The sequence below is a fragment of the Heptranchias perlo genome, chromosome 29, assembly GCF_035084215.1.
Source record: "Heptranchias perlo isolate sHepPer1 chromosome 29, sHepPer1.hap1, whole genome shotgun sequence".
Taxonomy (NCBI): Eukaryota; Metazoa; Chordata; class Chondrichthyes; order Hexanchiformes; family Hexanchidae; genus Heptranchias; species Heptranchias perlo.
In genome coordinates this window covers 18,055,366-18,127,305 of record NC_090353.1, presented here as the reverse complement: position 1 = coordinate 18,127,305, position 71,940 = coordinate 18,055,366, and the positions used below count along the sequence as shown (strand labels likewise).

The 71,940-nt window shown below is 43.1% G+C and overlaps 3 protein-coding genes across 7 annotated transcripts in view; 1 reads left to right on the top strand and 2 right to left on the bottom strand.

Moving 5' to 3' along the window:
• ndufa7 (NADH:ubiquinone oxidoreductase subunit A7) overlaps window positions 1–9,586 on the bottom strand; it is a 9,728-nt gene extending 142 nt beyond the window's left edge. Inside the window, exons 1-4 of one of the 2 annotated variants that reach the window (XM_067968203.1) lie at window positions 9,488–9,586; window positions 3,587–3,636; window positions 1,551–1,700; window positions 1–170 (exon numbers count right to left, since the gene is read on the bottom strand). The exon at window positions 1–170 is cut by the window's left edge and continues 142 nt beyond it. In XM_067968203.1, coding sequence (XP_067824304.1) covers window positions 74–170; window positions 1,551–1,700; window positions 3,587–3,636; window positions 9,488–9,538 — 348 coding nt within the window. In that variant the 5' untranslated portion in view covers window positions 9,539–9,586 and the 3' untranslated portion in view covers window positions 1–73. The remainder of the gene's footprint in view (window positions 171–1,550; window positions 1,701–3,586; window positions 3,637–9,487) is intronic. The other variant, XM_067968202.1, reaches the window with a different exon arrangement.
• A 310-nt stretch (window positions 9,587–9,896) lies between these two features.
• rps28 (ribosomal protein S28) lies at window positions 9,897–15,402 on the top strand. 2 transcript variants are annotated; one of them, XM_067968205.1, is made up of 4 exons: window positions 9,897–9,966; window positions 11,400–11,447; window positions 12,340–12,465; window positions 15,295–15,402. In XM_067968205.1, exons 1-3 carry the CDS (start codon window positions 9,928–9,930, stop codon window positions 12,460–12,462), a joined length of 210 nt encoding a protein of 69 aa, XP_067824306.1. In that variant the 5' UTR covers window positions 9,897–9,927; the 3' UTR covers window positions 12,463–12,465; window positions 15,295–15,402. The 2 variants fall into 2 exon arrangements, with proteins under 2 accessions (XP_067824306.1, XP_067824305.1); XM_067968204.1 differs by having other exon boundaries at window positions 12,340–12,480.
• A 9,132-nt stretch (window positions 15,403–24,534) lies between these two features.
• Window positions 24,535–71,024, bottom strand: kank3 (KN motif and ankyrin repeat domains 3). Of its 3 annotated transcripts, none has more exons than XM_067968201.1 (11): window positions 69,895–71,018; window positions 44,793–44,896; window positions 41,949–43,901; window positions 41,238–41,337; window positions 39,751–40,008; window positions 35,413–35,500; window positions 34,193–34,412; window positions 33,589–33,731; window positions 29,524–29,724; window positions 25,816–25,911; window positions 24,535–24,777 (listed from the first exon to the last, which is right to left on the bottom strand). In XM_067968201.1, exons 2-11 carry the CDS (start codon window positions 44,827–44,829, stop codon window positions 24,766–24,768), a joined length of 3,108 nt encoding a protein of 1,035 aa, XP_067824302.1. In that variant the 5' UTR covers window positions 44,830–44,896; window positions 69,895–71,018; the 3' UTR covers window positions 24,535–24,765. The 3 variants fall into 3 exon arrangements, 1 of the variants encoding a protein (XP_067824302.1); XR_010957905.1 differs by lacking the exon at window positions 24,535–24,777 and adding an exon at window positions 27,653–27,857 and having other exon boundaries at window positions 25,825–25,911; window positions 69,895–71,024; XR_010957906.1 differs by lacking the exons at window positions 24,535–24,777; window positions 69,895–71,018 and adding exons at window positions 27,653–27,857; window positions 61,727–61,802 and having other exon boundaries at window positions 25,825–25,911.
• Window positions 71,025–71,940: the final 916 nt, after the last annotated feature.

The following is a 71,940-nucleotide window of genomic DNA, read 5'->3' as shown; positions in this document are numbered from 1 at the left end:
AACTCCGTTCCATAGACAACGCTACACACAAAGGGTCAGAGTTCACCACAATCCCACCCAATCGTCCTCCAGGTCAGAGATAAGGCTGATCCTTTGAAAGCTCCAACTTCACTCCCTGTCCAGGCTTAACTGGCTTCTTAACATTGGTGGCAACTTCAGTATCTTGGCTGCTGGAACAAAGAAAATTAGTTTGGCTGACTTGTGGACTCTGAAGTAATTCAACTGATGGAAGTGAATCCAGTTCCAGAGGTGTACTATATAACAGACAGTAAACTGCAAGTTCCTTAATTCCTACTGATGTCATTTTGCATAAATTCAAGACTGATTTCTAAATCAGAGACAAAGTTTACTGCATTTTAACTTGTACCATCTATGTGGACAGCAAAAACACAAGCTTTTTACACAAACAGTAAAAGGGTACAAGCACTTTTGCATATTTGTATTCAACAACATTGGGAGGGAGAAAAACATTTTCAACATAATATTTGGAACTAAAGTTTTTTCAAAAATACAGGTCTTCAGAAATGTTGTGATAAGGGAGAGCTGTTGGAAGTTTAACAGGTAATGGCACAAGTTTGCAGATGATACTAAATTAGGAGGCATAATAAGTTGTGTGGATGGGAGCAGAAAGTTACAAAGGGACATAGGCAGACTATGAGTGGGCAAATCTATGGCAGATGGAGTACAATGTGGGGAAGTGTGAGGTCATCCACTTTGAATCTGGGAAAGACAAATCGGAATATTTTCTTAATACAGACGAGGAACTGTGGAGGAGCAAAGGGATTTGGGTGTCCACGTGCACAGATCACTAAAAGCTACAGCACAGGTACAAAAAGTAATCTAAAAGGCTAATGGAACGTTGGTCTTTATCGGAAGGGGCTGGAATACAAAAGTGAGGAAGTAATGCTTCAGTTATACAAATCAATTGATAACAATTAATTCAGAAACCATCTGGGGTACTGTGTTCAGTTTTGAGCACTGAACTGCAGGAAAGATATGTTGGCCTTAGAGGGGGTAAAGCGTAGATTCAACAGGCTTAAAGGGTTAAATTATGAGGACAGGGTGCATAAACTTGGTTTGTACTCTGTTGAGTTTAGAAGGTTCATGATGATCTAATCAAGGTCTTTAAAATGATAAAGGGATTCGATAGGATAAGATACAAAGAAACTGTTTCCTCTGGGTCATAATCTTAAAATTAGAGCTAGGTCATTTAGCAGTGAAATCAGGAAGCACTTTTTCCACACAAAGGGTAGTGGAAATCTAGAATTTGCTTCTCCAAAAAGTTGTGGATGTTGGGTCAATTGAAATTTTCAGGACTGAGATCGATAGATTTTTTTAAAAAAAGGTAAGGGTATCAAGGGATATCAAAGGCAGGTAAATGGAATTAGGTACAGATAATTCATGATCTAATTGAATGGAGGAACAGGCTGGAGGGGTTGAATGCCCTACTCCTGATCCTATGTTCCAACAACCCGGTCACCTCTAACTTCTCTCCTTACCCTATGTTATATTCCAAGAGCTCATTGTCTGATGAACTTTCTGCCACTTACCTGATCGCCTGTGCTCCTGCTCCTAGCGCTTTCTGCGGTGACCAAATGACAGTAGGCGGAGATGACTCTCGACGACCATCTCGTAGACAGTAGTAGTTATTTGCAAATTTATGGCTGGGACCAACCGGGAGATTTGGTGGAGCTTGGGTTCTGAAACAGAGCATTTCAAAATTCTGTCTTTACATGAGATACTTAAAAGTGATCATAATATCTCATAAAAAGCACGCCGAGAACACCCACCATACTTTCACAGGAGTAGGGATGGCAATTCAAACACAAGCCACTCTATGCCATTATCACACGTCCCAGTAGGTGGTTACACAGCAGCACATTGCCTGCAATCCTCCTGCAATTGGGGAATGGTTCATTCAAACGAGAACACAATGCAAATGTTCGGGACTGATTTCCCTTCCCCTGCCCCTTCTATTATCAAGCATTTGCTTATTTTGCAAATTATCGAATTCCTGTTCCTTTGTTATCAGGAAATACATTTTAACTATGACAAAGTACTTGTAAATACTATTTATATATATTCTGAAATAATTCAAATCTAATCCAAATGTCTTTTTTGCCAATAAAGGCAAGGGATACTAATGCTGGGGAATAGAACAGTTAGAATCACAGAACGATTCAGCACAGAAGGAGGCCAATCGGCCCATTGTGCCTGCTCTTTGAAAGAGCTATCCAATTAGTCCCAATCCCCTGCTCTTTCTACATAGCCCTGCAAATTTTTCCCCTTCAAAGTATGTATCTACTTCCCTTTTGAAAGTTACTATTGAATCTGCTTCCACCACCTTTCAGGCAGTGCATTCCAGATCCTAACAACTTGCTGTGTAAAAAAAAATGTCTTCTCATCTCGCCTCTGGTTCTTTTGCCAATTGCCTTAAATCTGTGTCCTCTGGTTACCGACCCTTCTGCCACTGGAAACAGGTTCTCCTTATTTACTCTATCAAAACCCACCATAAGAAGAACAACCCCAGCTTCTCTAGTCGCTCCACGTAGCTGAAGTCCCTCATCCCTGGTAGCTTCTAGTAAATCTCTTTTGTACCCTCTCTAGGGCCTTAACATCCTTCCTGAAGTGTGATGCCCAGAATTGGCCACAATACTCCAGCTGAGGCCTAACCAGTGTTTTATAAATGTTTAGCGTAACTTCCTTGCTTTTGTACTCTATGCCTCTATTAATAAAGCCCAGAATCCCATATGCTTTTTTTAACAGCCTTCTCAACTTGTCCTGCCACCTTCAAAGACTTGTGTACGTATACCCCTAGGTTTCTCTGTTTCTGCACCCCCTTTAAAATTGTACCATTTAGTTTATATTGCCTCTTCTCATTTTTCCTACCAAAATGAATCATTTCACACTTCTCTACATTAAATTTCATCATCCATGTGTCTGTCCATTTCACCAGTCTGTTCATGTCCTCATGAAGTCTGTTATTATCCTGCTCACTGTTTACCACATTTCCGAGTTTCGTGTCATCTGCATTCTTTGAAATTATGCCCTGTATACCCAAGTCCAGGTCATTAATATAAATCAAAAAGAGCAGTGGTCCTAATACCGACACCTGGGGGATGCCACTGCACACTTCCCTCCAGTCTGAAAAACAACCGTGCACTATTACTCTGTCCCTTAGCCATATCCAGGGAGCCACTGCCTCTTTAATCACATGGGCTTCAATTTTGCTAACATGTCTATTATATGGTACTTTATCAAATGCCTTTTGAAAGTCCATATTCACAACATCAACCGTAGCCCATTTTTAGGCCAGGTACAGCCCAGGTTAGATACAGAGTGAAAATCCCACTACACTGCCCCATCAGTTACTCATAGGTGAGGCACAGTGCCACTTAGATACAGAATGAAGATCTCACAAAATTGTCACATCAAACAATCCCACATCAGATACAGCACGAGTAAGATACAGAGTAAAGCTCCCTCTACACTGCCCCATCATGCACTCTGAGGTAAGGTACAAGTCATTAAATCTATGAGAATGTTAGATTCTGACAATCGTAGGTTAGTTCCTTTTGTTCACTACCTGGGAGAGATCTCAGTGTATCGAAGCTGCAACTTAGTTTGGAGATTCTTCTGCAGGAAAGAAAAAGACGAGTCAGTTGTAGGACTATTTTGTAATGAGGCTGCACTTTTTGGGGCTGGGGTGTTGAACGTATACATCAAAGCTTCAGGTGGCTATACATTCAGAGCCAGAAAGATTAAGCATGGAACAAGAAACAGGAGCTGGTAATGTAGCTTCAATCCTGATGTGCAAATGTAACACAGTTACTAAGATTCTAGATTTTATTAAGGCTAACTTTAACGGGATGAGACTGACGACAGCAAACTGGTCAAAACTGTTATCGGGTAAAACTACAGGTGAACAGTAGGAGGTGTTTAAAAAACTTAGCTTAATGCAGGACCAGTATATACCCTGAAGGGGCAAGAGCTCTATTTACCAAACAAAGTCATGGTTGACAAAAGAGGTGAGAGATAACATAAAGCTAAAGGAAAAAGTATACAAAAGTGCAAAGAATAGTGTAGATCCAGGGGACTGGGAGAGATATAAAGAACAGCAAAGGAAGACAAAAAGATAATAAGCTGCAAAAAGGGAATACGAAAAGATACTTGAGAGGGATATCAAGATTAACACAAAAAGTTTTAACAATTATATTAGAAGAAAAAGGGTAGTCAAGAGTAATGTGGGCCCTTTAAAAACAGATGCGGGTAATATTGCAAATGAAAGTCAGGAAATGGCAGACTTGTTGAATAATGACTTTGTGTCAATCTTCACAGTAGAGGAAGAGGATAATATACCTGACATTCCAGGGAAACTAATAATGAATCAAGGATTGAAACTCACTAAAGTTAATGTAAGCACGAAAACAGTATTAGAAAAAATAATGGCACTAACGACTGACAAATTCCCAGGACCTGATGGTTTCCACCCCAGGGTTTTAAAGGAAGTACATGAGGAAACTGCAGATGCTTTAGCCATAATCTTCCAAAGCTCACTCAATTCAGGAATTGTCCCTTTAGATCGGAAAATTGCAAATGTAACTCCGTTATTTCAGAAAGGTGAGAGAGAGAAACCAGGAAATTATAGACTTGTCAGTCTAACATCTGTGATGAGGAAGTTATTGGAATCTATAATTAAGGACAGTGACTGAGCATTTAAGAGAAATTTGAGCTGATTAGAGAGAGCCAACATGGATATGTAAAGGGTAGGTCATGTAGAATGAACCTAATTGATTTTTTTGAGGAAGTAACTAAAGTAGTAGACAGGGGAATGTCTATGGATGTAGTTTATATGGACTTCCAGAAGGCATTTGATGAGGTTCCACATAAGAGACCGTTAGCTAAAATTAAAGCTTATGGAATTGAAGGCAAATTATTGACTTGGTTAGACAGTAGAAGACAGAGAATAGGGATAACGGGTATATACTCAAATTGGAAGGAAGTGACCAGTGGTGTCCCACAAGGATCTGTGCTGGGGCCTCCACTATTCACTATATTTATTAATAACTTAGATAACACAATAGAGAGCCATATATCCAAGTTTGCCAACGACACAAAAATTGGTTGCATAGTTAGTATAGACGGGAACATAAAATTACAGAGACATTGATAGATTAAGTGAGTGGGCAAAACTATGACAGATGGATTTCAATGCAGGCAAGTGTGAGGTCATCCATTTTGGACCAAAAAAGGACAGATCCGAGTGCTTTTTAAATGGTGAAAAGCTAGGAACAGTGGAGGTCCAAAGAGATTTAGGGGTCCGTATACACAAATCACTAAAATGTAGAGGTCAGGTACAAAAAATAATCAAAAAGGCTAATAGAATGTTAGCCTTTATAACTAGAGGGCTAGCATATAATGGGGAGGAAGTTTTACTACAGCTATACAAAGACCTGGTCAGACCACATCTGGAGTACTGTGTACAGTTCTGGGCACCGCACCTTAGAAAGAATATATTGGCCTTGGAAGGAGTGCAGTACAGATTTATGAGACGTTTAAGGGGTGATTTGATTGAGGTTTTTAGGATTTTGAAAAGAATTGATAGGGTAGATAGAGAGAAACATTTTCCGCTGGTGGGGAGTCCAGGACTAGGGGACATAATCTTAAAATCAGAGCCAGGCCATTCAGGAGAGAAGTTAGGAAACACTTCTTCACACAAAGGGCGGTAGAAGTGTGGAACTCTCTCCCACTAAAAGCAGTAGACGCTAGCTCAATTAATAATTTTAAATTTGAGATCAATAGATTTTTGCTAGCCAAGGGTATTAAGGGATAATATGTATAATATATTTACCCCAGCGGCCAGTGTTTTATTATACGGTTACTATATACAGTGTATATATATTTACCCCAGCGGCCAGTGTTTTATTATACGGTTACTATATACAGTGTATATATATTTACCCCAGCGGTCAGTGTTTTATTATACGGTTACTATGTACAATGTATATATATTTACCCCAGCGGCCAGTGTTTTATTATACGGTTACTATGTATAATGTATATATATTTACCCCAGCAGTCAGTGTTTTATTATACGGTTACTATGTACAATGTATATATATTTACCCCAGCAGTCAGTGTTTTATTATACGGTTACTATATACAGTGTATATATATTTACCCCAGCGGCCAGTGTTTTATTATACGGTTACTATATACAGTGTATATATATTTACCCCAGCGGCCAGTGTTTTATTATACGGTTACTATATATAATGTATATATATATTTACCCCAGCGGCCAGTGTTTTATTATACGGTTACTATGTACAATGTGTATATATTTACCCCAGCGGCCAGTGTTTCATTATACGGTTACTATATATAACGTATATATATATTTACCCCAGCGGCCAGTGTTTTATTATACGGTTACTATATACAATGTATATATATTTACCCCAGCAGTCAGTGTTTTATTATCTGGTTACTATGTACAATGTATATATATATTTACCCCAGCAGCCAGTGTTTTATTATCTGGTTACTATGTACAATGTGTATATATTTACCCCAGCAGCCAGTGTTTTATTATACGGTTACTATGTATAATGTATATATATTTACCCCAGCAGTCAGTGTTTTATTATACGGTTACTATGTATAATGTGTATATATATTACCCCAGCAGCCAGTGTTTTATTATACGGTTACTATGTATAATGTATATATATTTACCCCAGCAGTCAGTGTTTTATTATACGGTTACTATGTATAATGTGTATATATATTTACCCCAGCAGCCTGTGTTTTATTATACGGTTACTATGTATAATGTGTATATATATTTACCCCAGCAGCCTGTGTTTTATTATACGGTTACTATATATAATGTATATACATATTTACCCCAGCAGCCAGTGTTTTATTATACGGTTACTATGTATAATGTATATATATTTACCCCAGCAGCCTGTGTTTTATTATACGTTTACTATGTATAATGTGTATATATATTTACCCCAGCAGCCAGTGTTTTATTATATGGTTACTATGTATAATGTATATATATTTACCCCAGCAGTCAGTGTTTTATTATGCGGTTACTATGTATAATGGATATATATTTACCCCAGCAGTCAGTGTTTTATTATACGGTTACTATGTATAATGTGTATATATATTTACCCCAGCAGTCAGTGTTTTATTATACGGTTACTATGTATAATGTGTATATATATTTACCCCAGCAGCCTGTGTTTTATTATACGGTTACTATGTATAATGTGTATATATATTTACCCCAGCAGCCTGTGTTTTATTATACGGTTACTATATATAATGTATATACATATTTACCCCAGCAGCCAGTGTTTTATTATACGGTTACTATGTATAATGTATATATATTTACCCCAGCAGCCTGTGTTTTATTATACGGTTACTATGTATAATGTGTATATATATTTACCCCAGCAGCCAGTGTTTTATTATATGGTTACTATGTATAATGTATATATATTTACCCCAGCAGTCAGTGTTTTATTATGCGGTTACTATGTATAATGGATATATATTTACCCCAGCAGTCAGTGTTTTATTATACGGTTACTATATATAATGTGTATATATATTTACCCCAGCAGTCAGTGTTTTATTATACGGTTACTATGTATAATGTGTATATATATTTACCCCAGCAGCCAGTGTTTTATTATACAGTTACTATGTATAATGTATATATATTTACCCCGGCAACCAGTGTTTTATTATACGGTTACTATGTACAATGTATATATATTTACCCCAGCAGTCAGTGTTTTATTATACAGTTACTATGTATAATGTATATATATTTACCCCAGCAGTCAGTGTTTTATTATACGGTTACTATGTATAATGTATATATATTTACCCCAGCAGTCAGTGTTTTATTATACGGTTACTATGTATAATGTATATATATTTACCCCAGCAGTCAGTGTTTTATTATACGGTTACTATGTATAATGTATATATATTTACCTCAGCAGTCAGTGTTTTATTATACGGTTACTATGTATAATGTATATATATATTTACCCCAGCAGTCAGTGTTTTATTATACGGTTACTATGTATAATGTATATATTTACCCCAGCAGCCAGTGTTTTATTATACGGTTACTATGTATAATGTATATATATATTTACCCCAGCAGTCAGTGTTTTATTATACGGTTACTATGTATAATGTATATATTTACCCCAGCAGTCAGTGTTTTATTATACGGTTACTATGTATAATGTATATATATATATTTACCCCAGCAGTCAGTGTTTTATTATACGGTTACTATGTATAATGTATATATATATTTACCCCAGCAGTCAGTGTTTTATTATACGGTTACTATGTATAATGTATATATATTTACCCCAGCAGTCAGTGTTTTATTATACGGTTACTATGTATAATGTATATATTTACCCCAGCAGCCAGTGTTTTATTATACGGTTACTATGTATAATGTATATATATATTTACCCCAGCAGTCAGTGTTTTATTATACGGTTACTATGTATAATGTATATATTTACCCCAGCAGTCAGTGTTTTATTATACGGTTACTATGTATAATGTATATATATATTTACCCCAGCAGTCAGTGTTTTATTATACGGTTACTATGTATAATGTATATATATATTTACCCCAGCAGTCAGTGTTTTATTATACGGTTACTATGTATAATGTATATATTTACCCCAGCAGTCAGTGTTTTATTATACGGTTACTATGTATAATGTATATATATATTTACCCCAGCAGTCAGTGTTTTATTATACGGTTACTATGTATAATGTATATATATATTTACCCCAGCAGTCAGTGTTTTATTATACGGTTACTATGTATAATGTATATATATATTTACCCCAGCAGTCAGTGTTTTATTATACGGTTACTATGTATAATGTATATATATATTTACCCCAGCAGTCAGTGTTTTATTATACGGTTACTATGTATAATGTATATATATATTTACCCCAGCAGTCAGTGTTTTATTATACGGTTACTATGTATAATGTATATATATATTTACCCCAGCAGTCAGTGTTTTATTATACGGTTACTATGTATAATGTATATATATATTTACCCCAGCAGTCAGTGTTTTATTATACGGTTACTATGTATAATGTATATATATATTTACCCCAGCAGTCAGTGTTTTATTATACGGTTACTATGTATAATGTATATATATATTTACCCCAGCAGCCAGTGTTTTATTATACGGTTACTATGTATAATGTATATATATATTTACCCCAGCAGTCAGTGTTTTATTATACGGTTACTATGTATAATGTATATATATATTTACCCTAGCAGTCAGTGTTTTATTATACGGTTACTATGTATAATGTATATATATATTTACCCCAGCAGTCAGTGTTTTATTATACGGTTACTATGTATAATGTATATATATATTTACCCCAGCAAGCCAATTCCGCAGCTTCTGAATAAACTTTGTTGCCGCCGCCATCTTTGTTGTGAAGGACGAACACCCAGAGGCTGATGGGTCGAAATAAAACAATATTAAATGTTATCATTTTAGAGATTCGGGGGACTTTATTTAGAGGAAGTCCGGTGACTTTATAAAAAATGAAATAACAAAATTAAATCATTTCAGAGGGGGGGGGGTTTCTGATCACATGGGAATATACGGGCAAGGAATTCTGGGAATAACGGCCAGTTTATTAAAACGTTTATTTTGAATTTAAACCGAATTTGACCCCGGGTCCGCGCGGATTATTAAATTATAAAATTATTTGATCAGTGACATCTCCTCCTGGATTGAAAATGCCCCGTTCGGTTTCTCTATAAATAGAGGCCGCGTGCCCCACGTGCTCCTTTTTCACAGCAGCCGCCATCATGGAGGGTCCGCGGACACAGACCGTCAAACTGGCGCGGGTAAATGAGGGCCCTGGCCGCCCCGCTACTAACCTAGATCAGCCGCCTGTACTAGCACCCTGTACCCGGGGAGAGGCACAGAGCGGTCCCTGGGGCATACGGCCCACCGAGTAGGCGGCTTCACCTGTAGCGCAGGCCGCTGGGGCCTGGGCGTGAACCTGTGGAGGCCGCGGTCTAAACAGCGCTCCGATGAGGCAGGTTACTCGCCGTCGAGCGTGGTTCCAGGCTTCATGTGAGCAGCGCTTGGTGCTACCCCGCCGGCTGCTTGTGCGGGTCACTGCCGCAGGCTATTGTACCTGTTATTAATCCAGCTGTTGCCGTGGCCGCTGGGCTGAGACTGTTAATTTTCTCCCTGGTTCCGGGCCTCGCTGATTGCAGAATTGGACTTTCAGGTGGTTTGTGCTCAACTCTCATGACTTTGTAGGTAAACACTAAGCAGGAGGGACGCTTCCAGGTTTGATCTCATCCCGAGCTGCCGAAGGCTCCAAACAATTGGCCTCAAAGCGCTGGATTGAGGAAGGGAAAAATACATTTATTTTTTAAAAAATGGTTCCTAGTGGAAAATGTTTGGCACAGAAGTTCCAGTAATTGTTTAAATTTAGGCTGGTTAGGTGTGTATCGTGGAGCCTGGAGGCATATAAAGCTTCAATTAACATTGCTTTTGCATATATTTCAAGCTGCAAATACCAGTGATCTAGGTGTTGTGATCGATTTTATCCACAAATGAGGCAGTAGTTCTAAGAATAGCTCTTTCTACAACTCCAGGCAAATAAAATTCAAACAGAACAACCCAAAAATTAAGGACTAAACATGCAAATAAATGGAGTTTCCTAGGCATCATGGGTTGGACTGTCAGGCCTGATGGGTTGTAGTTTGTATATCCTCCTTTAAACCATCCTGCCTTTACGGTATTTACATATTGCTGCTTTTTGTATGCCCCACAGAGGGGAAAGGGGAGGTGACGAGGGAATAGTTGAATAGAGGTTTTGAGCTTTTTGAAGACAGACGGTGGTTTGAGACCGTGTAGAATTAAGCTAGCTGAAGCCTGTCATGCAGGAGTGAAGGGAAGAAGTATGAAAGGTTGCAGTGGTGGGCTGGGCTGGGTGAGGGATTTATAAACTGGGGTAAGGATTTTGGGATTCAATACATTGGGCAGGGTGCCAGTGCTTAGAATGTTGTGCATCGTGATGGATATTTGGACACTAAGGGAATCAAGGGATAGGGCAGGAAAGTGGAGTCGAGGTAGAAGATCAGGCTTGATTTATTGAATGGTGGAGCAAGCTCCAGGGGTTGTATGGCCTACTCCTGCTTCTGTTTCTTATGTTGTGTTCATCCGTAGGTACTGCTTGATAGCAAAATTATTGATTGTCCAAATCACTGGATGTGCACAGTTGGCTGCAAACTGCTTTCTGTTGATTTTTTTTTTGTTATAGGTTACCAAAGTTCTTGGAAGGACAGGCTCCCAGGGACAGTGTACTCAGGTAAGGTGTTTGAATTGGGGTTAGTTAGATGGTTACTGTAGTATTTTATAAAACTGGAATGTGAAATGTGGAAGCAGTATATGTAAAGACTGCATGTGTGCTACCCCAACAAATACCTGCACTTTCCCTTAGATAAACTTGTCTTCAAGTGCAGATTAATGCATCAGCCTTGCACCAAATTACACCATCAATAAGCATCACTAGTAGTGGTCTGAGGAGTCTGATCAGTGTGTTGTAGTGAATGTGTCTGCAGTGATTCTTGCCTCTGTGTAAGGAAGAAACATTTTAATTTCCATAACTGGGCTAATGGATTTTGATGGATGGCTAGACTTGTGGCTTTTTGCCCAAGTTAGATAATTGCTCTGTACCTGGGGTTTCCTCACAGCATTCCCTGGGATAAACTTCCCTCACCAAGTTCTAACGGAATTCGTTCCAACCCCAGATAAATGTACAACTGTTTCCAAATTCTTGCCCCCGCCTGCGTGCCCCAGTTAATCTGCCAGTCAGGCTGCATTTTGGCCACAAGCAAAGAATCTAAGCTGCCACTGTCATTATGCTGAACTTAAAACTTTTCTTGGTCTTGTAGCATAAGGCAGATCCAAAGGAAAGGGCTGTCTCCTCTGCTCAAACCCCGTGTTTGTACCAATGTGAATATTCTATTTCTCACATCAGAGTTCTGGCCTCTTGAGGGCCGTTTCCTTTTTTGAATTAACCAAGTTGAGTTAAGAGGGTCCTATTTTAGCATCCTTACTGTCCACGGAGGCTGAAACCTTGATTTGTCTGTACGTTCAGTACCACACAAGACAGTTCATTAGAAGCTGGGGCACCAGAATGAAAATTAGTTTGTTTAAAGACAGCCTTTCAGTTGTAATCTAGATTGATTTGTCTGTAGGTCCGTGTGGAATTTATGGATGACAGCAACCGATCCATCATTCGAAATGTGAAAGGACCAGTCCGTGAGGGAGACGTGCTCACACTTTTGGAGTCTGAGCGTGAAGCAAGACGATTACGATAACAGGTCATTTTAATTAAGGTATTCCATTACATCAGTCTCAGGATTCTATCACAGTGTTGGAATGGAGATTAAATGCCAATACTGTGCCTACAATGAGTTCCCAAACTGCTATGTATAGGAACCAGCTACTCCTTTCTGGGAAGCATGTTGTGGAGGGAATCTTGAACTACTACATTGTGTGATACCTGCATTAGTGCTGCTGGATCCTGAAGTGCAGATCTTGAACTGCTGGGACTCGCTAAGACTGGATGTTCGGAAGACTGTTTTTGTAGCAGTCTACTGAGACATAGTAGTTTTATGGTCTGTTTGCAGTGACTAAGCAACAGCTGCACTTTGGAAACTAGCAGCACTAGTGTGAGACTTTCACAATTTAAAAGCAGGTTTTGATATGGGGCTGCACACATTTGTGCTCTTGTAATAAGACTGCAGCTACTCTATGGAATAGGAATCTCCCATATCACTGTACAAAATGTGAATCTAACTAGAATCTCCTGGACGAGGTGAGGTGTGTTGCTGTGCAGCATCTCTGATATTACATATGTGAGGCACATGGTCAATGTAAATATGCAGAAAATTGTAACAAGGTCTATGTTAGTGGTACTGGCTACTGATGAGTGGGTCTTGTGTGGCTATCTGCAACTCTGGAGTAAACTAGCTAGGTTTTGCTTTGGTCAAAAAGGCAGGATTTTTAACAACTGGCCTTCAGCCTAAAGTGTACACTTGATTTGGTAGCACTTCTCTGATCTAGAATATTGAGTTCAAGCCCCACTGTAAGACTTCACCTAATCTTCAGTGCCATGCTTAGTGGGTGCTATATTGTCTTTCAGAAATCACATTAAACCAAGTCTGCCTGTTTGGGTGGATGTAAAAGATCCTCTGACATTATTTGAAGAGAGGGGGAGCTCTGGTGTCCTGGCCAACACTTACCCTCAACCAACACCACAAAAACAGGTTAACTGGTCACTTATCTCATTGCTGTTTGTGAGACCTTGCTGTGCACAAATTGATTGCTGTATTTGCCAACAAAACATTGACACACTTCAAAAGTAATTCATTGTTGTAAAACGCTTTAGAACATCCTGAGGATGTGAAGTTGCTATATAAATGCAAGTTCTTCCTTTGTCTTGGAGCTGATTGCCTGAGGCCTGGGCATTGGGGGCTGACACCACTAGTCTGGGTATTAGCACACTATAAAAGAAACACGAGTCAAAATCTTTTGGATATTTTGCTCCAAAGTCAACAGAAATCCTTGGAGCTAATTGAACTTAACTGGAGAGTATGTGTTGCAGCTGCACTTGTTAATTTACATTGCTTATTTAAATCTTGTTCACTTTTTATCAAATCACATTCAGCCCAAAATAAGAACTTACAAAATATATATGTATGTATGTCAGGCCAGCAATGGAAATGTCACGATTATTGGTCTGCAAAATTGCATACTTTACAAGTCTTCCTCAAAGAAGCAATCCAGTGTAAGCTTTAGAATAAAAGCAGAAAATGCTGGAAACACTCAGCAGATCAGGCAGCATCTGTGGAGAGAGAGGTAAGGTTTCAGGTTGATGACTTTTCATTTTGTCATCGACCTGAAACATTAATGCTTTCTCTCTCCACCGATGCTGCCTGACTTCAGTGTTTCCAGCATTTTCTGTTTTTATTTCAGATTTCCAGCACTGCAGTATTTTGTTTTTGTACAAGTTTTATGGACATTGATCTGAAAAATGTACTACATTAATGATCAGACCTGCTCCCAAATGAACTAGCAGCAAAAATAATTGTTAAAGACTTGCTATGAAGTGCTGCATAAGTGGTATGTGATTCTAGATGGCTACTGAAATGAGATGTCAGAAGTATACGCAACACACATACATGCCACGTGCCATTTTAAGGCTGTCAGCATAGGCAACATCATCGTCGTTCCTCCATTTGAACCCAGATTCTAGAAGTAATATTCAATACTGACGTACAGTTCCTGTCCTCATTTACTGCTGAGGGCCGAGCTAGCACAGGGTTGCTTTGCTGGAGGATAAAATTCATGTGCTAGTTGACTATTCTAGATTTGAAGTTTCTATGATAGTGATTCGTACATGTCCCCTTGCATCCCTAATCCTTTATAAAACTTGGCTCCTTTACTTGATGCCAAGTTGTTAATCTCTTGCTTGTGATAAACTCCAACTAACTTATCTTGCTATCTTTTGATTTTTGTATTTAAAAGTCAAACTTCTCCAACTCTTGGTTTCTGTTTACCTGTACAAATTTTGTGGAAGACTTTGAAGTCTCTGGTTGTTGTAGCACTTTGGGTTTTAAATATTGAAGAGCCTACTGGCATGCTTTCCATGTTTATTGGCTGTGCACATTATGGCAGCATGCCAGGTCTGGCTTTTGCTCTTGATGTGCATTCACAGAGATCATTTACAGCAGTTGCAATCATTGAATCATTAACAACTTGCATTTATATAGAGTCTTAAACATATAAAAACATTCTAATCAGCAAAACTTGGGTCAGAAACTTAAAAGAAAGGACTCTGATCTGTCCATCTTGAGTTTTAAAGTCTTATCCACAGTATAATATCACTGATAATGTAGAATCCACCTTATGTGCACAATTCCAGCAGTTAGGCTTGAACTCAGCTTTCTGACTCGGACGAGTGCTACAAACAGCCAAGCTGCCATCCAGAACATCTAGGAGTTGTCATTTTTTTTAGCAATTCTGTGAAAATGAATAAATGATCTGAGGGTTCTTCTCCCTCCCCCAATTAATGTAACTAGTAAACATCTGCACAGGAAGTTTGAGAGTGGATAAAAATTGTTTTAACTTGTTTTTTTTCTTTGCAGATCTACATAACCGATGCTAACTGAAGACACCCCACTAAATAACTGGTTACGGATATTTTCCACAATTTTTTTTGACAAAACGGAACAATAAATTTCTTCTATAAATGAGTAATCTTTAATGTGGAGTTTGTTGGGCCTAATTTTTCCTTTTACCCATTGAAACTTTTACTTGTTGAAAGAAAATGTTCATGGGGTGTTTGAGCTGGCTTGGTTTTCTTAAAATATTGTAAATGGTAAAACAGAAAAACGACAGAGGCTCTAGATGCCACATGGGGAGGGAGAGTGACCCGTCTCTCTGGCACTGGGCTGCTAAAAACCTAGAATACTTAACAAAATGTGGAGTTTGGGATCCTTGTCTGAATTACCCTGGTACCGCCCCATGGCTGCTTGCCAGTCTTGGGCACTGATGGCAAATGCCAATACCCCCATCATGAAAATTTGACCTGGGAGCCTCAACTGAACTCTGGTTCTGTGGGGCACACCAGCTGGCCCAGCTACTCAGCACAACTGAGGCAGAAGGGATCCAATTCTGTGATCTATTCCCTAGTCTGGCACAACTGACCAGAATTTGTTAGAAATTAATAAAATTTGATTAGTTGATCTCTGTCCAGCTTTTCTCCACACTTGGAGCCTGCTAGAGATTAGAGGGTTGTTCTGTTATGTTTCACATTGCTCTTATGGAATGGAAGAAAGAGATTGTTTTCACAGGATTTCCACCAACAATGTGCACTAAAGCAGAAAGAAAACTTACTTTACGTAGCACTTTTCAGGACAACCCAAAGTGCTTCACAACCAATTTATTAATTTTTTGAAGTGTGGTCACAGTTATGTAGGTAAATTTGTGTACGTTAAGGTGTTACAAACATGAGAACACAGACCTGGTGACCACCTCTGCTTTTTGAGTAGAGCCATAGGGTTTTGTTTATATCTACCTAAATAATCAGTGCATTTCTTGTCAGTTATGACTTGTGCACAGGAAATTCCTGCCAAAAACAGGTGAGCTTCATTATGATAATAGCATGCAAAGTGGCCTCTAAAAGAGGAGCCAAGGTGTATCCTAGTTTTCATAATAGATTTGTCTTTGGTCACACCCTATAAAACATGGCTAGAGTGTTTTCTAAACATTCGAGCCTGCTCCACCATTCAGTAAGATCATGGCTGATCTTCAACCTCAACTCCTTTCCCGTCTGATCCCCATATCCCTTGATTCCCTTAGAGTCCAAAAATCTATCGCTCTCAGCCTTGAATATACTCAACCACTGAGCATCCACAGCCCTCGGGTAGAGAATTCCAAAGATTTACAACCCTCTATGTGAAGAAATTCCTCCACGTCTCAGTCTTAAATGGCCGATCCCTTATCCTGAGACTATAACCCCCTAGTTAACATAGAAAATAGGAGCAAGAGTAGGCCACTCGGGCCTCCTCTGCCATTCAAAATGATCATGGCTGATAGTCTAACTCAGTACCCTGTTCCTGATTTTTCCCCATATCCCTTGATCCCTTTAGCATTAAGAAATATATCTATCTCCTTGAATACATTTAATGACTTGGCTTCCACTGCCTTCTGTGGTAGAGAATTCCACAGGTTCACCACCCTCCGAGTGAAGAAATTTCTCCTCATCTCGGTTCTGAATTGCATACCCCATATTCTGAGACTGTGACCCCTGGACTCCCCAGCCATTGGGAACATCCTCCCTGCATCTAGTCTGTCTAGTCCTTTTAGAATTTTATATATTCGATGAGATCACCTCTCATTCTTCTAAACTCTAGTGAATATAGGCCTAGTCGACCCAATCTCTCCTCATACATCAATCAGTCCTGCCATCCCAGGAATCAGTCTGGTAAACCTTTGTTGCACTCCCTTGATGGTAAGGGCATCCTCAGATAAGGAGACCAAAACTGTGCACAATACTCCAGATGTGGTCTCATCAAGGCCCTGTACAACTGCAGTAAGACATTCCTGCTCCTATACTCAAATCCTCTTGCAATGAACGCTAACATACCATTCGCCTTCCTAACTGCTGCACCTGAATGCTCGCTTTCATTGACTGGTGTACAAGAACACCCAGGTCTTGTTAGACCTCCCCTTTTCCCAATCTATCACCATTCAGATAATCTGCCTTTCTGTTTTTACAACCGAAGTGGATAACCTCACATTTATCCACGTTCTACTGCATCAGCTATGTTCTTGCCCACTCACCCAACTTGTCTAAATCACATTGGAGCCTCTTTGCATCCTCACAGCTCACGTTCCACCCCAGCTTTGTGTCGTCTGCAAACTTGGAAATGTTACATCTAGTTCCCTCATCCAAATCATTGATATATATTGTGAATAGCTGGGGCCCAAGCACTGATCCCTGAGGTACCCCACTAGTCACTGCCTGCCACCTGGAAAAAGACCTCTTTATTCCTACTCTCTGTTTCCTGTATGTCAACCAATTCTCAATCCATGCCAGTATATTCCCCCCCAATCCCATGTGCTTTAATGCACACTAACCTCTTGAGTGACCTTATCAAAAGCCTTCTGAAAATCTAAGTACACCACATGCACTGGTTCTCCTCTATCCTACTAGTTACATCCTCAAAAAAACTCCGGTAGATTTGTTTAGAATGATTTCCCTTTCATAAACCCATGCTGACTCTGTCCAATCCTGTTAATGCCTTCCAAGTGTTCTGTTATCATATCTTTTATAATAGACTAGCATTTTCCCCACTACTCATGTTAGGCTAACTGGTCTGTAATTCCCTATTTTTTTCTCCCTCTTTTAAATATTGGGGTTACATTTGCCACCCTCCAATCTGTAGGAACTGTTCAAGAGTCCACAGAATTTTGGAAGATGATCACCAATGCATCCACTATTTCCAGGGCCACTTCCTTTAGTGCTCTGGGATGTAGATTATCAGGCCCTGAGGATTTGTCAGCCTTTAGCTCCATTAATTTCCCTAGCACTTTTTTTTTCTAATACTGATTTCCTTCAGTTCCTCCCTCTCACTTAGACCCTTGATTCCCTATCGTTTCTGGGAGGTTATTTGTGTCCTCCTTTGTGAAGACAGAACCAAAGTATGTGTTTAATTGTTCTGCCATTTCTTTGTTCCCCATTATAATTTCCCCCATTTCTGACTGTAAGGGACCTACATTTGTTTTCACTAATCTTTTTCTCTTGACATTTATAGAAGCTTTTAGTCAGTTTTTATGTTCCCTGCTAGTTCACTCTCATACTCTCTCTTTTCCCCTCTTAATCAATCTCTTTGTCCTCCTTTGCTGAATTCTAAACTGCTCCCAATCCTCAAACTTGCCGCTTATTCTGGCAATTTTATGTCTCCTCTTTGCATCTGATACTATCCCTAATTTCTTTTGTAAGCCACGGTTGAGCCACCTTTCCTGTTTTATTTTTGTGCCAGACAGGATTGAATAATTGTTGTAATTCCTGCACACCTTCTTTAAGTATTAGCCATTGCCTATCCACCGTCATCCTTTTTAATAAAGTTCCCCAATCTATCGTAGCCAACTCGCACCTCATACTTTCGTAATTTCCTTTATTTAGATTCAGGACCCCAGTTTCGGATTCAACTACTTCACTCTCCATCTTAATGAGGAATTCTACTATGTTATGGCCGCTCTTCCCTAAGTTCTAGACTCTCCAGCCAGGGGAAACATCCTCTCAGAATCTTATATGTTTCAATGAGATCATCTCTCATTCTTCTAAATTCCAGACAGTATAGGCCCATTCCACTCAATCTTTCCTCATAAGACAACCTTCTCATCCCAGGAATCAATCTAGTGAACCTTTGTTGCACCACCTCTAAGGCAAGTATATCCTTCCTTAGATAAGGAGACTGAAACTGTACACAGTACTCCAGGTGTGGTCTTACTAGGGCCCTGTACAATTGTAGCAAGACTTCCTTACTCTTGTACTTCCACCGCCTTGCAATAAAGGCCAACATACCATTTGCCTTCCTAATTGGTTGCTGTACATGCATGTTAACTTTTGTGTACGAGAACACCCAAATCTCTCTGGTCACTATTTAATAGTTTCTCACATTTTAAAAAAATATTCTGTTTTTGTACTCTTTCTATCAAATAACCTCACATTTCCTCACATAGTCCATCTGCCACCTTCTCACCCACTCATTTAACCTATCCATATCCCTTTGCAGATTCTGTGTGTCCTCACAGCTTACTTTCCCACTTAGCTTTGTATCGTCAGCAAATGTGGATACATTACACTCAGTCCCTTCATCTAAGTTACTAATATAGATTGTAAATAGCTGAGGCCCAAGCACTGATCCTTGCGGCACCCCACTAGTTACAGCCTGCCAATCTGAAAATGAACCATTTATTCCAACTCTGTTTCCTATCTGTTAACCAATCCTCTAGCCATGCTAATATATTACCCCCAACCCCATGAGCCTTGTGTAATAACCTTTTATGTGCCACCTTAACGAATGCCTTTTGAAAATCCGAATATCCTATATCTGCTGGTTCCCCTTTATCTACCCTGCTAGTTACATCCTCAAAAAAAACTCTAATAGGTTTGTCAAGCATGATTTCCCTTTCATAAAGCCATGCTGACTCTGCCTAATCATGCCATGATTTTCTAAATGCCCTGTTATCACTTCCTTGATAATGGATTCCAGCATTTTCCAACGACTGATGTCAGGCTAACTGGCCTGTAGTTCTCTGTTTTTGATCTCCCTCCTTTCTTGAATGGTGGTGTTACATTTGCTACCTTCCAATCCACTGGGACCGTTCTAGAATCTAGGGAATTTTGGACGATTACAACCAATGCATCCCCTATCTGCGGCCATCTCTATTATAACCCTAGGATGTAGGCCATCAGGTCCAGGCAATTTATCGACTTTTAGTCCCATTAATTTCTCCAGTAATTTTAAATATTAATTACTTTAAGTTCATTACTCTCATTAGCCCCTTGGTCCCCCACTATTACTGGTATGTTTTTTGTGTCTTCTACTGTGAAGATAGATACAAAATATTTGTTTAACATCTCTTGTTATTTACCTTATTCACCATTATAATTTCTCCTGTTTCAGCCTCTAATTTAAAGGGGAACAGACTAAGTAGCATTACTCTTCGAAAGGTACAGCATAAGAATATATATTTTTTAAAAACTACTCCTTAGATTATTAATGTTTGTGCCTATGGGTTTGCTCCTACCATTTTAAGTTTGTGCCAGGGTAGCCTCAGGGCCTTATATAGGGCTAGTTGTCTGAATATGTGCCTCTAATATGGGCCCCTGCCTGCCAGGAGTGTACACGAGGAAGTTGTGCCTGCATTGCCCCAAGATTTTCTGCATAGAGTGCTCCGGTGATATACCCTCGCTCAGTATCTGAGAGTTTGGCTTAATTATTGCAATCACTTTAGTGCTGAAGGAACCCATAGTGGATACAGTAACAAAAACTGCACCTAGCACATACAAAAAAATAACATCATATCAGCTTAGATGAAGATCTAATTCTTCCATAATACAACCCTATGGTCTTCCCATTATATCAGCTGTTTAAGAGTTCAGTGCCTGGCTTCAACACATCCTGGGAACCCATTCCACCTGTTGATCAAACTAAAGAAAAATACTTCCTGACTCTTCAATTTACCCTTCAGAGCTGTGAACCTGTGACCTCTTGTCCTACTTCCCCAGTGGACTTGAAAGTAGTGTTTTGGATTTACTTTTATCCATAAGTACCATATGCTTCTATAAGGTTCTACTGAGACATACAAATAAATCCATGCAGAAATTTATCAGTGAAAATGCACGTGTATATTAAAAATCTATATTTATAAAAAGCAATATACAGTCCCCACCTCGTAAAATGTCCACGTTTAAAATGGGTAGTTGCTTAAATCGGACAAAAAACGATAACTATTAACCATTTGCATTAACGTCAATTTCAAAGTTGCTGGTTATGGCGTCATAAGTGCTCCGTTTATTTCTGGCCGAAACAGCTGTGCTTACTCACTAGTTTGCACCTCATTAAGATGCACTGAATGTAATAAAAGAGCCTTTTTGAGGCAGACTTCATTTGAATATTTTATATTTTCAGATGAGAATCCTTCACTAAAATCTGCATAGCTGTGCAGAAGATTTCCCTCCATTAAGGTCTGACCAAAGCAAAGAGAGAACTTTTTGCCATTCCAGTGAATTTGTGCCTACAGTCCATCAGCTGTAATAAATGGCCCAGGTTTGAAAGCTATCCGTTAAATATAGACATGCTGCAGCGTGAATTTTAACTGTCCCTCTGGCAGTCTTTAAAACTGATTGAAATGATTCTTATTTTTATTAACACAACGTTTTCTCTTTCATTAAATGCACCTCCGTATCCAGTCCTTTCTTCTAGTTTGGCATACTTTGGAGTGCTGCACATGCTGCTCTCTGATCTTGCCCAATTCACTGCCAGTCATTGGCACTGAAAAGGCCATGACTTTATTCTGCAAGAGTCTTTCCAATTTCTGTTCCTCCAGCCTTCATTAGCTTTGCTTCACATTCTTTCTTCCCCACATCTGTCACAGTTTGTTCTTCTTGCAATGTTGAGATTGCCACATTTTTTTATTCGGACATATCAAGTCACCATCGCGTACACGAAAGCTTTTCGCCATCATCTTTTCAGCTTCCATTGAAGAGGCTGGAAATTGGAGAGATGCGAGCGGCTTGTTACAGAGAGAAAAAAGAAACTTTCTTCAGGTGTTCCAGCCATCGCATATAGCGGGCAAATCATGTTCGCACAAACGCGCCCGCTATAAACGGTGGGGACTACTAAAAATCTTGCATATGATACACGTTTCCTGTGATGTGATTTTTTTGAGCCATGTTTTAGGTCAATATTTATAAAGTGTCAACATTTCATTGTCACACTTTGTCGATTGGCTCAAAACAGCAGCAAATCAGAATTGAAAATGTAGGGGACACACAAATCAAAAGCTATGTAAGCAGCTGGAAAACTGCCAATGAGAAACTAGTAAGGACTTATAGAAACAAGCAGTCCTAATGATCAGTCCGGAGGATCCCCCAATTTAAAAAAAATGTGGGGAACCAACTAAATCACTCAAAATGCCTTTTGAAAAAAAAATCCATACTTTTTTCTTAGTGCCTGAAATCTGTAATGTCCAAAATAAGGATCTAAACACTATAAAGATTAAAAAAGCATACTTCACAATAACATGACTATATATAATCTGGAAATATATGTTTATTAAAGACAATATAAGTCAGCAAACTCATTAATAGTGCACTAAGTCCTTGAAGGCAGGAACTTAAAGGCAGAAACCAGTTGACAACAGGAAATGTGATAGGTGGGCCCCTCCTCACAAAAAAAGGGGTGCCAATAGGTTGAAGAGGAGGCTGACACGTGGAAATGTGGTGGAGGGCTATCCACATACTGACAGTCTCATAGGTAGCAATGTTTCTACTGATCTCCTTCCTGTGGTCGAGATGCAGTAACACAATTACCCTGCCTTGTGATTTTCCAGTATTAAAAGTAATCAGAAAATATTGAACTGAAGTTTAGCATTTAATATGACCATAGGACATACCCCTCTCTGTCAGGAAACCTTCCTATTCATGCATTGAGCCCACCCATTGGGTAACCAAGGATCTAGATGGTGTATAAAAGGATAGAAGCATTATACCATGTGATGCTTAAGGCTATACTCTGCTTCTAGGTTGGAGTTGTATGTAACTGGCCAATCAGTTTAAGGCCACAGGTCTAATTGCTGTAAATCACCACACAGCGAGGTTATGTTACAGGCCAATGCCCACTCAGCACATGCTGAAGTTTATTAGAAGGTAGGTGCTTCTCCAGAAGATGGCAGCTGATTGAAAATCCTTGGCTCGCCCAAAAGTCAAGACAAACCAGCAGATTGTTTAAGATTGTTACCTGTGTGACGCACTGAAAACCAGCTGATGTCCTGTGGTGTTGCCCATGGTGGTTCAGAGATTTTATAAGAACAGCTGTGTTATGTCAAGTGTTTGAAACAGACTGAGATTTTGAAGTAAAACTTAAAGTAGGCAGCAAAAGACACAAGAGGTAATTTAATGGGTACCGTTAATCATGTCATTGTGAAATAGGTAAAATTTTGAATTTTTATTTTGTTTTAAAGTCTTTTTTGAGCATTAGAAGGACTAATTGAATAGCTCTTCCAAAGAGCCTGCACAGGCACGAGGGGCTGAATGGCCTCCTTCTGTGCTGTACGTTTGTATGATTAGAAATTTTAGTTACTGAAATAAATGGCGTATGAAAATTTTCAGAAGTGATTTGATTGGTTCATCGACATAGCGTGATGGCAAAATGATCAAATACGATTATAAAAATAGGTTTCATGGTTTCCATTATAAAAGCGTGACACAGGAAGTAAGGTTAATGTGTACAGGACATGCACAATGTACACTAGACCTGTAATATATTATAGGTAGATTGACAAATGGACAGACTGATACATTTCTGTCTTATAAGTGAAATGAAAATGGAGAACCTTCACGTCACTAAATGCCTTAAAAGGAGGATCTCCTTTACATGATTTTTTACCATGAATGTGAATTGTTGCTGGTTCACTCCAGCAGTGTTTGGAGGATCCTTCTCTGGAAGAAAGGTAAAGGCCCAAGAAGGTAGGTAATCTCTCTTCAACAGGAACTACGCCCCCCGGCCCCGTCCCACCTTGCACTGATGTGCACCGCACAAATTATAGATGTGAACCAGGCTGTCCATGATTCAGGAACACACCAAGTTCGTAAGGAATGGGTATTTTCTGATGGAAATATTGAGGCTTGTTATGAAATTTTACTCTGTACTCTGCCCAATGGAATAAAATCGGTGCAAATTTTACAAATATCCTTTTGAACCATCAATATTCAAACCTTCAATTGGATAGTTTGAAATACTTTTTTTCTCCCACTTTCCCTCCTGGGGGCTCTGACCACGTAGGGAGGGTAAGGTTCTTCAAGCAGGTGCTGCCCTCTGATAACTCATCCTCAGCTGGATGCTTAAGTTTAATACCTGCTTTCATCAGTGACTGAGGAGGCCTCAATAACCTCCTTCTGTTCACTCAGCAATAAACACATCACCTGTAAGGATTTATTAAGAAACCCCACCCCCCCCACAACCTTTGTACAATTGTGATGAGTAACCAAGGGCCAGCAATGTCTGCGGGGGCTCCGTCACACTGAGGTTTAAAGAGAAACAAAACATTAAGTACGAATTTCAGAGAAATCTGACTGCAACAATCACAGGAAAAGTTTAAAAATGTTTTATGTAAAATACAATTTTTGCCTCACATACAAAAGCATTTCTCAGGGTACTGTCAATCAGCTTAGCGATACATTGTGTATAATCAACTACCACTACACATATTAAAACATCCTTTAAAAAAATAATTTGTACAGGAAGAATACTGCAGGATAGGAATAAAGATTACGTCTCCGAGCTTTGTGTGGTGGGGCTGCAGGCTGTCGCTGCACCAGTCTACGGAGTGCCCTGAAAATAGGAAGTATCGGGATTAAAACACAACACAGCCGACTTCAGACACCGCAGCTTCCCGCAAAGAGCATTGTAGCCCTTGTGCAAATGTGGGTTAAACAGCAACAATACAAATGACACCAGGAGGATGCTCCAATTAAAAAAGAACTTAGATTTATACGGTGCCTTTCACAACCTCAGGACTTCCCAAAGCACTTTACAGACAATTAAGTACTTTTGATGTGTGGTCACTGTTGTAATGTAGGAAACACGGCAGCCAATTTGTGCACAGCAAGGTCCCACAAACAGCAATGAAATAAATGACCAGATCATCTGTTTTAAGTGTTGGCTGAGGGATAAATATTGGCCAGGACACCGAGGAGAACTGCTCTTCTTCATATAGTGCCATGGGATCTTTTACATCCACGAGAGGGCAGATGGGACCTCGGTTTAACGTCTCATCCGAAAGACGGCACCTCCGACAGTGCAGCGCTCCCTCAGTACTGCACTGGGGTGTCAGCAAGGCACGGCCCTGCTTCATGAATCGCCACATGTTGAGGTATAAAACTCATTACTGACATGTCAGTGAGGGAAGGCACTACTATCCCACTGGGAAGCTGAGTAGAAGCCACAGCCACTCTGCGGTTACAGTGGTGCAACTGAGACCGAGGAGCAAATTGTGCAGCTCGAGGGTTGGTACGGGGACTAGAGACCTGATGGGAGGGTGGCGAAAGTTTAAAAATGGGTCCAAAAGTATTTAATATCTTCATGCCCCTCATGGTGTAGAACGTCAGAGCTGGGAAGGTGATTTGATGTTTGGTATCTGATGTTGAATAGCTGAGGTTCCCCCAGTGATTTACAGATCTCAGCCCGGCCTCAAGCACGTTACCCCAGGTAAGCTCTTTGCCACCTTGTCAAGGTATTAGCTGAAGATAGGAAACAGGCCTCAGTCAGGCAAAGGACAACTCCTCCCCGGGGTCACACAATGCAAGAGAAGGTAACAGAAAAAGGTAAAACAATAGCCCACCCACCATGAGTAACAATATCTGTACTGACCGGTGGCAGTGGCTTGAAGTTCATGTGTGCGTAGAGCAAGACAGCAATGTCTTTGTTACTGGCCTCCAGAGCTACAGACAGTGCATTACTGCCATCCTGTGGGGGCACAGAGAACAACAGTTGTAGTTACCACTTTGTCCATGGGAGATAAAAATACAAACCACATATGCTGGAAATACACAGCAGGTCTGCAAATATCTGAAAGAGAGCAGGGAGCTTAACATATCAGCTCCAAAGCTTTCCTGAGAACTGGAAACTGAAGATGAGTGAAAGGAGGGGAACAGGAGGTAAAATCCAAGGGTCAGGCATGCTTTTAAAAACCCTGTTCGCAAACTATTAAACCCATTAACTCTCAGTGACAGGAATGAGCTACTGATGAAGAAGGTTCGCAATCAAAACATTAAAGTGCCTTTTCTCTTTCAGATGCTGATGGACCTGGTGAGTCTTTGTTTTTAAACCACTTTCTATATTTCTGCTACATCCAGTAAATTGAAATAAATAGCTGCAATGATAATCTGCAAATATAAAAATATTACACAAAACATGAATTCTCTGCACTCACAAATGGCACATGGTTTCCAATACATCATTCCTTGAAAGTGTGAGTGCTGATAGATAAAGCTATAATAAGGCCAGCGGTATTTTAGGTTTTATTAACAGGGGACTAGAGTACGAGAATAAAGAAGGATAAATTTGTGCAAAACATTGGTTAGGATACATTAAAAGTACTGTGAGTCGTTTTCGGCACACCATTAGAGAAAGGACATTAAAGCCATAGAGAGCGTACAGCATAGATTCACCAGGATGATGCCAGGGATGGAAAACTATAATGAGAAGAGTCTTGAGATTCTGTGACTATTTCACTAAAGTAAAAGGAGGCTGAGAGAAGATTTAAGAGAGGATTACAACATTATGAAGGGTTTTGATAGAGTGAATAGGGAAAGACTATTTCCTCTGGTTGGTTAGGCCACTGTAAGAGTACTGTGTATAATTTTGGGTGTCAGTCACCATAGGTTATCAATTTTAAATTGTCACTAAGAGTGAGGAGAGAGGATGGGAGAAATTTATTTACACAGAAGATTGCTGGAGCCTGGAATGTTTTGCCTCAGAGGCTGGTTGAGGCAAAGAAGATTGCAACTTTTAAGGAATAAAGGGACAAATTTTTGAAGTAGACGAAGATACAGAACTGAGGGGGAAGAGTGAGGCAGTGGGATTCGGTCCGCATTCGTTCTGGATTGTTCCAGCAAAGAGCCGGTACAGACACGATGGGACGAATCACCTCCTTCTTTGCTGGTTATTTCTGTGATATGCCTCAGGACTTCAAAATGTATTGTTTATATCGTACTCTAAAAGTTCTAATTAGGAATGCAAACTCCTTTTATGTGCAGCTACATCCAACTGTGGGTCAGCTGCAGTGAAAGTTGAACATTTGAGAATTTTGGATGTCTGAGTGATAATCGGTCTCTTGTGTTAATGCTTCAAATTGAATGAATTCTCAAAAGATGTTTGAGGATGAGGTTTCTCCACAGGACCTGACATCACGTTAAGGTGTGAGGTATCACCCTCAGCTCAAAATCTATTCATTCACATTGAGTTAAGCAACACCTTCCTGCACCAGGAGCAGTATCCTCTTGCCACAATTCCCAGCTGGTATATCCTCCATCTGTCCCTGGGCTGCTGATGATTACCATGTGAATAAGGCAACAAACTGAACAGATCTGAGGCATCACTTGATTTACGTTGCAGAAAAATTTCAGAGCTTTCAATTTTTGGAATTTTTATCTCCGATTATTTACCTCCCTAAGTTGGGATGAACCTATGACAGTGCAGATTGTACCTGGTCTGAAAAGGCCACCTTCCTTTGTTCTGATCTTGGTTATATCTTTATTTAATGCCTCATTCACTACCCATGACCTGTAAAATCAGTTCAGCGACTCCTCGAGCAGGAAGGATTTTGGGAGTGGGATTGAGGTGCAGTCAGATTCCGTGCTGCCGACCTTTAATAGCCCAGGAGTTTGGAGTGAATTAGCAAATCTACCAATCTAAACAAGAAATAAATGATTCACATATTTCATATTTCCAATTTTTTAAAATTGATTTGCCTTTGAAGCTAAAGGCACCAACATTTAGTCAATATCTTTAATACAGTTGGGTTACTATAGGTTAGTGTCAGCCAAAGGAAAACCGTCAAGAGCCCTAAAAACTGATCGAGTCGTTAATTTGGTAATAATTACCGGATTGTTTTGCAAATTATATTTAAGGGTTAATCATAGAACGATACAGCACAGGAGGAGGCCATTCGACTCATCGTGCCTGTGCTGGCTCGTTGAAAGAGCAATTCAATTAGTCCCACTTCCCAGCTCTTTCCCCATAGCCCTGCAACTTTTCCCCCTTCAAGTATTTATTCAATTTTCTTTCGAAAGTTATTATTGAAACTGCTTCCACTGCCCTTTCAGGCAGATCATAACAACTCTCCGCGTAAATCTGTTTTTCCCTCATGTCGCCTCTGGTTCTTTTGCCGGATTCAGACACTTAACAGATACATTGTGTGAGTGGCACTCAAAAGTCATGTTATTCCTTCTGCGGATTTATGTCAGTCTGTCCAGTACTGGCACCGTACATACTTTGTACTGCAAGCATTTACTGACGGGCCACCCTGAAAGGCATCTCCAAATTAAGCAGGTCACCAGTAGCTGCAGTACCGCCGAGAGCCTGCTAGTGGCCCCACTGTTCTAGCATAAACCATTGTTCAGCAGAGACATCAGTCAGGAAATACCAGCTGCTCACGGACAAAAACATTGACAAAAACGCACTGAAAAACAGGGCAATAAGCAGACTATTTTTTTAAACCTACCGCCCAACTCGATTTTGAAGCGGGCCTGGAAGTGGGCGGCCAGCGTTCCCGCCCGAAACAGGCCACTGCAGTCCGCTCTGGAATCACTGCAGGTAAGTTTTCAAAAAAAGTGTTTTTTTTTGTGGGGTCAGGAGGTGCTTAAACCTCCATCTGATGCCAAATAAATCTTCCCATCAGCTGCCGACTGCTCAATGCCGCCCCTAACCCTCCCCGGCTTTAAGCTTTGACTTCCAGCTCAGCTCTGTGGAGGAATCATTGAATCTTACAGAACAAGAGGCCATTCGGCCCATTGTGCCTGTGCCGGCTCTTTGAAAGAGCTATCCGATTAGTCCCATTCTCCTGCCCTTTCCCCACAGCCCTGCAAATTTCTCCTTTTCAATTCCCTTTTGAAAGTTATTATTGAATCTGCTTCCACCACCAGTGCATTCCAGATTATAACAACTCACTGCCTAAACAAAAATTCTCATCTCCCCTCTGGTTCTTTTGCCAATGATCTTAAATCTGCGTCCTCTGGTTACTGACCCTCTCGCCAGTGGAAACAGTTTCTCCCCATTTACTCTATCAAAACCCCTCATAATTTTGAGCACCTCTATTAAATCCCCCCTCAACCTTCTCTGCTCGCAGGAGAACAACCCCAGCTTCTCTAATCTCTCCAGGGAACTGAAGTCCCTGGTCCTGCTGGATTTCCCACCCCCATTTGGCGAGCTGCCTGTCAACAATCGTTGAGCTCGCCGAAAATTATGCAGGTGAGGCCCTTCCACTGCCGCCGACCGAGGAGAGTTGCTTGGTTGCACTTTAGGACTTTTCAGCCGCTCCCATTTTTGTATTTCAGCCGCAGCAAAAAAAAAACCTACGTTATCGGTCAGTGAGATGTTGCAATCTGGCTGGTCCAGGAGGCGCTTCACAACCTCCGCACGTCCGTGCTCACAGGCGCACATCAGCGCAGTGGAGCCCTCGTTGTCCTGACAATTAACGTCAGCTCCACAGTCCAGCAAGGCTCTTACCATCTCGATACGCCCATGACTGACGGCCAGCATCAAGGCCGTCTGACCCGCCTAGGGAAGAATAACAGACACTTTTGAACTTTGCGTTATGTGTTTGGGTTTTACCTCGGTATCTTCCTTGCGCTTGGCGTCAAGGACCATTCCCGTAAGTGAGCACTCACTGCCTGCAAACCCAAGTGTCAATTTACCTGCAAACTATCTGGCAATGTAGTGTTGCCCAGGGATTGAACAGAAACCATTGTTACTGTATTTACCTTATTGGATAGGGCAGAAGCCCTCCGTGATCTCCTAGACTTCAGAAAGTGGTTGAACACCCAATCTGACTGCAGTTTAGGTGAGAAACAGGTAACAGACGGGCAATAGTAATAAAGAATACAGCAGATTATAGTAATTTACAGAATTTACCTACAACTCCTCAATCCAAAAACAACAGGGGTTAAAATCATCTTCAACTAGGGCCCTGAACTGGCGGGTAGCAGATCGGCCGCCTGTTAAACACCTCACCCGATTAAATTTCTATTGACTTCAATGAAAAGGAAAATCGGGGGGTGGTATAACAGGCCGGGGTGGGGGGGGGGGGGTATAATGGGCCGGGGGGGGGGGGTATAATGGGCCGGGAGGGGGGTGGGGGTTAGAATGGGCGGCCGATCCACTACCACCCAGTTTAAGACCTTGCCGAACTTGAGTTTCATCCCCGACAAATGTTGGAACTTTCACCAGTTCACTCACTAATACTAGACCTGGAACAGGGTCTGTAATAATTACATGGAGTTTTGTTGGAGTCTCCAGCCCCACTCTAGAGGGCCTCAAAAAAACTAACCAATCATCTGAGATATACTTTCCAACCCATTGAAGTTCAATCAGGAACAATATAAATCAAATCTATCTCTGATAATTTTTTTTCATAAAACCAAAATAAGAGTCAAATAATAATTTTATTGTGAGGACCCAGGATGCACTCCAGCCCACCAGTCGCGGAAAGCCTCAAGCATACCGGCAGACACCGCGTGCCCCCTCCCCAGGGCCACCCAGGCACGGGGAATGCCGCGTAAGAGCGGCAGACAGTCGGAGCGACCGCCCCCACAGGCCGCGTCTAACCTGGACCTGTGTATCTCTGATAATTGCATCTGGCTGACAAACGTTCTCAGGATTTAAAACATGTGGGACATTTGCTGGCCGGGGTATATCTATTGTACCCTTTGAAGTTAAAACCTGCGATATAGGAAAACAAAAAGGTTCCTTTCTTTGGATGCAAGTTTATCGACTTAACACAAGAGTGTCCTGAACTTCCTTCAGATGCGAGGCAGCCGCCTATTTGCATGTGCTACTTGGCACTTTACTGTAATTTAACAAAGTCTAGACTATTGCCAGCAGTCTGTTGCAACCAAAATTGTGTTTGTGTCGGAATAACAGCTGTGAGGCGGCCTTTTGTACACCAGACGTAAAACATATTCTCTACAACCTGGGGGAAGCAAGTTTAGCAGTAACTAAAAGTCAAAGGTGACCAATCGCATCACAGGTAGATATTAAAAATAAATAGACTTTATGAGTCAAACTGTGGGTGAACTCCTATTTCTCATACTTTGTTCATAGGCCGTCTGTGATCATCCTGATCAGGGAGAATGGTAAACTTTTCCTGTTCATCTGTAATATATCATATTAAACATCATATCGATATTTCTTTTAGTCATTCTCGGGAAGTGGGCGTCACTGGCAAGGCTGGCATTTATTGCCCGTCCCTAGACGCCCTTGAGAAGGTAATGGCGCAGTCCGTGTGGTGAAGGCGCTCCCACCGTGCCGTTAGGTAGAGAGTTCCAAGATTTTGACCCAGCGACAAAGGACTAAATGTATCATCGTGTCTCGTTCACGGGATGTCACGACAAAAAATGACACTGGAAGTGTCACTACACTCAGTCACGTGGGCTCTGAAAGAACTGCTGAGGGAAACAAGGGACTGAGAAGTCCGTGCATCCAGAATCCCCGGCCCTTGGCTGAAGAATTAATAACAAGCCACCAACTCAGCTGTCTGGGAAGGTCCAGAACAGCAGGTGGAGCAACTGTAATTTAATTAGAAGTGGAGATAACAGAGGATTTGGAGTGGCTGAGAATGGATTACTCTGCCTCCCACTGTGCAGCTGCAATGACAAAGAATCACAGATAATAGAATTTTTAAAAATTCGAATTATTTGCCAATAATCTGTTGGCAATAACACAAGGGAGTGGGTTTAATCCAGATTTAATCGATTGGTGTGTGCTGAATTACTTGGCTCTTGGTATGATGGAACCACATAAACAGGAGGAATCATTGAGCTCTTCAGTGGCTCGATTTTATGCAGACTACACCCACTGAAAAGGCCGAGTTCAAACCTTTGCAGACAAGGCCACAAGCAATCAGCTAATGTGGCCGACCTTTCCACGGGAACTACAGTTCAAACTTAAATCCTGAAGAATGCGGTCTCCACACAAATTTACACATTACCCAGGATTAGGGACTACACTCCACTGAAGACCAGGGGTACACACTCCAGCCTAAATATTAGGGGGTTCACTCTGCTGTGTGTGACTGAGTATATTTGTGTGTTGGATAGCACGTGTGAGTGTGTACATGTGCAAGTTGGTGTGTATGATAAGGGGGAAGCAGTAGTATATTTGGATTTTCAAAAGGCATTCGCTAAGGTGCCATACAAGAAGTTGTTACACAAGATTAGGGCTCATGGGATTGGGGGTAATATATTTGCATGGATAGAGGATTGGTTAACGGACAGAAAACAGAGTAGGAATAAATGGGTCATTTTCAGGTTGGCAGGTTGTAACTAGTGGGGTGCCACAAGGATCAGTGCTTAGGCATCAGCTGTTTACAATATATATCAATGACTTAGATGAGGGGACCGAGTGTAATGTATCCAAGTTTGTTGATGATACAAAGCTCGGTGGGAGGAGGACGCAAAGAGGCTGCAAAGGAATATAGACAGGTTACGTGAGTGGGCGAGAAGGTGACAGATGGAGTATAATGTGGGGAAATGTGAAATGTTCCACTTTGGTAGGAAGAATAGAAAAGCAGAGTATTTTTTTTAAAAGGTGAGGGACTAAGAAATGTTGGTGTTCAGAGGGATTCGGGTGTCCTTATACACTAATCACAGAAAGTTAACATGCAGGTACAACAGGCAATTAGGAAGGCAAATAGTATGTTGGCCTTTATTGCAAGGGGGTTGGAGCACAAGAGTAAGGAAGTCTTGCTGCAATTATGTAGGAGTCTGGTGAGACCACACCTGGAGTACTGTGTACAGTTTTGGTCTCCTTACCTAGGGAAGGATATACTTGCCTAAGAGGGGGTGCAACAAAGCTTCACTAGATTGAATCCTGGGATGAGGGGGTTGTGCTATGAGGAGAGATTGAGTAGAATGGGCCTATATTCTCTGGAGTTTAGAAGAATGAGAGGTGATCTCATTGAAGTGTATAAAATGCCAGAGGGAATGATAGGGTAGATTATGAGAGGCTGTTTACTCTGGCTGGAGAGTCTAGAACTAGGAGTCTCAGGATAAGGGGTTGGCCATTTAGGATTGAGATGAGGAAACATTTCTTCACTCAGAGGGTTGTGAATCTTTGGAATTCTCTACCCCAGAGGGCTGTGAATGCTCAGTCATTGAGTTTATTCAAGACTGAAAATCGATAGGTTTTTGAATACTAAGGGAATCAAGGGATATGAGAATAGGGTGGGAAAGTGGAGTTGAGGTAGAAGATCAGCCACAATCTTATTGAATGGCAGAGCAGGCTCGAGGGGTCATATGGCCTACTCCTGCTCCTATTTCTTATGTTCTTATTTTTAAGGAAACAGCTGCTGTTTTAAGTTTCAGCTTAGTTTCAAGTGTATTACTTGGTGTAAACTTGGTGTGAATTTCAACTGTCGTTATTCACCTGACTGGCCTTGGCATTGACATTTCCCAAACTAAACAACTGCCTCACAACGTTCATCTCTGCATCAGTCTCCATGGCAGCCAGTGCGGCGAGCATGATCGCGGTGTAACCCGCCTTGTTCTGCCAATCAACGTTACAAACACCTGAAAAATAAAAGAATAAGAGACGTTAATGGCTGTCATGACAAGTGGAAGACTACGGATACTGCGAGACTGGCCGCCGACACAACGTTGGGATTGAATCACTGAACCCTACTGTAGTCAACTATCAAGTAATTTAGCTGCAATTTTAAATTGAGCATTAGAACCAGTGCAACTGGAGTGCGGCAGGTATTTCACCATTAGAGACGACGGTAGATTGTTTAAAGTTAATGAATGTGATGCTCACTGATCAGCTATTAAGTTACGTGTTGACTCCACTGTATATGGGACTCTGCTCATAAAACAAACATTTGTCAGTTCTGTTTATAACCTATTAATAGATCAATAACATGATAATGTTCACGCGAGGGACACATTGAGGAAGGTGCTAAATGCCAGCTGTGAGCATCACCCCCATGCCAGTGGCCTTTACCCCATCAGTGATCGCCACTCTCCGAGCTCACCAGTGTCCAGCAGGAGTTTGACAATCTGGAAGTTGGAGTGAGAGACGCAATAGTGCAGGGCCGTGTTGCCATTTCCGTCAGACAGGTTGACAACGTGCTTCAGGATTGCTGGTGACATCTCCGCGAAGCCCATCAGATAGTCAGCGACGGTCTGCGGGGAGGCCGACTTCTGGCTGGAGACTCTGAACCATTCCTGCTGGACCGCATTCAAACTTGACATCTGCAAACACGCAACAAGAGCACTCAGGGAACTTCCAGGACCTTTGCTTTTGACTTTCCGCCATCTTACTCGACTGCTCTCATCCAAAGCTAATTACCGAGCTGGGAGCTGGAGCCAGCTGGCCACAGATTCCTGCGTCCTCTCCAAATGAACCCACCCTAAATATAGGCCGGTATCAGATACAGCCCGTGTCAGCCCACAGCAGCTAACAACCAGAACAAAACATCTTAGATTAATCTTCGCTTGACATTTTAGCAGCTCGAAAGCAGTGCCTCTGGGAGCACAACAAAGAGCAGCTTGAGCCGAAGGTTGAGGTGTACTTTGGTCACTGGTGCTGAGCTTTCCGGCAACGGGTTAACAGTGAAAGCTTGTGGCTGGAACAAGCGACAACTCCGGCAGAGAGAGGGGGCAGACGGGGAACGTGCGCTTGGCCTCCATCCGAGCCGAGAGAGAGAGAGGGGGAGGTGCCCACAGGGCGAGCCCCCACTCCACTCTTGCGAGGTGGAAAATGGAAAGACTTGCATTTATGTAGCGCCTTTCACGACCTCAGGACGTCCCAAAGTGTCTTACAGCCAATGAACTACTTTTTGAAGTGTGGCAGCCAATTTGCACACAGCAAGCTCTCCCAAACAGCAATGTGATAATGGTCAGATTATCTGTTTTAGTGATGTTGGTTGAGGGTTAAATATTGTCCAGGGCACCAGGCAGAACTCTCCCTGTTCTTCTTTGAATAGCGCAGTGGGATCTTTTCTGCCCACCCAAGAGGGCAGACAGGACTTCAGTTTGACATCTCGTCCAAAAGACGGCACCTCCCGACAGTGCAGCACTCCCTCAGTACTGCACTGGAGTGTCGGCCTAGATTATGCGCTCAAGTCCTCTGGAGTGGGGCTCGAACCCACGGCCTTCTGACTCAGAGGCGAGAGTGCTACCCACTGAGCAACGGCCGACACAACGACCCTGATGCAAACCTCTAACTCCACCTCTCCATGACATCACTCACCACCTCCTTGCTCTTCACCGTGCTCGAGTCATTGAAATGATTCTTCAGGATCAGACAGACTTCCCGCATCTTCGGACTCAGCTCAAACCTGCGGAAAAGGAACCAGCAGAAACTTCAGGACAGAGAACAAACCCCAGAAACCTCCAACACTCCCGGGAGAGAGAGCGTTTAATGGGGCACAGGATATATTGCAGCCTAAAACTGCCACCTAATCACACCTTAAAATCTAAATCATTTTAAAAGATATGAAAATTTCTATAAATATAATCATTTTTAAATAAATATACAATGTAGAACACCCATTTTATTGATATTTTCCATGTGCAGGTATAAGGGAGATTCTTCACTCAGGACTCCACAACTTACTTTTATACAGTTCCTTTCATGGAGCAAATAAGCCCAAAGCACTTTACAGGCACTGCCAGTGGCATCAAGCAGGAAGTGGGAACAAGTAGGGGAGCTGACCAGAGGGGCAGTAGATTTTATGAGGATTTTGAAGTTAGGGAGAGAGGTGGCTGGGGGTGGGGGGGCGGTGATAGGGAGAGAGGTGGCTGGGCGGGGGGGGGGTGATAGGGAGAGAGGTGGCTGGGCGGGGGGGTGGGGGGTGATAGGGACAGAGGTGGCTGGGCAGGGGGGTGGGGGGTGATAGGGACAGAGGTGGCTGGGCAGTTCTGTGCTCGTCCAATATTGAGTTATGGGTTTAAATCAGGAACGTACTTACGAATGATTAATATGATCAGGGTCAGTGTGAGATATTTAGAAATCTACAGTTTAACCTTAAAAGTGCAAACCTAAGAAAAATAAAAAGGCAGAATGTTTGTGTATTCGCACAAGGCCTGTCAGGCATTGTAGGTCCTCAAAGCTGCCACCAGAAACTGGCTTGTGATTCAAGTGCAGCCAATTCCAACCCAATCAGAATGAAGAACGTCCAAGCGAGTGGAGAGAGAGAGAGAGAGAGAGATCTGGGCGTTTTAGTGCATTGGTCTCTAAGGCTTCATGAGCAATGCTGTGAAGTGATAGCTAGATTGAAAAGGGTGTTGGGGTGCATTTATAGGACGATTGAGTATAAAGACCTTGGTCAGGCCTCAGTTAGAATACTGTATCCAGTTTTGGTCTCCTCAGATGGTGGGTGATATTGAAAGGGTGCAGAGGAGGCCCACCAGATTAAATCCCATCTTAAAGTATCTTAGTTATCAAGATAGACTAAAAGAGCTGGGACTCTTTAGCGAAGTGTAGATTTAGGGGTAATCTGATTGAGGTTTATAAGATGATAAAAGGAATAGATTGTGTTCCAGTTGACAGTTTGTTCCAATTAAATACGTTAGGGAGGACCAGGGGTCACAATTTTAAGTTGTACGAGGCCAGATCTAGGTTAGATGTCAGGAGGTGGTTCTTTTCCCAGAGAATAGTGGACCTCTGGAACAGGCTGCTGGCTCGTGCGGTGGACGCCGATTTGCTGAATTCCTTCAAGCGAGAGCTGGACCTGTTTCTGGCGAGATCACCTCTTACAAAAGGTATGTAATGCATAGAATTCAGGGCCAGAAGAGATCACCAAATGGGGGGGGGGGGGGGTCAGAGAGGAATTTCCCAGATTTTTTTCCCCCCAAATTAGCCAGGGTTTTTGTCTGGTCTTTCACCTCAACCAGGAGATCACATGGCATGGAGTGGGGAGTGTATATATTGTGATACATAAGGCATCCCGATTGTGTGGGACAGGCTGGATGGGCCAGTGGGTCTTTTCCTGTCTGTCATTGTTCGTAAGTTCAGGCCATGGGGAACAGCCTGACGCAGGTCCAAACCACGGGAGTGGATTTCAGCGAGATCAGGAGTTGTTCTGGTTTACAATGTTGAGTGTAACTGTGGAAGTGAAAGACGAGCACCAGCCAACAGGAGCTGTAAGTCACTGATCTCAGGAAGGAAATGATGTGTTGGATACAAGTTAGAGAAACAAAATCTCTAAACCAGGACACAGGAGAGTGGGGAGATAAGAAGAGTTCAACCCAAGCCACGTGCCAATTAATGAATCACTAACAAAACGCCAGGAATGTTCTTAAGCAGCCAGATTATAATAAACAACAAATGAGTGAACAATAAACACTTAAGACAGGAAAGCAAAAAATAAACTTTCATAAATTCTAAGAATGTGGAAGAGCAAGGATCCAAACACTAGGCAGTTATCAAGTGTCTCCAACGCATAGCAACAGCAGATGTGCTCCATTTATGAACTCACACCTAAAAATAAAGGCAGGCTATTGACGAACGTAATAACCTGCAGCAAACGTCTAAATCCACAGCCAGACACAGCACAGCACAGCTGGAGAGTAGTAAGCACAGGGCTCTGCGACTGCCAAAGAGAAGCTCATCAGGAAGAATTTGGGAGCTGCAGATGATTTTATCCTACTCCTGTCACTTTGCAGCAAATATTAAAAGGATGTTCTTCGTGATCTTTCGAGTCTTCCCCAAGCTTTGAAATTAGGGTTCACTTGTACCCATCTGATTCATTACAGTGTTCACCTGCTCCATCTACGTGGCAGCATTCTGTGGCGCAAGGTGCTAATTTCAGATGACTAACCTCACTGGTTATTTGGAGCAGGGCTGCAGTGAAGTGATAAATCTGTTGTATGAGGACTCCTGGGATTAATGATGGTTATTATGGCACTCAGGATGATGTAACAGTTTAATTCTGATTGATTAAGGAGTGTGATAATTGGGCGATGTTAAGTGTGGGTGTGTTTATTTGGCAGTGCCCTGAATTCTCACTCTCTGTCTCAGTTCCAATGTGACCTTGTGGTACTTTCCTTTAATTGTGAACTGCTCTTAACCCACAAAGGCTATTGCACTGATGTGGTTTCTAACGACCCCATTGGCACAATTTCCAGCTACTTCACTGGTACACATTCTAGCTACTCCTTGCCACCGGTTTCTAGCTGCTGCATTGCCATGATTTCCAGCTGCCCTGTTGGCACTGGCACAATTACTAGCTACCCCAATGGTATGGTGTCCAGATTCTAGCTGACCCACTACCACAAGATCTAGCTCCTCCACTAACATGGTTTCTAGCTGTCCCATTGGCACGGATTCTAGTTAACCCACTGGCACAGTTTCTAACTGCCCCCACGGGCATGATTAACAGATCCGCTGTACATTTCCTGCCTTTCTGTCTGCTCCCTGGCAGCAGTTTCTTTCGCTGCTCTTTTACTTGACTTGTTACGATGGTGCACTTTCCTGTTTTGCTGCACATTCCTGATTCCCGTCTGGTGTTAGTCTAATCTTATCAGTTTCTTTTTGATCCTCCTATGTTGGATTCAGAGGCTCCACATGGATTCACATGTGCAGAGTCCAGGCATTATTCTACTGTCAGGATGGTTGGAGACGATTGTCCTGCATCTAACACAGCAAACATCCAAGATACCAAGGAGGAAATTAGTGCTTGAGATCTCTTCAACAAATATCGGAGTCAGATTAAACAATCTGACGCAAAGCAGCAGCTTATAACACAATATTTATCATTTATATAGGCTAGATTTTTCTTTCGGTGTAATTACCACCAGAATGGCTATTGCCAGGTTTTAAACAGACTGGAAGTGGGGTGTTTACATCCAATTTTCCTCTGTCAGCTCATTCAACAGCCTAGAATGTATGCTGTGGCTGAGATCCATCAACTCAGCTCAACTCAAATTGCACCTTGGACTGTCGAGATCTGAATAGCTCAGCTACTCGTTGCTTAAGGATTTTGAAAGGAATGGTAGGGTAGATGGAGAGAAACTTTTTCCTCTGGTGGGAGAGTCAAGGACTAGGGGACATAACCTCAAAATCAGAGCCAGGCCATTCAGGAGAGAAGTTAGGAAACACTTCTTCACGCAAAGAGTGGTAGAAGTGTGGAACTCTCTCCCACAGAAAACAGTAGATGCTCGCTCAATTAATAATTATAAATCTGAGATTGATGGATTTTTGCTAGCCATGGGAATTAGGAGATATGGAGCCAAGGCGGGTGGATGGAGTTAGGATACAGATCAGCCATGATCTCATTGAATGGTGGAAAAGGCTCGAGGGGCTGAATGGCCTACTCCTGTTCCTATGTTTCTATGTTTAACCAGCTAAGCATCGGGAAACAGGTTCCAGATTCTATTTGTGCTACATATTTAAACTGTAATTCTATATGTATTCATGTATATATAGATATAAAAATGGAGATGTAAATAATATTTCCCTTCTTTGCAAGCCACAAAAGAGGATATAATATAAAATTCATAAAGAAGATTGGTGCTTTTGTCCAATGCAAAAAAAAATCATTTTGACGGCTTAGATATTAGAGCAAATTAATAAACCAGTTCTCACTTCTCCTTGACTTCCTCTTCGTCGATTCTCTCCTCTTCTCTCTTCTGTTTACTCTCCTCAAGCTTTTCCTCTTTCACCTTGTCCCTGCATTGTTCGGTACATTCACAGCTGTCACTGTCACTGTCGTCCAGGTTTGCAATGCCACCTTCATCTGAGCTGTCACTGCAATTTCCCAACTCACTTTCCGAACTATCTCCAATCACCTTGTCAGAGGAACTCTCCTCGCCACTCGATTCCTCGCTCGAAGTTGTCTCATATCTGTAATTTTAAATGCAACAACTTTTCCATTGTAATTATAAAACATCACAGCACTGCAAATGTCACACCCTAATGTTGTGTGTGCAGTCCTGTAGTCAAAAATCCACTTATAGGATCACAAAGCACAGAAAGAGAAAAGGCCCTTTGGCCCATCGAGCCTGCTCCAGACCGCAATGTATACATAAACACTCCCTGATGCCCTAAGGTAATCCAGCAAAATTGCAGCATGTTTCTTCATCTCCACTGTTCACCCTTGGTCTTTCACTGTACACTTAGACATTTGCAAATTTATACACAGTCCCTTTCATATTTCATTGACATGCTATGTTCAAATTTCAGATCTATGCAACAACAAAAGAAATAAAAGTTTCACATATAATCACTGGGCAGTGTTCACATCCAAGTCAAACAGTCTCTGTGCACCACAGACAATGCAGTAAATGGAACAACAGCAAATTACAAAATCCTCAACCTGCCTAATCAGATTGCTGGACGTGTGGTTGCAAACCATCCATGAGGTATGTTTATGAAGGACATCAACCTTGGAATCAAGTGTTGTACAACTTGGGCTTTACCAGAAACTAGAAATACCAGCAGTGAAAATCCAAGAGATAGTGTCCGAGTTACAATACATATTGGACATGCGCATTCCCTGTGGCCAGCACCAGTACCTAGAATGGGGTACCCAGAATGACACACAGCACTCTAACTGTATCTCAGAATTAAAACACAGATAGTGTTATCTATTCATGTTTACCCATGTTTGCAATTACCCATTGTAATAACCGCTATCAAGACCACAATATATCAAACAAAAGTTTACTATTGTCATGAAATATGTTGATAAATTCTTATCATATAACCCAGGATCATGGACCAAAAGAGTGCAATTTGAAAACTTGAAGTGAAAACCTCCATCATAGGCTATAAGTAGCAAATGTAGGAGAGCAATTTCCAGACAGTCATCAAACCTTGGGGTTCAGGTGATGAGTATAATCAGATGGAACTTCACGCTCATGGTTTACAATGTCACATATCACAGCTCATGGCCTTTCTGCCCATTTGATTTCATTTCTGTGTAATCCAGATCAAGAAATCCTTGATTGGTGTAGTTTAGTTAATCATGTTTTATTCTCCATTATTCTACATATAAACCACTGATAAATATACAAGTTATCCACATCAATATAACTTTACAAAACTTTGGTCAGATGATTGTAATTACTTACTCTCCATTCAAGAGGCCAACAAATTGTAAGTTTTTTTTGCTGCCATTTGACTCTGTATTGGTTGATCCATCCTTCTTTTTCATGATTGACTTCAGCACTCCTAATAGAAAGAGACTGGTATAATGACATTGGTTACAGTAGTTCACTACATCTAATCCAAGACAGCCTGACACCATCAGCATAGAAAGGATCTGCCTGAAACATCTCTCTCATGGTTATTTGGCATTCAAACTGGAGAACCTGAATGAGTTTCACTACCAAAATGGAGATAATCCACCACCACTGCAACTAACAGCTCTGACTGGAGTACAGGAGCACTATTGAATCTAGGGTCCCATTAGCTCCATCACTCCACTTCTGTTAACAACCTTTAGTCATTTTAGTTTATCAACGCATAACCTAGGCATGCCAAATAGTTGGTTGAGGTTTGGAAGCTAGAGCTGCGTAGCCTGAGGTTAAGGTTGTGGCGACTAATGCTGTAACACTTGCTCTGATCCCTCCTCCCCCATCTTGTTGAACAATCTGTTTTGTGTACTTCACTAGGATTAGTTACTGTGTGACCCATCAACCCCTGGAATTGACAGTGAATGGAAAGAAATGTTTTTTGCGCATTTCAACCTTCAAGATGCAAAATGATCAATCAATTATTTCTGATTAGACTTTTACCCATGGGACCCGACATCAAATTAAAATATAAAGCCACCGACTCACCTTTGGTAGGATTGACTGTGTGGTGCTGTTCCAGGGGCTTTTGCTCATTCTCCTCAGTATTTGCATTTCTCTCACACAAAACCTGCAAAGATGTGCTACAGAGTTTGACTGCAACACGATTCTCTTGGACCTTGTCCTTTGATAAGTTTACCCTAGTCACCTCATTCTTAACTTTTTGTTTAATGTCACAATCTTTTATTTCTACAATCTGACTGCATGCTAACACTTGATCACTGTCGTTTGTATCACATTCAATAGTTTCCATCTTCATCTCACCCTCCAGTATTTCTCTGGCCATCTTTTGCCTAAGTCCACTCTTACATTGACTATAAATACCCAAATTCTCCCCAGGATCTGCATCATCAGTGTCCTCTTGTGTAATTGGAGTATCTGGACCAACAGAGACCTCTTGTACTTGTAAGCTACAATTGACTCCTATGCTGGACATCTGCGGTGTGCAATCCACAGATGCATCTGTAATCTCCAAGTGATCACCTACTGCTCGACTCATGACTGGAACTTTGGCTTCCAAGTTTTCATTGACCATAAGTGGCTGGGCCATCACGCTGGCATCAATCATCTTCCTGCAAGTGACAAGTGGCATGTCCAACTTTAAGTTGTTCAGTTCATTGGTTGTATCTTCCAGCTCTGCCTCAATCATGGAGATATTTGCTTTCTGACCATCAATAATTTCTTGTAGAAATTCAATTTCCTCCTGTGCCTCAGTGGTGAGCCCCAACATTGATTCAACAACTCCAACACAGACATGTCTCACTTCCACTTCCGTTCCAACTGCTACTTCTTGAGAAGGTCTCTCTGACTTGTAGTAAAAGACAGCCTCATTCATGTCCTTTTCTTCTCCTGCACCCACCGACTTCAACAGCACATTTTTGCTTGGAGAAGTTGGAGAACTTCCCAGAGATGTGCCTTTACAGCCTGCTCTGTTCCTTTCTACAACTGTCAATTTCTCAGTTAGTCGTCTAAGTTCTTTAATTTTACTGGACCTCTTCTCATTGTTGTCACCAACATCAATATGAAACTCCACCACCTTCTTGGCTTCTGGTTGGTACTGTGCCACGTTCCCTGTGCTGTACGACCGCTGCCGAAGACTAAGGACCTCAGAGGGACTACAGACTTTTCTTTTTTTCAGCTCAGCCATGAGCTGCCTCTTCTCTTCATCTACTGCTGAAAGTTTCCTCTCCAGATATGGAATAATTTTCACTTGTTCTTCGAGCTCCTTCAGCCTCCTCAGGCCAGCTGCCATCTGCTCGCGGATGTGTTGAAGATGAGCTGGTGTGATACTTGCGACCGGTGAGCTTCTTCCCGAGTTCATAGGGCTAAACCTGAAAAAGCCAGTGAATGACGGATTGGAGACTGGGTTAAAATCGCCATTTCCGATAGAAGTGTTTTGTTGAACAGATGGGGATGTTTGGCTTTGACTGTATGAATTTATGCCCGATTTGGATCCAGTGCTTGACAACCTGGGTCTCGGTATGTCTTCAGTAGTCAACTGTTCCTGCTGCAGCCTCCGACTGGTCTCCAGCAATGTCTTTTCCACACGAAGGTTCCTCAGAGAAGACCTTGGGGAAGGTGGTGGAAGAAGACTATTGTATGGTGGTGGTGACACTGCATTTAAGCGCTGACTACAAACAGGATCCTTTATTTCATAAGCAACTGTGTGAGTTCTAAACTTTGGTGTTGTGGGCAAAGTTTTAATATCCTCACTGGTTGAGGAGGACAATGACTCTGTGGAGGTCCATCCACTGGTGTTCGTTGTTGGTTTTATTTTTGGTTTACGATGAATGTTCAGTTTCTTCAGAGTGTTTCCACTTTGAATGTCATCAACATATTTGAGGAAATCCAGATCTAACTGGAAACCATACGGTGTTTCTACAGCATAAGGGCTCTTCTCACTGTCATCCAACTCGTTATACAAAGCACGACTTCCCAGATCTAGGGAAAGATAGAACATTGTTACTAGGTTTGTAGTTAACAAAAATCACAGCACATATATGTAGAGTTTTTCACATTGAAATAAGTGTTGATTTTGTAGCACTCAAAGATCACTTTTTGGCTTTGAATCTGATGAGTGACTAAATAGCCCAGATATACAATATAGTTAAGAGCATACAGGAATTTAACCCGGTATATTACTTTAAATTAAACTGCAGAAGTAGTACTTGGGGACACAAATTCAAATGAGTAAAAAGTAATTTTAGGATAGATATCAGAAAATTCTTCTTCACACAAAGAGTGATCGACAAGTGGAATCAACTTCCAGACAGAACTATAGAGGCAAAAACCCTGGTATCAATTACGAAACTGCTAAAGTGGGGCAATGTTAGGATCTCTCTTGTTGGATCAGTTAAGATGGGCCGAATGGCCTTCCTAATCTGTAACTATTGTGTGACCTTGTGAATATAACGACGTCATCGTGGGGTGGATCAGAAGTGTAACACGGAACCACTTCTGCTCCGAGTTTGTCAAATGGAGGAATTCCAGTTATCCACATGATTAATGGCGGTACATTTCCAACGATTCGAACTCTGGTACGGCCTGTGGAGAATGTGAATAATGACCCAGTGCACTCACACCCTTCATTAAATTGATTTATGTGCTGCATCCAATGATTTGGATAATTGAAAGCTCAGAATAACGGAAATGCCAGGGAGGTGGGACCAATTATGGGAGCTGCAATTTGGATGGATTTTTGTTAACCCGGCATTTGTATTCACCCAGGATCTAGCAAGAAAGTGGATTCTTGTAAAAGGATCCCCCCACCCCAGAAGTGGCTGCAATTGTGATGAGAAGAGTGGATACACGAGTGGGTGTGCGGGTGCTTACCCGGGATACTCAGATTCATTCGCGCTGGTCGTGCCATCTTTCCTCAAATGTTCAGAGCGCCCATGAAATCAACAGGTAATTGTCCTCCCAGCCAATCAGGCAGCCTGGAATAAAACACAATGGAAATGTAACGCCACTATCTGTATCATGGCACGGTTGGATGCAGTGATGCTCAGAGCCTCAGTGGGGCAGAATGCTGGTTTGAGTCTCGCGCTCCACTCAGTTCCTGAACTGAGAGGTGCCAAGTGGAGGCTGTGGTATTGTCCTCCAAAAGGAAGAAGAATTGGAGGGAGAATCTTGCCTGCTGGCCAACTACAGGGGTTGAGAGTGGACCAACCTGTGAATAACCAGGCCTCTGATTGATTAGATCAATTCTGTTTTTATTACATGATATTATAGGAGTTTTACTATTGTTTTTGAAATCAAATTCAGTGATACTGTTCATTTATCCACAAAAACGGTAAACCAGTGGCCTTGGATATAAAATGACAGAAAATTGAAATACCTTTAAGGGCTCCAGAGACAGACATTGAAGTCACCAACACAGACCCTGGGGTCCAATCCCAGACGGGGTCCAATCCCAGACAGGTTCCAGCCGCCTCTTCTCCCGGTGAGTGAGCTTCATGTATTCCTATCTAACTTGCTCAGAATAGGGAAGTGCAGATAGCAGGGAATAGATGCGAGATGGCTGTTGAACAGGAGGGAGCAGGAGCTTGATCTGGAGCCAGAGTGCCAGTAGGTGGAGTGAGGGGCCCCACCAATGTACTCCCCGCTTTTATTGATCGTGGGATCTGCTCTGGCATAAAGACATTAAAGCAATGGAGGGGAGGTAGAAAAGGGCTCACATGAAGCCCTCAGGCCCAATGACCTGCTACATTCTGTAAAATACAGTTGGAGAGTTCCTCAAGCATATTGTTCTGCAAATAATCTCACTGGCTAGAGGTTTCTCACAGACAGACTATTCCCTGATTAGCTCAAACACTATCGAAGGACATTTATTAAGATAGCAGCTGGTGATTGAGTCACCCCACTATGTTATAACATGAGCGTCTGTTTAAATTCTGTAAGACAGAGTGAGATATGAGAAACACCAGGAGCAGTCAGAAAGAGAGAGAGAGAGAGAAAGTAAAATGAATGAATGGGATATATTGATCTTTTTTGAATATATTTAGGAATTTTGCTGTGTGTGTTATGTTGTAATACTGTAACTCTTTACTTACTCTGTTCTACTGCCCATTAGCAGGTGGCTGCTTAATCCACTACACACTCCAATTCATTTAATTAGAAACATATTAGTTCTCATTCCCAATGGATGCTTATGGCAAATTTCTGGCTTGTATCAGAAAAAAATGCTTCAGTGAGCATAGCAATTAATGGGTGAAAATTTAATACTGGGATTAATCTCCAGAAATGTTTACAATGACTATGTGTAATTAAGCTGCATTTAATTCAAACGGCTGGGAAATAAATAGTGCTGATAGGAAGTTACATGTTGCTGAATTCCATAGTTACATTTGCAGTCCATTTATGTTCCATCCTTTACCCTCAAAAGCTCATTATTATCATCAGGATCTTTTTAATTTGTTTCTAGGATGTGGGAGACACCAATAAGGTCACATTTAGGCCCAGCCTAGAATCAATTACTCTAATGCTCTCCTGGCCTGTCTCCATCCACCACATTCAATAAATTCCAGATCATCCAAAACTCAGCTACCCATAATTCAATCCCACACCATCACACCTCTCCTCTTAGACCTACGCTGGCTCCTGCTACCCCAAAGCCTCATTTAACATTTTCATCCTTGTGTTTAAATCCTCTCATGGCTTCACACCCCAAGCTCTAACTTCCTCCAGCACTACAACCCCAGCCATACACTCCATTCCTCTTGTGCACCCCCCTCCCGTCACCTCACAATTGCTGGCTGCGCCTTCAGCCACCTAGGCCCCACTATCTGGAATTCCCTCCTTAAACTCCTCCAGCTCTCCATTGCCTGCTTAAGGCCCTCCTTAAAATCCACAAATCTATGACAAAGATATTGGTCATGTCTCCTGCTCTCCCCCACTTTGGGTGGGCAATCGATTTCCTTACACCTCTGTGAAGCATCTTGGCATGACGTTTCTTATATGTTACGAACACTATGTAAATGCAAGTTGTTGTTGTCATTGATGAGTGAAAAGCAGAAATGAGAGGCTGTAAGCATGTTTGTACTTAAACCTGCCAAAGACCTGGAACAATTATAGATGCTGTAGATTGTAAGTAGAGGCACGACGGTGGATAGGCAATGGCTAACATTTAAGGAATGAATTGCAACAATTATACATTCCTTTCTAGCGCAAAAACATAAAAGGAAAAGCAGCCCAACCGGCTAACAAAAGAAATTAAAGATAGTATCAGATCCAAAGAGGAGTTATATAAAGTTGCTAGAAAAAAGTAGTCAGCCTGAGGATCGGGAGCAGTTTAGAATTCAGCAAAAAAGGACCAAGAGATTGAGGGGAAGAGAGGAAATATAGAGTATGAGAGTAAACTTGCAAGGAACATAAAAGTGGACTGTAAAAGCTTCTACAAGTATGTAAAAAGAAAAAGATTAGTGAAGACAAATGTAGGTCCCTTACAGTCAGAAACGGGAGAATTTATTATGGGGAACAAGGAAATGGCAGAGCAATTAAACAAATGCTTTGGTTCTGGCTTCACGGAAGAGGACACCAATAACTTCCCACAAATGCTAGGGAACCAAGGGACTAGTGAGAAGGAGGAATTAAAGGAGATTAGTATCAGTAAAAAAAGTGCTGGAGAAATTAATGGGACTGAAAGCCGATAAATCCCCAGGGCCTGATAATCTGCATCCCAGAGTATTAAAAGAGGCAGCCATGGAAATAGTGGATGCATTAGTGATCATCTTCCAAAGTTCTATAGATTATGGAACAGTTCCTGCAGATTGGAGGATGGCAAATGTAACCCCACTATTTAAAAGAGGAGGGAGAGAGAAAACAGGGAACTACAGACTGGTTAGCCTAACATCAGTAGTAGGGAAAATGCTAGAGCCTATTAAAAGGATGTGATAACAGGACATTTAGAAAACATCAATGGAATTAGACAAAGTCAACATGGATTTATGAAAGGGAAATCATGTTTGACAAACCTACTGGAGTTTTTTCAGGATGTAACTGGTAAAATAGATAAGGGAGAACCAGTGGATGTGGTTTATTTGGATTTTCAGAAGGCCTTTTATAAAGTCCCACATAAGAAGTTAGTGTGAAAAATTAAAACACATGGGATTGGAGGTAATATGCTGGCATGGATTGAAAATTGGTTAACAGACAGGAAAGAGAGAGTAGGAATAAATGGGTCTTTTACGGGGTGGCAGGCAGTGACTAGTGGGGTACAGCAGCCATTCACAATATATATCAATGATTTGGATGTGGGAACCAAATGTAATATTTCCAATATTGCTGATGACACAAAACTAGGTGAGATCGTGAGATGTGAGGAGGATGCAAAGAGGCTTCAAGGCGATTTAGGCAAGTTGAGTGAGTGGGCAAATACATGGCAGATGCAGTATAATGTGGATAAATGGGAAGTTATCCACTTCGGAAGGAAAAAAAGAAAGGCAGAGTATTATTTAAATGGTGATAGATTGGGAAATATTGATGTACAAAGGGACCTGGGTGTCCTTGTACACCAGTCACTGAAAGCAAACATGCAGGTGCAGCAAGCAGTTAGGAAGGTAAATGGTATGTAGGCCTTCATTGCAAGAGGATCTGAGTACAGAAGCAAGGATGTCTTACTGCAGTTATACAGGGCCTTGTTGAGACCACACCTGGAGCATTGTGTGCAGTTTTGGTCTCCTTACCTAAGAAAGGATATACTTGCCACAGAGGGAGTGCAGCAAAGGTTCACCAGGCTGATTCCTGGGATGGCAGGACTGTTTTATGAGGAGAGATTGGGTTGACTCGGCCCGTATTCACTCGAGTCTAGAAGAATGAGAGGGGATCTCATTGAAACATATAAAATTCTGACAGGGCTAGACAGACTGGATGCAGGGAGGATGTTTCCCCTGGCAGGGGGGGTCCAGAATGAGGGGTCACAGTCTCAGGATATGGGTTAGGACATTTAGGACTGAGATGAGGAGAAATTTCTTCAGTCAGAGGGTGGTGAACCTGTGGAACTCTATCACAGAAGGCTGTGGAGGTCAAGTCACTGAATATATTTAAGAAGGAGCTAGACAGATTTCTAGACATAAAAGGCATCAAAGAGTATGGTGAGAGCAGGAATATAGTATTGTGATAGAGGATCAGCCATGATCATATTGAATGGCGGAGCAGGTTCGAAGGGCCGAATGGCCTACTCCTGCTTCTATTTTCTATATTAGCTGTTTTGATCACCTGGTTTGTGTTTGCAACTTCTAACATTCATTAGGCAAAACAAATAGCTCGGTCATAAGCAAACATTTGATAGAAAACTACAAATTAACCCACCGATCAGTCATGGTGTAAAGGATCTAAAATTTAATTGTCACTAGCTCAAAAGGAGCTACTGAAGCAATCTGAAGTTTACGCAGGCAAGAATCACTTTCGAATGCAATGTAAGGTTGTGATGGCTTTAGATGGGGTGCTGTGTACTCACACACATACAGGCAGTAGCAGTTAACAGAAACCAATTTCCCTATTTTGACTTAGGAGATCCTTTTATGTAAAATTTTACATGAGGGGGTAGGAGACGGATTTTCTAGAGCTTTTTTCCTTGTTGGCCCTGGGTTTTTCCCTGGTTTCTTTTGCCTCTCCCAGAAGATTACATGGCTGTGTGTACGTGTGTGTGTGGAGGAGGGGGGTGGTGTCTAGTGCAGATGCTCCAGCCATCATGAGCTTGGGGCAATCATTTTTGTACGTTCGTAAAATATAGAACTTATGAACTGCAACTGGACGGATCCTGGGTCAGTCACAACCTCTGAAGGTTGACCTTTGCTTGCTCTCCAGACACCACACACAAACTGGTCAGCAAACTAATATAAAAAAACAGCACACCAATGATCATAGGCCACAGCCTGCTCAGGAATCTCCGCCTATTTATATCACAGTGCTTGTAACCTCTGTACCCTGAGATCACCATCCACTGAACAATGGCAGCACACGGGTAAATTATTGTAAGACCAAAAATAAACTGCATCAACTTTTTAAACAATAAACACACTGGAGGAGTAACAAAAGCTGTGCCCCAAAATACACACATCAAACATTCCTCTCACATCTTTCCATTATCTGCCCTAATTATTTGCCTGCGTTGTAAATGTCATTTATACCACTCAGGACTCCAGTGTTATTGAATGAGCTACTCATAAATATGAGGCAGATTCATTGGTGTCCCTTAAATCAAGTCATCTGCAGATAATTGAAACTCACTAACTCCTGCACTCATTAAGAATGACAATGATCTGGAATTCTGTTAGACAACACATGGATTCCAGAGGCACAACTTGCATTCTCTCCACGCACGAGCTGACATGTTTGTACCAACAAACAAACACTTAATCGACGTTCCTCACACACCAGACTGCACATATATCAAGCTGCACCTGTTACTGTCACCAGGATTCCTCACACCAGACTGCAGCCGTTACTGTCACCATGATTGCTCACACCAGACTGCAGCCATTACTGTCACCAGGATTGCTCACACCAGACTGCACCCGTTACTGTCACCAGGATTGCTCACACCAGACTGCACCCGTTACTGTCACCAGGATTGCTCACACCAGACTGCACCCGTTACTGTCACCAGGATTGCTCACACCAGACTGCACCCGTTACTGTCACCAGGATTGCTCACACCAGACTGCAGCCGTTACTGTCACCAGGATTGCTCACACCAGACTGCAGCCGTTACTGTCACCAGGATTGCTCACACCAGACTGCACCCGTTACTGTCACCAGGACTGCTCACACCAGACTGCAGCCGTTACTGTCACCAGGACTGCTCACACCAGACTGCACCCGTTACTGTCACCAGGACTGCTCACACCAGACTGCACCCGTTACTGTCACCAGGACTGCTCACACCAGACTGCAGCCGTTACTGTCACCAGGACTGCTCACACCAGACTGCACCCGTTACTGTCACCAGGACTGCTCACACCAGACTGCACCCGTTACTGTCACCAGGACTGCTCACACCAGACTGCACCCGTTACTGTCACCAGGACTGCTCACACCAGACTGCACCCGTTACTGTCACCAGGACTGCTCACACCAGACTGCACCCGTTACTGTCACCAGGACTGCTCACACCAGACTGCACCCGTTACTGTCACCAGGACTGCTCACACCAGACTGCACCCGTTACTGTCACCAGGACTGCTCACACCAGACTGCACCCGTTACTGTCACCAGGACTGCTCACACCAGACTGCACCCGTTACTGTCACCAGGACTGCTCACACCAGACTGCACCCGTTACTGTCACCAGGACTGCTCACACCAGACTGCACCCGTTACTGTCACCAGGATTGCCCACACCAGACTGCACACGTTACAATCACTGGCATCTCTCACACAGGAGTCTGTATCAGTTCAGCTTCAGCTTCGAGGCAAGTGAAGGACTGAGGTCTCACCTATTCAAAGTACCTCCCAAAATTCCCCAGAAATAGTCAACTACCCTGGTGGCAGCTGCTAGCGCTGGAGCCCCAGCCCACATAGTTTCATGGAATGTGTGTAATTTATACATTTTTCTCCCATGTATATTTCTTGATGGAAACACCATCCCCGGTCCACAATCCCCACAGCTGGATAAAAGAATTTCACATTGTTCGTCTCGCAGTGAATGAACAGTTCCAGCTGTCAGTCGTACTGCCGAACTCAACAGCACAAGGCTTAAGGTGCGGTCTTGACACTGCATCTGTGCCACGGAATAGCACAACAGAGGTCTATTACCCATTCAGCCCGCCATCGAAAACTGGAGCTGAGGATTCTCACTTCCTCATGGAGTGAAAAATCATCAGGCAAAACTCTGCACCCGGCTCCCACGCAACTCCCCCGAAGATAATGAATCGCACAGATCAGCTATTCACAAGTAATAGAGAATTATTGCCTTCATCCTAATGAGCACAAAAATCTATCCCCGCTCAAAAAAATAATTAATTTTTTAAAAAAATACTTCATTCTGCTGCCTATTTGGACAATGTTCAATAACTAGTCAGTTTACTATTCACAACACTGCATGAAGTAACATGTCTAAACACAATGGGTATCGCAGGGGAGCGGATGGACTAGGGGGGTGTCGCTCTCAGATGTGGGATGTTTGGGTCTGGCTCTTTGGTTACCGAGGGCGGGGCGGGGGATATTAACATTTCCACTGCAGCAATCAAATCTTCTGAAAGGTAATGCCAAAGTCACATTAAGGTCTGGCTATTTTTACTGAATGTTAAGTGGTCATATTCTTTAAATATTTCTTTAAGAGAGATAGGAGACCGAGTTGGAAAGGGTCAGATAAGGGCCAGGGAGCAGGGGCGACACAGAACAGAAAGGTAAATTTCTACTTTTCCGCTTTTCACTGGGCCTGTTTCATTCAATTGACTTTCTAGAAAGTGTTCAAACACGTCCTTTTGTGTCCAGGATTTGCTACCAGTGTATAAAACGGTTAAAACCAACCTGAATCTCAACCAACACCAGCTGCACGGACAGATACAAATCAGGGAGGTGCTTCCTTTAACCTCGCCAACAGAAGAATTTGCTGTTTCCGCAGGCGTGAATTACTGCAGGAAAACACCAAGTTTGCTCCAAAGAAAATTTCCTGACGCCAAATCTCCAGCTCCAGGATAACCCCAGTCTCGGGACCCATTGTGTTCAGGCAGCTTTGCTTCACTCCCTCCTTGCACCAATACTTCACTTTTTAAAGGGGCTGTGCCATCGTGAAAAACAGTTTGGCAACCGTGGGGAGAACAAGTTTCACTGGTGAGGTGTCACTGTCGTAAATTCGAAAATATGTTTACAGCATTACCTTCTCTTTCAAGGGGCACCTACATTTCTGGAGTATTAAATGCTAGTGGGTGGGTCCTGCAAATGTAAACAAGCCGATGAGAGTTAGAGGGAGACTTTCTTTTTCTTGGTTCACGACACCTGCTGTTGGCCTATTCAACTCACTGCCCCATTCGGTCTGTCACTGTGTTCGTGACATGATGTGGGTACAGAGGTATGGGGGAAACAGACCAGGATCAAATCCCCTACCCTCAACCATCTTTCGGATGAGACATTAAATCAAGGCCCCATCTGCATGCTCAGATGGATGTAAAAGATCCCATGGGACTATTCAAAGAGTAGAGACGTTCTCCCAGTAACCTGGCCAACATTTATCTCTCGACCAATACAGATTAACTGGTCATTTATCTCATTATTGTTCTGTCAGTTCAGATCAAATCCAATTTAACAGCTCATTCAGACTAAGCAAATGAACTAGATCCAGTAAACCTAGACTGAGCTGGATCATAAACATAGGGGTATATAGAGGGAGCTTTACTCTACATCTAACTGGTGCTGTACCTCATCTTGGAGTGTTTGATGGGACAGAGCAGAGGGATATTTAATCTGCATATAACTCATGATGTACATGACCTGGAGTGTTTGATTGGATAGTGTAGAGGGACCTTTACTCTGCATATAACTCATGATGTACATGACCTGGAGTGTTTGATGGGATAGTGTAGAGGGACCTTTACTCTGCATATAACTCATGATGTACATGACCTGGAGTGTTTGATGGGATAGTTTAGAGGGACCTTTACTCTGCATATAACCCATGCTGGACATGACCTGGAGTGTTTGATGGGATAGTGTAAAGGGACCTTTACTCTGCATATAACTCATGATGTACATGACCTGGAATAAAAATAGGAAATGCTGGAAATACTCAGCAAGTCAGGCAGCATCTGTGGAGAGAGAAAGAGTTAACGTTTCCAGTTTCATTGGAACAGTGTTCACTGGGATCTGTTCCAATGAAGCTCAATGGAAGCTCGAGGAATAGCACCTCATCTTTTGATTAGGCACTTTTCAACCTTCCAGACTCAATACTAATTTCAATAACTTCAGATCACAACCACTGCTCCCATTTTTTTTGTGGAGCTGCAGCTGCTGGTAATGGTTCTGCTGTTGCCATTTACAGCTTCTCTAGACCCGTCTTTTGTTTCTTAACTTGTCCCATTACCACCCTCCTTGCTTTGCACCATCATCACTTTTGTCATTTAATCACCCTTGCCCTCCACCCTATCTCAGACTTTCCCTTTTGTTCTTTCCTCCCCCTCCTCTCCTTTCCCTGGCTCTGTACTTGTTTAAAAACTATTAACTCTTTAACTTCTTTCAGTTCTGATGGAAGGTTTGCGACCTGAAACATTAACTCTGTTTCTTTCTCCACAGATGCTGCCTGCCTTGCTGAGCTTCTCCAGCGTTTTCTGTTTTTATTTCAGATTTCCAGCATCCACAGTATTTTGCTTCTGTACATGACATGGAGTGTTTGACGGGGTAGTGTAGAGGGAGCTTTACTCTGCATATAACCACTTGCTCTGGTTGTTCCATAGTGGGTGTGTAGAGTTGCAGCCCTTGATCTGTGTCCCATAGATGGTTTACATGTTTGTGGGCACGTGTACCCCCTGTAAAACCGCCCTAGATGCCACCCACTCTCCCCATACCCACTGGCAACAAAACCTCCTGCTCCTGAAACATGTAACTCAATAGTAAAACCCAACTCGGGCCACAGACTCATAGCAGTTCAAGCTCCTGAAAAATGTCACCTGTGCAACTGTGATAAACAATCAAAAAAACTCTTGGCAATTTAATCCAACAACAACAACTTGCATTTTTATAGCATCTTTAACATAGTAAAATGTCCCTAGGCGCTTCACAGAAGCGTAATCAAACAAAATTTGACACCGAACAACATAAGGAGATATTAGGACAGGTGACCAAAAGCTCGGTCAAAGAGATAGGTTTTAAGAAGCGTCTTAAAAGGAGGAGAGAGAGGTGGTGAGGTTTAGGGAGGGAATTCTAGGCAGCTGAAGGCACGGCCGCCAATGGTGGGGAGATTAAAATCGGGGATGCGCACGAGGCCAGAATTGGAGGAGCGCCGAGATTTCGAACAACCCCTGTAAATGCTTCCTGCAAATTGTGCAGTAAAGTGAGGACCAGGCGACTTGCACAGGCAGGTGTGGTTTAAATGGGCTAAGCTCTCACCGAACAATAAACTTCGATTGGAAATACAACACAACCGCAGACCCACTCCCTGGAATGCGGCTTCAGTGGGCTGGTGGCTACTGGCATGTAATTGACACAATCAGAAATTCCAATCTCAGCACCGCTGCTATGCAAACAAGTGACAACGTGTCACTAAGAGCACAACACCGAATTAAGATCATTTGAACAAGCATTTTCCTTCATTTGCTCTCTTCTCCTGGCCTCTTGTGCATCCCCGGTTTTCATCCCTCCAACATTGGCGGCCGTGCCTTCAGCTGCCTAGGCCCTAAGCTCTGGAATTCCCTCCCTAAACCTCTCCGCCCCTCTCTCCTCCTTTAAGACGCTCCTTAAGACCTATCTCTTTGACCAAGCTTTTGGTCACCTGCCCTACTATCTCCTTATGTAGCTCAGTGTTAAATTTGTTTGATAACGTTCCTGTGAAGCGCCTTGGGACGTTTTATTACGTTAAAGGCGCTACATAAATGCACGTTGTTGTTGGTATTGAAATGCATTGCCTGTTTGCTGGGTTACTGTTACCTGAGCCATTTTTCCAAGAGTGAGCCTAAACACTGAGTGCAGATTGGCTATTCTGCTGTGGGGCCATCACAGCACAGCCTGATCCTGTTATCTCCTGACATCCAAATAACACTAACGGGCCAACGTCTGTGGGAGGGATCAGTGAGATAAGCAGATGCTACAATATCTGACTAGGCCTCCTTGTGTGTTCTTGTTCATGTAGTTAGCCAAAGGGTGAGTAGAACTAGACTGCCACAAGGTTACCAGATAATCCATTCCACTCAGCAGAGAATATGATAAAAATAACTCCTTGATGTAAAGCTGCCGAGTGAAATGGATTGTCTGCTAACCCTGTGGCAGTCTAGTTCCACTCACCCTTTGGCTAACTACACGAACAAGAACATACAAGGAGGCCCAGACAGATACTGTAGCATCTGCTTATCTCACTGATCCCTCCCACAGTCATAGGCCCATTAACGTTATTCAGCCAGAATGAGAACCGGCTCTAACACAGAATCCCAGCTGAGTATTTCTGCTCCTGTTACCAGCTCAGCAATTGGACTGTGGAATTTCCCTACTGTGTTTGTGTTGTCTTGTTGATCTCTCTGGCTTTACCTCAAACCACAAAACAGAGTCAAGGCCACTTTAATTAACCAGTAGGAGCAGTAAGAATGAAAGGCTGAGGTTGCTGGCAATCTGTCAGCTGGTTCATATTTAGCATTTCATTATTTTTCGACCAATTTTCTCCACTCCTCTTATCTCAGATTCTTGTTGGGCTTTGGTCCAGGGGACCTAAGAAACATTAAAAATTAGAAGTGGGAGTAAGCCATATGGCCCCTCAAGTCTGCTCCGGCATTGAATAAGATCATGGCTGATCCTCTACCTCAACTCCTGTTTCCCACCTGATCCCCATATCCCTTGATTCCCTTTAGAGTCCAAAAATCTATCGATCTCAGTCTTGAATATACTCAATGACTGAGCATCCACCGCCCTCTAGGGTAGAGAATTTCAAATATTCATGACCCTCTGCGTGAAGAAATTCCTCCTCATTTCAGTTCTAAATGTCTGACCCCATATCCTGAGACTATGCCCCCTAGTTCTAGACTCTCCAGCTAGGGGAAACACCCTCTCAGCATCTACCCTGCCAAGCCCTCTTAGAATCTTATATGTTTCAATGAGATCACCTCTCATTCTTCTAAACTCCAGAGAGTATAGGCCCTTTCTACTCAATCCTTCCTCAAAGGACAACTCTCTCATCCCAGGAATCAATCTAGTGAACCTTCATTGCACTGCCTCTAAGGCAAGTATATCCATCCTTAGGTAAGGAGACCAAAATTGCACATAGTACTATAGGGTGTGATCTCACCAAAGCCCTGTACAATTGCAGCAAGACTTCCTTACTCTTGTACTCCAACCCCCTCGCAATAAAGGCCAACATACTGTTTGCCTTCTGAATTGCTTGCTGTACCTGCAGGTTAACTTTCAATGTTTCTTGTACAAGGACACCCAAATCCCTCTGAACACCAGCATTTAATAGTTTCTCACCATTAATTTTTTTTTCTCTTTTTCCCACCAAAGTGAATAACCTCACATTTCCCCACATTATACTCCATCTGCCACCTTCTTGCCCACTCACTTAATCTGTTGATATCCCTTTGCATCCTCCTCACAGCTTATTTTCTCACCTAGCTTAGTATCATCAGCAAGCTTTGATACATTACACTCAGTCCCTTCATCTAAGTCATTAATATAGATTGTAAATAGCTGAGGCCCAAGCACTGATCCCTGCGACACCCCACTAGTTACAGCCTGCCAACCTGAAAATGACCTTTTTATTCCCACTCTCTGTTTTCTGTCTGTTAACCAATCCTCAATCTATGCTAATACCCGTAATCCCATGAACCCTAATCTTGTGTAACAACCTTGCGTGTGGCACCTTACCGGGACCTTGCTGGGGCTATGGTCCAGGAGACCTTGCCCAAGTGGCCATTCTTCATGCATGAGTAGGCTATTTGACTGTGGAGGGGGCATAACAGCTGATTCTGATCTCACCTGACATCCACATATTTTCCATCAAGGGTCACTGGATAGTGATCAGGAGCAGAATCCCTGGCTGACTTTGCCCTCCCTAGCCGAGATGCAATGAGACCCTGCTGTTAAAGGTGAAGAGCTGTTGCAATTGCTGACTTGGATCATTATTCCTGGTTATTATTAAATATACCCTGCTCTATATACATAACCGTGTTTGAATTTAGTCTGGAAGGTGACACTATTATCCAATGCCGTCATGGGTCTCAAACAAAGCACCAGATCATGAACCTAGGTCAGTCTATATCTCTGCAATTTGGGCATCTGAGTCTCTCTGCCTCACTCATACAGTTCAGAGATAAGCATGGAGTTGACATAATTGCTCATTGCTGAGGATCTTTACCTCTCCTTTCAGAGCTACAAGCAAACATTCAGAATGGGAGACAATGTCTCAAATGGAAACCTGTCCATTAATTGGCTACTGCTGAGTCAGTGAGGGTCCACACCTCAATGAGAATCTGAACGACACATTCGAAAGCAGGTTCCAAAATTTAAAATTTTAACAAATTGGTGGCTAAGGTTAGACTTCAACATTGCACCAGCACAGGAATCAGCTCGGGAACAGAGGGATACTGACACAGACTGTAAGTGGTTCAGTAACCAGAGGTCACAGATTTAAAATAATTCACAGACAAACCAGAGGAGAAATTAGGAGATTCTTTTCTACACAGAGGGTTGGTAACATTGTACTACCTGAAAGGGTGATGGAATCAAAAGGCAACTTTCAAAGGACAATTGGCCATGTACTTGAAGAGGACTCATTTGCAGGGTTATGGGGGTGTGGGACTAAATTGGACAACTCCGGTACAGGCATGACGGGCCGAATGGCCGCCTTCTGTGCTGCAAGATTCTATGATTCGCCTGCTTTACTATGATTCTATGATTCGAGCTTTACTCCTTTCCTGTGCCTCCACGGTCCCCATCCTGTACACGGCCTTAAATGTTATTCCTTCAACTTGAAACAACTAATCAGTCCGACCACCCGTGTGTTTAGTGGAGACAAATGCAATGTTTCCAGTTCTTTATCGCCAGAAAGTGTATAGAGGCTCAGGGAGCTGGTGTGCAGCCTCCTACCAGCACAGTTACCTCCGATGCTTCATACCCGTGGCTTGCTGACACTGGCTGTAACACAATCTGCCGTTGAAAGACATGCGGAGGAATTGCTCACTGCAAATCAGTTAACCCTTCAACTGCAAACAAGGCGTCACAAGCCACACTGCCCCGGTCAGCTTCATGCATAGATTAAAGCACAGTTGGAAAATTCCACTCGCTAATTCAATGAAGCTTCACTTCCGATGAGGCTGAAAAATTCTACGGAATGCCAATATGCTGCACCTTTCGCTGCTTTCCTGCTGCACCCTGCTCTTTAAAGCTAATGCATGTGTTTGTGCCCCAGAGTGTGTTGCTCCTGTGCTGATTCATAATTCACTCCAGATAACTTTACACAAAAAATCCACCTGACGCGACTGGATCGTTTGTCTTTGAATAATCTGACGCAGATTTCTACGGAGTTTTCATTGCTCCCCTTTTTAACCATTCTCAGCTTGATAAACTGCAGATCCCATGTCAGAACCTAGGCCCCATTACATCCAGCAGTGGAGATAATCAGAGTGCTGCAGGGACTAGACCTGGAGCTCTGCGCATAACGGGCACTTTTGGGACGGCTCCAGGTGGTCAGCTTCAATAAAAAGTGAAACTTGTTTTAAAAGACCTGTATGGGGGAACCACCTGTATCGAGAGACCACCTGTGTGGAGACTCCAGCACTATGGAAAAGACCACCTGTATCCAATAAGCTCACTGTCCGTTAGTATGTCAATGATTTGGACATGAACCTGCGTTAGAACAGCTGCCTATTAAGAGCACATGAAGCCAGTTCCAAAGGTGTTCATTATGGACAGGATCCCAGTACCAGCAGCATCTGCTAAAGGAGCTTGTTTAGGTTAAAACTGGGCTTCTTCCTGCTCCATCCCTCTCACTCCCCACCAGAAATCCAAATAGCATTTTCCCACTCATGTCAGTGGTACTTTTCTCTATGGGTCAAACAAACATAACATTTATATCCGTGGGCAAACGCTCGATAGCCAGAATGAGGCAAATAAACTCTAGCTCTGTTCTCAAATTGTATTGATTCAATAATAGTGAGGGATCTGCTGCAGGTTGGGGATAAGGGATACTGCTGTAAGTTACATATCTCTCCGAATTAAGTGCTTCACTTCCTGAGGGAGATCAGACCAGTGTTCGCATCCTGCGGAATATATTGTCTTGTAATATTTATGGAAAGCACATTCAGCTGTGCCAGCATTAGAGAAAAACTCTCTGAAGCTGATCACTAATTTCCCTCTGTAGGTTATTCTTCAATAAACATAGCGCGGCTTCTATTAAACAGTTTGTCTCCCTTATGCTGTTATCTACGATGTGACCTTTTGTACCAGAGTTATCAGGCCTCCCTGTCATGAGTCGCAGAGATGCACATTAACCAGATCCAAGTGAGAGATTGACAAGTCCTCTCACTAGTCAGGAAACTCATCCGCGTGAAGTATGAAAGAACATTCTACTGTTAAAGCTGTGCAAACTGTAGAGATTCACAAATTTTGTACAATCTCCGTCAGACAATCACAACATCAACAGTCATGTTACTTTGGCGGAGGGTTGTCAGTTATTGGAGGGTGCATCAAACTGGATTGAAGTGAGCTGCAGAATGAAACAGCCATATAACGACAAGCTGTCCGCAAGCTAAACATTGGGAAATTGTGCCTTATAATCCAGGAAGGTCCCAAGTTCCATCCAAAGTCAGCTGGGCTGGCACTAGAATTCTGGAATTGGCCTCAATGCCCCTGGGTTAGGGAGGGAGAGAAAACAAAACAGCCAAGGTTCCTGCTTCTAATCACTATCCAGTGACTCCTGCTGGAAAGTATGCATGTGTGGACATTGGGTGAGGACAAGATCCAGCTTGGCTGTGATGGCCTCCATGGTTGACTATCCCATTAACATCCTGTATGAAACTGTCTAGGCTCGCACAAGCCATTTGGGCAAGGCAGCAGTGAGAGTCCAATACCAGCGTCATTTCCAGGAGAGGAGAAGGAAATAAATCTGGCTTACAATTCACAGCCTCGTAACATCTGAGCATATTGGAAACAAGGCTTAGAAACCGGAGCAGTAACATCCTGCGCGCACTGTCTCAGAACACGTAAACTACATCTCACTATTTCCTGCAGCTCGAGTGTCCAATGCGGTGGATAAACTATTTCACTGAAATCAGTTTAATAGCAAGCTGCCTTCACTGAACTTTCTGCCCAATTGTTCCATTGGTGAAAGTAATGATTTAAGAACTTCAGCTAAAACACTTCTGTGCATATTTTGGCGACCGGACAGAACTGCCCATAACAAGAGGGGAAAGTATCATTCTTCACTCTCCACATAATGAAACTACACTCTCAGCCGCAGCCAAGTCCCCTTGTTAATGAGCTGCAGCTTTTCCAAATCACAAGCACAGGGTCACGGATTCCAATTGTTTTGAGTTCCACCCTCTAAAGGAAACATCTGGGATTAAAACAATGCAGCGACTCACACAACATCCCTCTGTCAGTCACTTTGGAAAGTTCCCACGGACAAAAGGGTGGAAGTGGATACTCCAAACTACCCGACAATTTTTCCAGTGCTTTTTGGAGGACAAAGATTTACAATGTCAAATGGATTTTATTTTAAACCCAGAGTGCTTCTTGTTTACTCTCTCTCACTCACACACACACACACACACACACAGTGTCTACCCCATTCATCGGTTACTGGCAGAAAGTGGTCAGCTGGATTGCAGACTCCTCCAGAATCCCAAGAAAAATACAGACGAGGAAGACCATTCAGCCCATTTTCGCTCATCCAAACAAAAAGATCCTACAGGTCCCTGAACACCACCTAGCCGTGTCTTAAATAATCCCAGGATTGTTGCCTCTAGTACCCTACCCGAGTCAAATCCATGTGTTGGTCAATTTTTTGTGTGAAGAACTTCCTGATATCAGTCCTAAATTTGACTTTCACTAGTTTGTGCCCTTTTGCCGTATTGTTCACGGTTTATTTTAAAGCAATGTTCCAGAATTACCATCTCTATACGTTTTAATACCTTCTATACCTCTGTGAGGGTCTTTCTGTATCACCTTCTTTCAAGGATAGAAAGTCTTTTTCACGAGTCTTTCCTCATAACTCAGTCGTCAACGGTATGGATCAGACTCATGGCTCTTCTCTCCAGGACACAAATGCCTCCTTTGTACCTCTGCGATTAAAACAGTTCTCAAGGTGCGACCTGACCCGAGAGCGATTTCCTCCGACTTGTACTTCATTGTTTTGGCCATATAGTTCGACATTCTATTTGCTTTGCTGAGCAAACAAATCCCACTCGTGGTGTTAAAATCGATGACGGTTAAGTTGAAAGAGATCTCGGGATATTAGTAAACACCCTACTGCACACGTCAAACCGTTGCATTGGTTTGACACGTGAAGTAAGATGTCTACTAATATCTCTAGGTCTCTTTCAATGTAACCGTTATCTATTTTAACACCACCAATGGGATATGTATGCTGCCCATTTTAATTCCTATGTGTGTGGCACACCTTTTCCGGAACGCACCACTGACGTTCCTTGTTTGACTCAGGTAACGTGACGTGCCAGTTTTACTCCCACTGTTCTGGCCGATTAGTGCGTCAGTGAGAATCAAAAGCACGCTGGCACACCTGAAGGTTTATTATAATCCATGCGATGCCTTGGGTTAGGTCTGCGCCATCGGGTCATTCAAACAAACAGCTCTTCCCGGCCATTAGTGATTCCATTTACATCACTCCCTCAGTGCCTGGCAGTTACAGATAGATCATCAACCAAAGAAAGGACAAAGGGTATGTACAGGAATTACTGTGAGGGAGCATTACCATCAAGGATATAGAAGGCAGCAAGAGTAGAATTGCAGAATCTCATCATAAGCAAACCAGTGGGAGCAGCTACTAATAGCAGGCTAATGTTAAATAAACCACACACTGCCCTTGAGCCACAGTGTTCCAGTGGATTGCTCTAGACTGATACAACCCCCAAAAGCTCCCCAACCGAGTGCAATGGTTCAGATTGCGAGTAGTAAAGTTTGCAACACTGAGTGTGCAGTAAGTACACGGTCAGCAGACGATTCAACAGAATGAATGAATTCTGAATGGAAATCCCATGATCTAAATCCCATAGCCTCGGATTTAGCAAACAAATCAGGAGGATGTCCTAAAGTTTGCGATATTCTAAAAGGAAAATGTTGAAGATGCCTCCAAGGATAGTTCTGGAGCCTTTTTATCAGGATATCTAGTCGCAAGTTTCATTTTGACCATTTGGAGCTTCCCGATTTTCAAAGTCCTCCTTCCTGTCAGGCAAGAGGCCAATGTTTATGGGGAAGAGCCAAGACCTGATCAAATGGCCAATCAGTTAAGTTTCTAGAGCAGTGAAGGGCTCTGTCATATTCAGGGTAAACAAAGTGATTGATTCCTTCTGTGGGGGCAAGGAACTCTGAAGGGAAACCTCCCTATTGCTTGTGATGTTTAACTATTACCTTTGGTGATCTGATAGGTTTTAGCCAGAGTCATTGCAAGGCTTGAAAGATTCAGCCGCCACCATCAATACCTTCATTGCTCTCGTTGGGAGAGTTCATGAACAGTTGCCCTATAAGGGATCTCCTGTGCCTTTCTCCCCTTACTCTGTCACTCTGGTCATCCTGACCACCTTTCACAAGGATTGCCTACAACCAGCCCACCTCCAGCTCCAGCAACTGCTATCCCTTCTTCCAGAGGTAGTCCTCTTTTCCCGGGGAATTAGGACATATTCCACTAACAGATCCTGCCATAGAAACTTTACCAAATGTGTGCATTGTAACATTGACCCTGACAGAAAATGGAGTCAACAGGAAGTAAGGTTTGTGGATAGGGAGTGCGCTCCATACGCGGGATTTTCACACACACACAAACCCAGTCTCTGGGCTGTCCGTTCTAATCACTGGGATCCACGAATTGAGCACAGATCAGCGATTGCACCTGGGTGTTTCCTGCTCTGAATCACCTACTGCCTTTTCCCAACTAAACTATGAACAGCTTTTAGAAGAGGGGATTTTTTTTTTACCATTTCCAGTACACAGCTGGATCTCGATCAGAATCAGTATCCTAGCCAGACACCACCTAACTACAACAGCAAGAAAATAAGTATAAATATGCGCCAATTAGAGATCCCATAGACTGATAGCTATTTAATCTAACAGGCAATACAGCAGTCAGCTCATACTACTTTACAACCGCTCCATTCACTGGACCGCCAGCATTCTTCGGGCCGTTGTGCTGTCTCCGGTCGGCCTGGTCGTCTATACACAGAGCACTCCATTTGTGCCTTTCTGTGGGCTGGATGAAGGCAGCTATTGATTCTCTGCCACTTCGGGAACTTTCACTTTTAAAAATCTGACATTCTTTCATTGTCCCATTGTTACTGTCTCGATGGCCTCCGATTAAAGTTCACATTCCCAAATATTACATCTTGTAACAGCTGCATGTGTCGCCCACAATATTCCCAACAACAAAAAGCAGCAGAAAACCACATTAGGGACGAAATACTCAGGAAAGGATTCAAACGCAGGGTGAGGCCAATCACCATAGGATCCATCATGCATAAGGAATGCTTTAACTGGACAATAAGAGCAGGACTTGTGAGTGTCAGCATCACAACTCAAAACATTTTAACGTCTCTTTTTCTCACTGAACTGCCAACATGTTCTCTTTGTTTGAGAGACTCAGGGACAGGTCTCAGCTGATTTGAACAGGTGACACGCCGGTCTTGTGATATGTCCAATACTGCTTGTATCAACTGCCACAAGTCCCACTCACCCACTCTCCACCACCTCAGGCCGCCCCAGGTAATACCAAGACTTGGCATCAACACAGTGCAATACACTGCCACAGGACTCATCCCATTAAAGAAGTACTGACCTCCAGAAAAATGTCCAGCAAAGCTTTTTCTTTGCTTCTAGAAAAACATGAAGCACTGGCATATATACAGTGTGTGACAACAACATGCAGAAAATGGCAAATATCTCCTCCCATCAATCAAAGGCGCGCACGTCAAATAAAATCAGCACCTTTTTAAAACTCTAAGTGTCTGAAGGCTAATGACACTCTGGGTTAGTATAAACCTTACTCGGTGCGGTGTAGTCACTGGTATATGTTTCTTCCTGACTTGTACAGCAGTGACCACAATAAAGTTTTGTATTCTACTGCAGCAATGGACTTAGGGAAAGATCCAGGACTGAAGGACAGAGCAGACCCAGGACTGAGGGACAGGGCAGACCCAGGACTGAGGGACAGGGCAGACCCAGGGCTGAGGGACAGAGCAGACCCAGGACTGAGGGTCAGGGCAGACCCAGGACTGAGGGACAGGGCAGACCCAGGACTGAGGGACAGAGCAGACCCAGGACTGAGGGTCAGGGCAGACCCAGGACTGAGGGACAGGGCAGACCCAGGACTGAGGGACAGGGCAGACCCAGGACTGAGGGTCAGGGCAGACCCAGGACTGAGGGACAGGGCAGACCCAGGGCTGAGGGACAGAGCAGACCCAGGACTGAGGGACAGGGCAGACCCAGGGCTGAGGGACAGAGCAGGCCCAGGACTGAGGGATAGGGCAGGCCCAGGATTGAGGGACAGGGCCGAGCCCGGGACTGAGGGATAGGGCCAAGCCCGGGACTGAGGGACAGGGCAGACCCAGGACTGAGGGACAGGGCCGAGCCCGGGACTGAGGATCAGGGCCGAGCCCGAGACTAAGGGACAGGGCCAAGTCAGCAACCAAATTTTACTTGCAAAAAATTATAAAAACCAATAGCATCGCCCAAACTCCCTGTCGTGCAAGTCACCATTTCTCACTTTAAAAACCAAGAAGACCTGATACAGTAAAATACTGGCAGAGTCTCAGTTGTTATGAACACATTGTCCTGCCAAAAGGCTTGTGAGTCTGCAGCCAAAGGGTGCGGTGTCCGCAGTCTCTCCCCTGATAGAAGCAGGAAGGAGAGTGGCTCCTTCTAACATGTACATTAATGCTGCCATATTGTTGTGCACATCTGTAACTAAAACCGAAAAGAGTCAACTTTTCTCCCGTACATTGATAAAATGGGAAGCTTGGGTCCGTCCCACTAGTGCACTGTGTCAGTGAGCCTTGCAACAGCTCAGAGACCTGGATTCAGTCACAGCTACGGCCGACCCTGGCTTCCCCTCGGGTGCGGTATTACCGATCTCAGTCGGGTAACTGGCCGCAGCATTGAGTGAAGCTGAATGGGCAGCTGGTGGCATGGAGACTGCCAGTCACTCCCCCTTCTGCTGCACACCCGCTCCATAGATGGGCACGGGCCGAGCTCACTCACACCTGCGTTCACTCACCTACATCCCAGTCAAAGTATGGCCTGGGAGAGCTATGCGAAATAGACAAAAACACGTGTAAATAAAGCAGACTCTCTCCATCACTCTGTAACTGGAAACAGTCGAAGTGATATTTCTGCACCAGCTCCTTGTGAGTGAGGCTGAACTGGGTGGGACTGCATTGCTGTGATATTGGCCTTCTCCTGTATATGCCCTCAGGCAAGACTCCTCTATCTTTCTAGTGACATTTGCACTAACATTCCTTCACTTCTTCCAGCCTGCAGGAGACAATGTCACATCTTGTCATTCTTAAAGTGGCACTGCTTTATCTTAAAGGGGCACTGCGCTCTCTTAAAGGGGCACTGTACTGCCCTTATGGAAATGTAGTTAGCAAACCAATGGCCTAATTCGTTCCAACTGAAGATTAAGGTACACCCAACCAGTTTCCATGAAAACTCAGAAGATTCTCTATTAAATAATAACTTACATTTATATAATGCCTTTAAAGTGGAAAACACCCTCAAACTACTTTACATTGGGGAAGAGAAAAATAGACAGAAGGACTAAATGAGCAGACATGGTGGGAGTTTTAAAGATGGTCCGGTAAGTGAAGAGGTTGCGGGAAACGTTCCAGGGAGCAACTGAAGGCTCTGCCACCAATGATGGGGTGAAGGGAGTGAGGGGGCGGTGCACAAAAGGCCAGAGTCAGAGGAATGGTGAGACATTAGGTAGGAGGTGTTTACGGGGGGGGGGGGGCAAGGCCATGGAGGGTTTGGAGCCAAGGAAGATGGGATTGCAATGTAGGTCAGCGAGGACTGAGGGAAGAGTGGGACTTGGGCAACGGAGTTCTGAATAAGGTGGAGCTTATGGAGGGAAGAGGAAAACATTGTAGAAATCATGTCTAAATGTCGATAATGGTTTTAGCGGCGGGAAGGGGCGCGATGGCGGGTCAGTTCTCGGTTGAACGGGACACCGAGGTCAAACGTTAAAAACTGGAAACTGAAAACTTTTTAACACAATTCCCCATAAGCATGGAACCGGAATGTTTGCTCCCAAATTCTGTTTTGTCCCAAATTGAAGCCCCCTCAGCCACTTTGTTGGGATCACAGGCTAAGTCGCCCACCTTTGACATCAACTACATTTCCTTTTATATGAAACAGATGCAGACGCCAGAAGCTGCTTCTGACCCTATACGTGCAGTGACCCGCTCAATAAAAGGCCGAGGGTGCAGAGCAGAGGAACAAAAAACCGATCACTTGTAATTTAACCGAACAAACTCCAGCCTCGGAACAGGAATAACTCGCTCTGTGATTGGCTCCCCCCACGCACATTCACTCCTACTGTTTTCTGTTCGTTTTTAATAAATTGTCCTATTCATTCTACAGAAGCCTGTTCTGTGCTGTTGCTTTGTGCAACGGGCCCAGGCGTCGCCCTCTATTCTGAATATGTAGTTTTGCTGTCCTCCCCCAAACTCACTATTGTTTCTTTTGTATTCAGGAACCTCGGTGAAGGGCCAGAGCCTATCGTGCGCTCACCATCGCTTTTACTTCATATTGCCCCCCAGTCCAACCATATACAACGTTAGTGGCACTGCACTCGGCCCCTCACCTGGGCTGAAAAGATTAGGGAGACAAGTTGACGTAAACCATCAGGCAGTGATTAAATGACAGCAAGTTTGAGTTTTCCAAGTCTGCAGATTGTAGGAGGAAAGATTGACAGAGGGAAGTGAACAGCGTCGCAATTTTGTGGTCCAGGGTAGGAATGTTCCAGTAGGAGACGATGTGAAGAATGAGATTTCCACACCGTGAGGAATCATGAAGGAGGGGTGTGTAGGGTGTGGTTACATCAATTGGAATTGTAAACGCTAATGCATTCACATTGTTCATGTAGCGAAGTGAAACCAGTGTAAATGTGACAGTGGGAGCTTATTCAGCAATCCCGTAATACGGAGAACAGGAATCGGTCTTTTTAGTGCAGTGTGCAAGGGACAAATTACTCCCAGGTGGACACACACCAGGACTGCAGTGTACAATACCCCTCCCTGGCACACACCAGGACTGCAGTGTACAATACCCCTCCCTGGCACACACCAGGACTGCAGTGTACAATGTCCCGCCCAGGCACACACCAGGACTGCAGTGTAAAATGTCCCTCCCAGGCACACACCAGGACTGCAGTGTATAATGTCCCGTCCAGGCACACACCAGGACTGCAATGTACAATGTCCCGCCCAGGCACACACCAGGACTGCAGTGTACAATGTCCCTCCCAGGCACAGACCAGGACTGCAGTGTACAATACCCCTCCCAGATAGCCACCAAGACTGCAGTGTATAATGTCCCGCCCAGGCACACACCAGGACTGCAGTGTATAATGTCCCGCCCAGGCACACACCAGGACTGCAGTGTACAATGTCCCGCCCAGGCACACACCAGGACTGCAGTGTACAATGTCCCGCCCAGATAGCCACCAGGACTGCAGTGTACAATACCCTGACCAGACACAAACCAGGACTGCAGTGTACAATACCCTGACCAGACACACACCAGGACTGCAGTGTACAATACCCTGACCAGGCACACACACAGGACTGCAGTGTACAATACCCTGCCAGACACACACCAGGACTGCAGTGTACAATACCCTGACCAGGCACACACACAGGACTGCAGTGTACAATACCCTGACCAGACACACACCAGGACTGCAGTGTACAATACCCTGACCAGGCACACACACAGGACTGCAGTGTACAATACCCTGCCAGACACACACCAGGACTGCAGTGTACAATACCCTGACCAGGCACACACACAGGACTGCAGTGTACAATACCCTGCCAGACACACACCAGGACTGCAGTGTACAATACCCTGACCAGGCACACACACAGGACTGCAGTGTACAATACCCTGACCAGGCACACACACAGGACTGCAGTGTACAGTACCCTGACCAGACATGCACCAGGACTGCAGCGTACAATACCCTGACCAGGCACACACACAGGACTGCAGTGTACAATACCCTGACCAGACACACACCAGGATTGCAGTGTACACACCTTGACCAGACATACACCAGGACTGCAGTATACAATTCCCTGACCAGGCACACATTCTCCCACAAAATATCCAGGTAATGATCCTCACATTTCATCAGGGGTTGGGGGTAACACGCTGCGGTTACATTATCCCTGGCACCGTCCCCACAATCCCGGCACAGTCCCCACAACCCCGGCATTGTCCCCACAACCCCGGCACAGTCACCACAAAGCCCATCATTAATGACATTGAAGGCTTTTCAAAAATAAACAGAGAACATACACAGCCTGGGTCATTTGTACCATTTTTAAAAGAAACCCTCACACCTGGAAAGGTGCCTGACTTGGCATTTTATACATACATGTTTCTGAGATTTTGTATATTTATATTTCTGGGATTTTGTATATTTATAATTTCTGGGATTTTGTACATTTTATATATTTAGCGTTTGCATCCGTTTAAACTGGAACTTTTCTCATTACAGTAAATTAAACTCCGTGCACTGTTTCAGTATTCGACCTTTTCACTTACTGTCTATCTCTCTGGGATTCAGTGAAACATTTGCAGATCTCAGACCCGGACACCTCCTGACCTGGGTTTCAGATAGTTTTCCATTTCCCTTTGCCCCCTGCTGATTATTGATCTTTGATGTTTTAATATATATGTTTTAGTACCTCTGAGCCCAGATCCCAATGACCCAGAGACAACCCCCACAGATGCCCCGCACTCCCACGCTCATTCCCCAGGATTGTAAATGTGAAACCAGTCAGCTCCAAGTCCCGAACCGCCTCCTTCTATTGATAAGTTGGGAAAGAATCGTCAGTATTCAGCTTACCTTAAATCGGGCACTTTGTGTCAAAGTTTCCAAACTTTCAGCAGCTGCCGGTGTGACTGACGGAGAAAAAGTTCCAGCTTCAGAGCAGAAATCCCAAGGTGGGAGGAGTTCTTTCCGGACTCAAGGAAAACTGCAAGAAACGCCCGGATGCCGCTGTTTGTTGTTCCCTGCAATGTATGGCTGAGATTTCATTGCACTTCCCTCGGGTTCGGACTTAATTCATTATTATTTCTAATTATCATTTCAAGTCTCCCTCACACTGTAAGGAAGCTCAGTCTGTTCAGTCTATTGAAGGTGACCGGTTGGGAGGCATGATGGCCCCTATCGCCCCTGCGAGATGTTGATCAGACAGCTGGCAGAATAAGTCTGGTTGGTGTAACTCATAATATTGAGCTGTCAGCCCTTAACCCACGATCACCTTTGCAGAGGTTCCCGAATTGGTAATCACGGGGTGGTTGAAGGAGAGCTGGTTAACCATGGGTTGGCCAGTGTTAAAGGGTCGAGATTGGTCCTTTGACGGATGGTGACATTTGCCATGTACCGTTACCAACTGATACAGTGCATGTGATGTTGGCATTGCCAACAGTGGCTGCAGGCTGGCTGTAATGCAAGTCCGTCTCAGCACTATACAGGAGCTTATAAACTTCAAATCTTCATCTACAGGGTAAATGTTATGCATCACCACAGATACTGTTCATGGTAGCAAGACGGTTGTGGCAAGACCAATACTTTGGTTTAACTCTATGGGAATGCCACTGGCACAGTGGACATTGCTGCTGGGCTGACAGTAACATCCAGTGAGAAACTCCTCGTTATTTGACACTGATACCCAGTGAGAAACTCCTCATTATTTGGCAGTAATACCCAGTGAGAAACTCCTTATTATTTGGCAGTAATTCCCAGTGAGAAACTCCTCGTTATTTGGCAGTAATACCCAGTGAGAAACTCCTCGTTATTTGGCAGTAATTTCCAGTGAGAAACTCCTCATTATTTGGCAGTAATACCCAGTGAGAAACTCCTCGTTATTTGGCAGTAACTTCCAGTGAGAAACTCCTCATTATTTGGCAGTAATACCCAATGAGAAACTCCTCATTATTTGGCAGTAATTCCCAGTGAGAAACTTCTTACCATTTGCCCCTATCCCACGCATGATCCTGCCCTGTTCCTATCCTGCTCCTCCGCACCCTCCCACCCTGGATTATCCTGCCCTTATATTTCTCCTTGGTAAAACTTGGGTACAGTGCTGGTCTCCAGAAGGGAGCACGTGGGCAACAACTGGGAATACCCAGGCCAAGGAAGCACCCAGAAGATGGCCAATTCCTTTTTGAGAAAGCTTCAGTATTGGCTCCCTGAAAGGGGATGAGAATGGAGTATGGGGGGGATAGCTGTGCTGGTCAATCCCCTTTTGATGGACAGGCACTTAAGTTTCCAGCAGCAAGAAGCAGGTGGGTGCCCAAGATGTGCCTGGAGTGGTGCAGGTGCCAGTTAGTCCCGCACAAATTAGGTGCAATCTCCGCTTGGCTGCCATGATCATGACTGTTGATTTTCGGCCCCAGTACATGTAAAAATCTCATTATTGGTGTTCTTCAAATATTCAGGGTACACATCACAGCCAAAACCGATCCTGCAGCCAACATCCACACAAAGGTCACTGGATAATGATCAGGAGCAGTAGATTCCTCCTCTCGCTAGCCAGAGGCACCGAGGCCTGTTGTAGGAGCCACACTACTGTCCACGTTGAGATTGACTAACTCAGCCCACACTGGCGATCAATCCTGGGCTGTTTTTAGTCTGGAGCTCATAGGGTGACACCAGGCAAAGCATCCACACACTAGGAATGTGCATACTGTCCAGAATCAGTTTGGCTGGAATAGAAATGTTTTGGATGTCAATAGTCATTTTTAATAAAGGTTTCACTCAAATTAAACTAATTTGGCAGGAGGATGGACACCAGGAGGAAACATTAGAGAGAAGAAACAAGGTGCACAGAGGACTGGGAGGGACAAATAGCACTAGAATAAAGAATAGTTAAGAAATAGGAGGGAT

Bases quoted from the DNA above. Each gene is read 5' to 3' on its own strand.
- rps28 (XM_067968205.1), top strand. From the start codon at position 9,928: ATGGAGGGTCCGCGGACACAGACCGTCAAACTGGCGCGG. The intron at 9,967-11,399 runs GTAAATGAGGGC...TTTTTGTTATAG, and splicing joins AGACCGTCAAACTGGCGCGG to GTTACCAAAGTTCTTGGAAG. The intron at 11,448-12,339 runs GTAAGGTGTTTG...ATTTGTCTGTAG, and splicing joins CCCAGGGACAGTGTACTCAG to GTCCGTGTGGAATTTATGGA.
- kank3 (XM_067968201.1), bottom strand. From the start codon at position 44,829: ATGGCACGACCAGCGCGAATGAATCTGAGTATCCCGG. The intron at 34,413-35,412 runs GTGAGTGATGTC...GCGTGTTTGCAG, and splicing joins CGGTGAAGAGCAAGGAGGTG to ATGTCAAGTTTGAATGCGGT. The intron at 33,732-34,192 runs GTGAGCTCGGAG...TTTATTTTTCAG, and splicing joins CAAACTCCTGCTGGACACTG to GTGTTTGTAACGTTGATTGG.